This window comes from Leptonychotes weddellii, chromosome 10 (genome assembly GCF_054177405.1).
Source record: "Leptonychotes weddellii isolate Sample4059 chromosome 10, ASM5417740v2, whole genome shotgun sequence".
Classification (NCBI taxonomy): Eukaryota; Metazoa; Chordata; class Mammalia; order Carnivora; family Phocidae; genus Leptonychotes; species Leptonychotes weddellii.
Window position 1 is genome coordinate 27,853,248 of NC_138378.1, and position 56,694 is coordinate 27,909,941.

The 56,694-nt window shown below is 47.6% G+C and overlaps 1 protein-coding gene across 1 annotated transcript; it reads left to right on the forward strand.

The window, feature by feature from the left end:
- The first annotated feature begins 7,854 nt into the window (after positions 1–7,854).
- Positions 7,855–37,549, forward strand: CDS2 (CDP-diacylglycerol synthase 2). Its single transcript, XM_081833198.1, has 13 exons — positions 7,855–7,914; positions 15,447–15,583; positions 16,825–16,921; positions 17,684–17,781; positions 19,701–19,840; positions 21,545–21,603; positions 22,650–22,732; positions 24,670–24,757; positions 25,275–25,343; positions 26,256–26,408; positions 28,174–28,293; positions 29,456–29,559; positions 29,815–37,549. The coding sequence occupies exons 1-13, from the start codon at positions 7,870–7,872 to the stop codon at positions 29,945–29,947; spliced, it is 1,326 nt and encodes a 441-aa protein (XP_081689324.1). The 5' UTR covers positions 7,855–7,869; the 3' UTR covers positions 29,948–37,549.
- Positions 37,550–56,694: the final 19,145 nt, after the last annotated feature.

Consider the following 56,694-nt stretch of genomic DNA (forward strand, 5'->3'; position numbering starts at 1 on the left):
TTGTTCCAATCAGCAGGCTTAGGAAAAGCTACTGTAACTGCCCGGTGGAGATTTCCAGTGAGCGTTCTAGAATCTTGCCAAAGTTTTAGGGGTTTGTTTCTCTAAATCTTTTAGGATGTTCTCATGGGGCTAGTTTCATCCAGCATTTGGCCTGGTCCTCACCAACAAGCACATGGCCAGACTGATACAAATCTTAGAAACCGGGGTGGTAAGTTGGAATAGCCCTGTTAAATTCAGCAAACATGGATCCTGAGTCACTTTAGGAAACTCTTTAACTCTGGCTTGCAGTCTGACCTTGGTCCAGGGAACACAAGAAATCTGGGGTTTATTTGGATCCAAAGACTTAACTTTAAAGGGGCAGGTTTTATTACCTTCAGGAAAGGAGGGAATGGGGAGAGGTTCAGAGGAAAAGGGAAGTTCAGTGAAAGGGTTATTTCGAGGGGGGTGATGTAGAGAAGGTGGGGACTGAACACCAGATACATTGGAGACAGAAGACAGGAAAGGAAAAAAGAGGCCTCGGAAACCCCACTTTTCTCCTTTGCTTGCTTCCATTAGTCTAGAATAGGCGTTTTTAGATTCCTGGTAATATTTGGAAGCTTCAAAATCCCCAAATCCCCAAATCCTATTCAGTTTTGACAGTTTTAGAGCCGTAGCTGCCCAATTCAGTTTTGAGAAAGTAAGTTTGGGGAGATTGAAAGTTCTCTATAATGGCCACTGAAGTTCTAAATTACTTTTGTTTAAGTTGGTCCATTTAGTTAGAAAAAGAAGACTCAGAAGCCATTTAGAATTCTTTCCATGATTTGCTTGCCTCAGTTAATTTAGAAATGGTATTTTGCACAGATGCAAACTTAGAATCCTGAAAATGCTTGGAGGCCTCAAGGTACCAATTAAAATAGGCATCCCATTCAGTTCTCTCTCTCTCTCTCATTTAAGGAGCCATAGCTTTCTAATTTAATTTGAGAACAACAAGTTTGGGGAGATCGAAAGTTCCCCATAATGGCCATTGGTGCTCTAAATTACTTTTCATTATGTCAGTCCATTTGGTTATAAATGTGCATGTGGAGGGACCATAGTTTTTAAAGATAAAACCAGCTAGGGTCCCGGAAAGGGGGCACCCTCAAAGCATTCTGATGACTGGGATCTCATATTTTAGAGGTTTTTCTCTAGAGCAAGGAGAAAAATTTCTAAAAGCACAGTTTCAACAGGAAGAACCTGGTTCCAGAAGGAATCAGGCTGAAGGCCAGGACAGTTCCAACAGGATGTCTGACTCTGAAAAGAAGTCAGACTGAAGGCCAAAGGAGTCCTCTTGTAAGAAACAAGGCCTTAAGATAGATTTCAAATAAAGCCTGGAGAGCTTGGACACAAAGTGGAGCTCGAAATCCAGGAGAAAACTTAGCTTCACTTCACACTCCAGGGTCAGCGAGAAAGCAATGAGCCCATTTGGCTCTGTGGGTACAGCACCTTGGGTTTACCCACCAGCCTTGGAGTTTTGGGGGACCGTTCCTGGATCCCACTTTTTTTTTTTAAGGTTTTATTTATTTATTTTGAGAGAGAGAGAGAGCATGAGAGGGGGGAGGGTCAGAGGGAGAAGCAGACTCCCCACCGAGCAGGGAGCCTGATGTGGGACTCGATCCCGGGACTCCAGGATCATGACCTGAGCCGAAGGCAGGCGCTTAACCAACTGAGCCACCCAGGCGCCCTGGATCCCACTTCTTATCACAAGTAATGTTAACATTAAAAATAAAAGTCATTTTGCCAGCAAAAATGGGTTTGCTCGGGAATAACTGGCAAATGATAGGCAAGTTCCCAGAACAAAGAAGAATGGTCTTTTATAGAGAAGAATGGGGGAAGGTAGCAAGGCTGTTAGAAACAAAAAGTCCATGGGAGTAAACTGGGAGTTCGAAGTATAGTGACTTTTCATTGGTTGAGGTGGGACTGTCTCTCATTGGCTGGGCTGTGGCCTGGGAAGAAAAAGACCCTTTCTTCCTCCCGCTGAGACAGTAAAGTAGTAGTGACTTGACCTACTGACTTGAAAGGTAGTCTCTTCCTGTTGGGTCTGCACTTGGCTAGGAGTTACGGTAGGGCATGAGAGCTTCCCCTGCTGGCCTCCTGACTTCATTGTGAACAAGGTGTCCTTTCATTAATTTTCACGAACTGATGCACGTTTTAGAAGGATCATTCGCTGTGAGGAGAAGGGTGGGTGGAAGGAGCAATTAGGAATCCACTGTAGATGAGAGATGTTGGGGCTGGGACGAGCCTAGTCACTGTTGAGATAAAAAGGATAGACTTGAGATATATTTTGGCTGTGGAGTCAACAGGACTTGGATTTGCAAATAATTTGCAAATTGAGTTGCAAATAATCATGGAATTCCTTGGCTTAAACCATTCTCTGTCCTCGCTCCTCTGTGCCTTTCAGGAGTTGGTCATCCTCAGGCTCTCCTGGAGGTGCAAGCCAGTGCTGGTAGTACCTGATTTCCTTTTTCCTCAGGCTCGCGAGGGCGAGAGAGCCCAAGTGTCTCTCCCCATGGCCTTCTTACCAGATTCTAGAACTATATTTCGATTGTACCGTCTTAGGCCAAGTACCTACTCTAAAACAGTTATGGCTTCGGCTGGGGATAAAAATGCCTCTTCAGGAACCTGTCGCTGTGAAAAAGGGGATGAAATTAAAATAATTAGCTTGCACAGGCTACTGTGTGCCATCTAGGAAGAGTGGAATGGATTTTTGGAGGGAGCCACCTGCATGTCTGGTATCTAGGGGAAGATGAGGAGAGAGGAATTAAGCATCACTCCCAAGTTTCTGGCTTATACAGGATACAGATTGTGGTGTTAAACTTGTCAGCAAGGTGAGGCCTCAGGATCACCAGTCTTGTGGGCACCATCTGTAGTTCTGTTTAGCTAGTTATGTTTGAGATGCCTATGAGAACTTTCTGGTGGCGATGTCATTAAGTATTTGGGAACAGTAGTTGTGTCTGGCACTGGAGGAGGGGTTGAGGTTGGTGGAATTGGAAATTAAAGCCAAGGGGTTGGATGATAATACTTAGGGAGAGAGTGTAGGGGGTCTAGAATCTGACCAGAACTGGTCCAACATTTAGAGGTCATGGAGAGGGAAAATAGCACAGAGACTAGAGCAGTCAGTCAGGTAGAATGAGAACCTGGAAAGTATGTATCGTGGGAGCTAAAAGAGGAATATTTCAAGGAGGAAATGGTCAACCAGATCTAATATTGCCAAGAGGTACGAGATGAAGACTGGAAATTCCATCCAGTTTGACAGCATCGAGGCTGTTTTATTTACTTCACATGTTAGAAATTTCACGATTGTTTTAGTTCCCAGAGCCTGGGGCATCACACTGAGGCCATGTTGCTTTTTCTTTTTTTTCTTTTTTTTTAAGATTTTATTTATTTATTTGAGAGAGAGAATGAGATAGAGAGTATGAGAGGGGGGAGGGTCAGAGAGAGAGGCAGACTCCCTGCTGAGCAGGGAGCCCGACGTGGGACTCGATCCCGGGACTCCAGGATCATGACCTGAGCCGAAGGCAGTCGCTTAACCAACTGAGCCACCCAGGCGCCCACCATGTTGCTTTTTCTCTGCTGAGATACTGGATATCTCAAAGTCACTTGCAGTTCAGCAGACCAGGCAGCTACCCATCCCCCACACTTTTTTCCCCTCCTAACCTTGTTATTAAAGGAACTTTTCTTTTCTTTTTTTTCTTTTAATTTTTTTTTAAAGATTTTATTTATTTATTTGAGAGAGAGAGAGAGAGAGAGAAACAGCATGAGAGGGGAGAGGGTCAGAGGGAGAAGCAGGCTCCCTGCTGAGCCGGGAGCCCAACGTGGGACTCAATCCCAGGACTCTGGGATCATGACCTGAGCTGAAGGCAGTCGCATAACCAACTGAGCCACCCAGGCGCCCTATTAAAGGAACTTTTCAAACACAAAAGAATAGTTTAATCAATTTCCTCGTACCCACTGTGTGGTAAGGGCGTGATAAATACTCTTTCCTTTTAATTATTGATTTTCAAATGATGATCTGGTGTCCCAGCAACCTTCAAAGGTGGCCATTGTGGCTTTTTGCAGTTCTCGTTATGAACTCACAGATTTTCATATACTTGTGTTTAAATCACATTTAGTCTTTTAACACTCAAATTATCCCATCTTCGGTGATCAGGAGTCTTTTATTTATTTATTTTTAAGATTTTATTTATTTATTTGACAGAGAGAGACACAGCGAGAAAGGGAACACAAGCAGGGGGAGTGGGAAAGAGAGAAGCAGGCTTGCCACGGAGCAGGGAGCCCGATGCGGGGCTCGATCCCAGGACCCTGGGATCATGACCTGAGCTGAAAGCAGATGCTTAACCGACTGAGCCACCCAGGCGCCCCGAGCCTTTTATTTCTTAAGTGGCTTTCTCGTTTTCCTGTTTCATCTTTTCCCAGGCATCCTTAATGATTTATTAAAAAAGCCATTTCACATTGTTGCTTTCATAATTTCATCTATAGTCAATATAACAATTTTGGGATTGAGAACACTGTTAAATTTTTGTTTCCCAGTGGAGAAATATTGGAATCTATTTGATTAGCACATATTTCCATGACTATTATGAATCAGGAATACCAAAAAAGTGACAATATTCCAATACTATAAACAGTTCAGGGTGCTTGCCCACTTACGGGGGCAGGAGAGGTTGGGGCACAAGACACTGGGGACATCAGCTCTCATGTCCACTTACCTTGTCACCTTTGTAGTAAGCACTGTTGGAGATGGGGGACACTGAAGTGGGTACCGGATGGCAATTTATGATTTAGAGGCTCCTCAGATATGGAACTCACTAGCTGGTCCTGGTTCCCCTTTCTGGCAGAGGTCTAAGGAGCATACTTGAGCCCACTTTTGGGATTGTAAATATATCTTTCTTTCTCATCTTAGTAGATTTTTGGGTAGTATTTGATATATTCTCTTTGAAAGAGTCTTTTTCTAATAAAGAGGAAACTTTTTTTTTTTTTAATTGCTTTCTCCCTCAGTAAGGCTGAAGACTCATTTTTCCTTAAATGTTAAATAAAGATCCGTGACTAGGGAACAGAAAGTAAGAGGACCTATTGGACTCCATCCAGCAGGGCTTCTAGTATTTTGTGCTCTGAATCTGTAAGACAATGGAAAAACAAGTGATCTCATCAGGACAGAACCTTGGGCAGAGCCTTCTGGGAGACGGAGGCCATTTTTCCACCTTTGGTTGTCTCTGACCTGAATGAAAAAACGTCTTGTGATGATGGGTACTAGATTAGAGTTGTATGCTTGTTCTTTTAGTAAACAGATGCATTTACTCCAGAGGGAGGTTTAGTGGGGAAGGTGGGAGAGAGTGTTGGGAGAAAGGAGAATTCTTGTTCGTTCTCTGTCATCCAAACTCTTGGTTTAACATATGAAATTGGCATTTTTGAGGAGGTTGAGACCCAGTCCTGTGGTGTGTGAATTTGAAAGCCTTGCATTCAGGCAGGCTTCCTCTTCTGTTACTGAACTGTTCTCAGAAATACCTCTATTACAAATCCTGGGCTTTTTGAATTCCCCCATAGCACTTAGGATACATTTGGCCACAAATGACTGAAAATCCAGAATAACAGTGGCTTACCAAGATAGGAGTGCTTTTCTTCTCATGTAATAAGCAGTGCAGGCCCTTTTACTTTGTTTGTCCTGCTTCACAGTCATCCTCCATTGCTGGTTTTTCCTCATTGTCAGCTCTTTCCATCTTATTGCTTAGTCATTCATAAGAGGTGGATTTCACCTCGTAACTGGTTGTTGGAGCTCCAACTAGCCAGTCTTCATTCTAGTTAGTATGAAGGAAGAACAGTAGGATTGCACACAACATCTCTGCTAATGATTCATTGGCCAGAATTGGAAAACATAGTCTTGGTTCTAAGCCCAGCTAAAAATCAGGGCTTCTGTGACAATGTCTAAGGAAGAAGAGAAGATGGACAATGGGACCATGGGCTACAACCCTGTGATGCCTCACATAGTACTTGTTTTGTTTTGTTTTTAAAGATTTATTTAGGGGCACCTGGGTGGCTCAGTCAGTTAAGTATCTGCCTTTGGCTCAGGTCATGATCCCGGGGTCCTGGAATTGAGCCTTGCTTTGGGCTGTCTGCTCAGCGGGGGAGTCTGCTTCTCCCTCTCCCTCTGCCCCCTCCCCTCACTGGTGCTTTTTCTCTCGCGCACTCTCCCTCTTAAATAAATAAATAAAATCTTAAAAAAAAAAGATTTACTTATTTGAGACAGAGCGCATGTGCACATGGGCACATGCACATGACTGGGGGGAGGGACAGTGGAAGAGAATCTTCAAGCAGACTCCCCATTGAGCACGGAGCCCTACAGAGGGCTTAGATCCCACAGCCCTGAGATCACAATCCCAGCCAAAATCAAGAATCAGACGCTCAACCGACTGAGCCACCCAGCCACGCCCCCCCGCCCCCCCACCCTCGCCATGTAGTACTTGTTAAGAGCACAGAAAATGAGTTGCTCAGTCACCCAGCTGTCTCCCAATTCAGTAAACCCTGGATCCTCTCTGAATGATTGACTGTGGCCCCTTAAGCATGTGGTATGACCTACTTAACTGTCTTCTCTGTTGTGAGCCCCATGCCAGATGTTGGGTATACTGTGGTGAGGATATCAACAGCAGGAGACCATGCAGTGTGGGGTGTGCTCTTGAGAAATTATAGGGGGGCCACTGGGGCACACAGGAGTTGGGGAAGGCTTGGAGAGAAAGGGATCTCTTAGCCGGGATTCGAAGGGTAAATTAAATTTGACCAGAAAGAAAAGAGATGGGTGTCCATAGAAGTGATTTGCAAAGACTGTTCTAGGTAGGAACAGAATGAACAAAAGTCCTAGAGGTGAGAAAGTAGAACCTGTTCTAGGAACTGGTTGTACTTCAGAATGGCTGTGAGGAATGAAGCTGGAAGGGTAAGTAAGACCTTGATATCAAAGTGGCTGGTACACCATTTAAAAAAGTGTAGACCTATCCTGTAGTTGTCTATCCTTTAGATTACCAGTGGAAAATTGCCTCCATTTAGACCACGGTGCTCCAGAAGGAGTCCAGGACAGAGAGTGACATGATCAGATTTTCTTTCTGGAAAGGTCCTTCTTGGTGCAGTATAAACAGTAGAGGGGAAGTAGGAGTGGACTCGAGACTGGAGGTGAGGCGGCCAGTTGGGCTGCTGCAGGTTCCCAGTGCAGAGATGGTGTTGGCTTGAATTAAGGGAGTTCCAAAGGTGACAGGAAGGAGTAGATGGAGTGGAAAGGTTTTTTGGAGCTATTAACAGACTGGGTGATAGATAGTTCTAGGGGCCGAGGGAGGAGCCACCAAGGATGATGGTCACAGTTCTCACCTTAGAATTCAGGGGAAAGGATATAATTTGGTTTTGGACACATGGAGGAATTTAGTTGTCTGTGGGAGACAAGGGGAGACATCTAGTACATTTGGATGAATGGCAGAGGGAATGAGATTACTTGGGGAGAGTGGGTAGTAAAGAGCAAGAGCCTCAGAAGAAACCCTTCGGAACCCCCAAATTAAGAGGCAGGAAGAGGAAGCTGCCAAGGAGAAGGCTGGCTAAAGAAGGCCCGGCTAGAGAGGCCCCTGGGAAGGATGTGCTGCGTGGAAGCAAAGGAAGGGTGTGTCTTCTGCATTGCCTGAGTGAAGGCGAGGCGGGGGACAAGAGTGCTGTGGGTTTAGTGATTAGGTCTGTGGTGAGGGGAGAGTGCTGCCGCAGAGTGGCTGGGCAGGCAGGTGGCTTGCTGTGGCTGGGGAATGATGCAGTCAGACAGGGGGTGGATTGTCCATAGCTCTTGCCAAAGATTCACCTGTGAAGTAGGGAAGAAAGTGCGTTGGGTGGATGAGCTGTCAAAAGCTTTTTATTGTTGAGCCTGCTTACCTGATTGTAAGTAAGGGCCTGTGATGAGGGGGAGGGGAGGAGCCAAGAGGGAGGGAGAAAGATCAGTGGTGTGAGGTCTTAGAGGAGGTGATAGCAAAGGGCATGGTGTGCACTTGGGCATGTGTATCCCAGTGCAGCTGTCCCGGGAACGATTGTCCTTCCGAGGGAGCCCTGTCTGGGCCTGTGGCCATCAGTGGTATGCAAAGGCCCCTGTAATGGTGTTGTCTGGAGGTGAAATGGTTCATAGCCAGAGTCGGGTTTTTAAAAGCTGAGTCCCCCTCGCTTGCATCTTTTCATGTCCTTTCTCTGGAACCCTTTGGTGTGGAGTGCATTCACCTGTGGAAGTACTTTTGGTGAAGCAATCCATCTGGAGTAGCTGAATGCATTTTCTATAGGTCATACTGAGGCTTATATGAGGCTTTGGAGGACAGGGTATGGCTGTATTGGGGGATGATTGTGAACTTTCAGAGTAGGACTTCTCTTTCTTATTTGATCTTTTGTTTAAACAAGTGAACTTGTCAAATGGGATTAACATTAGAAAAAGCTAGAAATATTTGCTATTGCTAACACTACACACACACACCCCCACCCACACACACACCCCTACACACACACCCCTTACTTGACTTTCTTAGTAAGAGGGACACATAGGTCTCTGATACTCTTATTGAGGTTAAACCTGTTTCTGGCAATTTCTCTCCTGGGGATGTGTCTGTAAGTGGGGGAGTGGATTGTCCTGGCAGCGGCCACAGGGTTTAAGAAGATGGCAAGCCCAACATTTAGCAGAAAGGTTAGGCTCAGCCTGATGACTTTCTTCCAGGATAAGGTTTGCGATTTGCATCTAAAGCAGCGCAAAACATAGTTTGTGTGAATTCCATAATTCACCGAGTAAATGAAACTTATGAATTTCAATGCATTGCCAGTGGAAAGGTCAGAGTTGTTGGAAGCAGAACCAGCCAGTGCCCTGAGCACTACCTTTTAATGAAATTTCCCTGACAATGAAAAAGAGAAGAGCCTAGTGGATGCTACCACTTACTTTCTTTCTTTCCCTAGTTTTTTGCCCCTCATGGGCAAACATGAACAGAATATTAATATGTTTTCCTTAGCAAGGTACAAAACTGAGTTGGCATCTGGTAAAGAAATGGGGTGTGGAGTAGGGTGAGTACCCTCTGCCCGGAGTCTGGTGGATACAATGTCAAGGGCTCCTGGGTAGCCTGGCCACAGCCACACTTACGCTCTGACCATCAGCCACTTGTGGGTGTCACTGTAGAGTCTTGAGAAACAAGGTCAGAGGGTGTATCCCGACACCAACTTAGGACCAAAAGGGAGCCTCGTAAGCTTTTGTAAGCCAAAGGCAGTCCTTCGGGAAACATGGAATTAGGAAGGAGTGGGAAGAGGTAGGATTTTCTACCCAGAGAATAACAGTGAAAATGAGCTCTGTGAGTGCAGGTCCCTCCCCAGGCCAGGAAAAGCCAGGCCTCAACCACAGGGAGCTTCCCTTTCCACCCCGCTGCTCCCCCGGCCCTCCCTCACTGCCTTCTCTTGCTTCCATTGAAGGAAAGCTTCCGTGCTGTGCTGTTTTAAGCCTCATGTCAGGGCTAGGGTTGGCTTCTGGGCAGTTGTGGGCATAGAGGGGCCCTGGAAGGCTAGTAGGGGAAGCCTTTCCGAGCAACAGTTTCTCCAAAAATGTCAACAGGTCTTCGTTGAGCCCTTGGTACCCAGGACATTCCCTCTGTCCGTCATCAGTCAGACTTTCTGCTTTCCCTTCGGGGTCTAAGTGAACCAGGAGGGCCTAGGAGGGAGCTTTTTTCTTTCCTTTTGAAATTTCTTTTGTTTCCTGTTTACTCCAGCATCAAGCCCCTTGGGGAATGGCTAAGGGACTGTAGAGGATGGCTGTTGACTGAGATAGAATCTCAGAGATAGGCTATGCTCCACTTAACCTCTGATCTGGGCCTTTGGGTTGAAAGGGGAGGGACTGCCTGGGAGCTGGGCTGAGACAGTTTAAAGCAGCAAAGCAGCTTCTCCCTGCTGCCCTCCCAGCAGGGAGGGAGGGGGCCGGAATGGGACTGGACTAGTCTGGTCCTGCTGTGAGGGCCACTGGGGAGGCAGGGGCCTGGGTCCCGGCGTGCGAGCTGGAAATCATGGTGGGTTCTGTCACTCAGTGCAGTCTGGATGCTTTGGTCTGTGGTAGGTCAAGTAGAATTCTCATTAACTCATTAGATCAACAAGTCTTTGGGTGCCTGCTATGTTCCAGGCACTGCTTAGCCCAGTGGGAAACAAGGAGCCTGTGACCACTGAGACACCGCCGAGTCCGACGTGTGTGTGCTGAGCCATGTGCCCCAGCTTGCACGGACTTACTGAGTTATACACGTGTACTGGTAGGCCCAGTATAAAGCATGAGCAGGAAAGAAAATACAAAGGAGATAAATAGAAGTTAGTTGTAATATTTCTTCCCGCACTTCCGCAGATTGTGTCGCACACATCCCACTTCAGAGAGCACTAGTCCGTGCTGCTGCCTTTGTGTGTCAGACCTCCCCATTCCACAGTCGCTTTGGGGAGTGGATCGTTTTTGAGTTGGGGGGCTGCCTATTGGATGAATGGAAGGCATGAAAGAGGAAGCAGGCAGGCCGATGCCGAGCTCACTTAACTGGTGAGCACACGGGCCCCAATAGGTCCTGATAGCCGCCGTTCTTCCCACTCCGCCCTCCCTGGGAAGGGTGCCCCGGTTGCCTGGAGAGGGGGCGGTTAAGGTTCCTGTGCTGCTGTCCTGTGTGCCGTCGTCAGGATACTGAGGGGTGGGGGTGGCAGTGTTGCTCTTCAGCCCCTTTATAGTTTTCACAGACTTTCATCGGTGTGGCATTTGATCATTCTAGCAGCCGTCCAAGATAAGGGATCCTTTCTCCACTGGGAACACCAGAGATCGGAGGCCTCCGGGGAGTGTAGTGAGTATCAGAGCTGGGCCCTGGGCTCTGCTCTCCCTGACTGGCCGCTGCCTCCTCCTGCAGAAGCTCATCCTCTGCGTCTGGCAAACTTGCCATCCCCTGGAGGAGCAAACCAGTGTACCTCTCAGCACCTCCGACTCTTGGTCCGGCATGTGCCACTTTTCTTCTGGGCAAGAACTTGGGCTCCAGGCCCCTGGCCCCTCGGCATCCCTGCCCATGATGGAAGCTGCCGCTTGCACTTGGCTGCTTTTACTCAGGCATAGGCAGCCGAAGAGGAAGTCCTAGCAGTCCAAGTGAAAGGCCTTTTCCTATGGGGTGGGAAGGAGTCCGAACACCATAAGCCTCCAAGTTCTCTTCACTTTCTATTCCCTTGGCCTGTTCTCTTGTGAAATCTACACCCAGGGGTTGGGGAGCGGGGCACTGGGGGTCAGGAGCCCAGAGAGCCGGCTGTTGTGCCTGTTCCCTGTCCACGTTTTCTGGGCTGTGCCCTTGCCCCTTGCACAAGGATTTGCCCTTCCTCCGTGTTGGGTCCCATTGCAGCTTGTGAGGGAGTGGTTGTCCGGGTAGGTGCTGGTCTCCTGCTCGGGGGGGTGCGTCCAGGTAAGGGCTTGGGGGATGCTTATTCAGTGACCTGCATCAGGCCCAGGACCCTGGGGTTACTTGCTTAAGAGGCAGTTAAAACCTAGAAAGTTACTCTCTGTCAGGCTTGTTCCTTTAGGGTATTTACTTCATTTCTTAGTTGTTCATCTCAAGCTCCTTGATATCTTGGTAATAGTTAGAGGGTTTTTTTTGTTTTGTTTTGTTTTAAGATTTGAGACAGAGAGAGAAAGAGGCAGAGGGAGAGAAGCTGACTCCCCATTGAGTGTGGAGCCCGATGCAGGGCTCGATCCCAGGACCTCGAGATCATGACCTGAGCCGAAATCAAGAGTCGGCCACTTATCTGACTGTGCCACCCAAGCAGCCCTTATAGCATCTAGAACTATAGATAGTTCTCTGTCTCTTGTACTACTTTCTGCGTCAGGATACCTCTCTTCCCTTCACCCCTTCTAGCAAGGAAGGACAGGAGTTGGATAGGGTGATACTGCAGGACACAGTGCTGGGCTAATGCTCATAAAAGGATGTGGAAGGGCCAGAGAGGCTCAGCACCGAGCTGGAGCTCCCTGCTCCTCCCCTGCAGGCGCTCCGCCTGGGCTCCTTCCTGCCCTTCCTCGCCTGGGGAAACCAGCAGCCTTTGTGAGTCTCCTTGACAACAGGATGGATAAGTTAAAAATAACCTTGTGCTGGGGCATGTGTGTGTGCGTGTGCATGTGCTTGTGGCTGGATACGTGCCCTCTCCCCTGCTGGGCTCCAGCTCAGTCCGTGTGGCTTCCTGATGCTCCTGGTGAGCATCTGTGCGAGGCCTTGGTGGGGCCCAGGTGCTCACATGCTGAAGCTCCTCGGCTTAGGCGTCAGATCTAGATAATCCTGCAGCATTGTTACTTCATAGCGCTGATGGTTGCCACTGGGGTATGGGTGTTAATGTCACCATCAAGAGTGGAAAGCTTTTCTGAATGCCTCAGTCTTCATTCACTCTAACTGGAGAGGGATAATCCCAGAGGCATTGCTGTGTTTCAGAACCTCTCGGGTGCTGGAATAGGTCAGAGCCCTGGATGGGAGTTTGGCTGTATCTCTTTAGGGAAGGAGGACTCTTTCTGGGCCCGTTTGATATGGTGAGGGCACTGCACTACAGAGGCACTTGCGTGGCTTGTCCAGAGCCCCCTGGCTGAGCTGTGGCAGCCGAAGGAACGGTGACCCTGTCGTCAGAAGCTAAGGCTCTTGCCTCTCATCCTACTGATGAGGTCATCTGGATAGGTCCTTCACCAAAGCCCCTTATTAGCAATCTTACACTAGTTAAAGCCCTCTGTTTTGTGGTGTTATCACAGTTGTAAGTTAGTATAGAAAGAGCTATTATTTCCCTGAGGTCAGGGGCTGGGTAGCTCTTTACCACACCTAGAATTAATTCCTGGCTTCCTCTCTCCATCATTTTTCCATCCATTAGTAAGTATTTTGCTCTCTACCAGGCATGGGGAGGTCATGAGAAAAAGGTGGTCCTTGTCTTTCGGGAACAAGAGACAGTTACAAAAATCTTCCCGTCAGTCTGCACTGTGGCCAGTGCCCAGAGGGAGAAGGTTAGGAGAAGGAATGACTGGGAGAGGGGTGGGGTTAGAGGAGGCTGGGAGAACATATTAGCGACACAGTGTACTTAAGGCTGGAATGTATGAGACGCTCCTACAAATCCAAAGGAAGGCAGAAAACTCAGTAGAAAAATGGTCAATGACTTTGATAGACACTTTACAAAAGAAGATATCCAAACAACCAATAAACATGAAATGGTGCTGGATTTCATGTACTTCTTAGAGAAATTCAAATTACTCAACTTAAAAAAAAAGTGACCGTTTTTTGTGTTCGCACACATATATAACGAAATCTTTGAAGATGTGCTGAAACATCCCTTTGCCATTTCTAGTTTACTTCATTCTGAATTTCTTACCGAAAAGTAAGATGGGGTCCCCAGCCTGAGCTCCTCACTCCTGTGTTCGCGGCTGCAGCCCCGCACTCCCACACTCCGGGTCCGCCCTCTCTGTGTGCACTGGGCAGCGGGGGGACCCGGGAGCCTGGGTGCCCTGCGGTTCCCTGCGGCTCCCTGCGGGCTAAGGTGCCGCTCACTGAGGCACAGGGGTCTGGACTACACCCAGATGAACGCGCTGCAGCAGCTTCTTGTGCCACCAGTTCAGGCATTGAGAGAATGACAGGAACAAAGACATCCTGAATTCCCTCAAGCACATCTAACCCAGCGTTGGGTTCGAGCCCACCTCCGTCCTTTTTGAGAAGTGCGAGGTGAAGGGCGCGCAGGTGCAACTCCTCTTCACCTTCCTGTTCTGCCTGCCCCCAGTGACTGTGCCACTGCGCTCAGGACCAACCCCAAATTCATCACCTGGTCTCCAGTTTGCTGCAACGACGTCACCTGGAACATCATGGTGGGCCCAGACGGCGTGCCTGTGCGCAGTCCAGGCCCCGCGTTCCAGCCATCGACATCCAGCCTGACTTCAAAGCCCTGCTGTGCTAGGGTACCCCAGGGGCCCAGCTGTGCTAGGGTGCCCCTCCTGTCTGCTGCCTGGCAGTCACAGCGCTGCCCTCTGGGGATTTCATCCATGACAATGTTTCCTCGAAATCTGCGTGGAGGAACGCCTGAGGTCCAGGAAAATCCCCTGAGATGGGAGCTTCTTGTCCATCCCAGCCGCACCCCTTCTCCAAACCAAGGCTCCTCACTAGTAAAGTGTCGGGTGTCAGAAAAACAGTGGATTCCAAGATGCTTAAGTAAAAGGATAGTGGGATGAACACAGAGAAGTCAGAAGACCTGGGTTAATAGGAGATTTGGGGCCCACCATTGAACTTCGCAGAGCCTCTGTCTCTTCATTTGTAAATAAGGATCTTCCTGTCTCCTTTCCCTTCCTTCCAGAGCTTCTCTGAGGTTCACAACAGGTATGGGAAACATTCTTACAGCTGTTGAGAGCTCTGCAAATACAAAGCAGTATTGTTTGACTCTAATTCGAAGTGATTTGATTTCTCTTCCATCTCTCCCCAACAGCAGTGGTTCTAAATTCCTGTAAGAGATAAATGCCCTGAGTAGTAAGGTCCCAGGATTTAGAGCAGCCTGCCCTTGGTACTTTGGATAGAGAGCCTATTGCTGGCATGACTCTGGTCCCCTCGCAGGGGCTGGCAAGCAGGGTGAGTTTCTAACATGGCCGGAGGCTGGATGGCCACTCTGTGGGTGACATCGCAGGGTCCGATGGTGCCCAGGGCTGCGTGGCAGGGAAAGGACAGCGGCACCCCAGTCCTGGTGAAGCCTTGACTCTAATAAGCAGTACTGTGTAGCTTCCACACTGCCTGGGGCTGGCCTCCTCATGGTGTGCTCTTGTGGAGTCTGGAAGTAACACTGTGGACTTTGGGGAGTCCTGTGGGGGACAACAGCCTGCACACCCAGCTTTTCTCTGAGAACCTGGCCAAAGTCACAGGCCACTCTGGGGGCACTGAGAGTCCAAACATGTTGTGGCAGAGCAGGGACTTTGCTGCATGATTTAGGTGTTGGTGGAGAGGGGTTTTTAGAGGTGGATGCATCTTTCTGGTGCCAGCAGCCAGACCCTTCTAGGCACTAAGCCTGGCAGCAAGGGCAGGGTCAGGAATGAGGTCCTGATGAATTTCAGGCCTGCCTCCCCTTTTGCTTTGGATACAAAAGAGCCCCTTTCTCCCTCCTCTGGACTGTCCCCTCCCCTGCCCCCGGTAAGGCAAGGGGGATTGAGCAGATTGTGGCTGTTCCTCATTCCCCCATGGTACAGATGCATGCCTCGCTTCCAGCAGAGAGTTGGCCACCTCGGCACATGTCAGAACAGTGTCGGGATCGCTGTGAGTCCCATCTGTTCTGTCACCTGACTGTGCCAGGTCCTCAAAACTTGTTGGGGGGTCTTTTCCCACAGATTTCCTATGACAGGCATGTACTTCTCAGTATCCTACTAGGCATTTTTGACCTTTTCCTCATCGGTTTTTTTTGCCGTGTAGGAATTGGAGTCAGAAGCAAAGGTAGATGGAGAGACTGCATCGGACAGTGAGAGCCGAGCGGAAGCTGCTCCTTTATCAACCTCTGCAGATGATACCCCAGAGGTCCTCAACAGGGCCCTTTCCAACTTGTCTTCAAGGTAACCTGGCTCCATGATGCAGATGCTTGCGAGGGCCTTGCTCCAGGTCCGAGGGCCGTGGAAGACCCAGAGCCCTCAGACAGCCTGCGGTCTTGTGACGTGAGCCCACTGCTATCACAGTGTGCAGGGTGGGCCTGCCTAGCGGCAGTGGCCAGTCTCACTGCTTCTGCTCAGGCCTCCACTGAATGTAATCTAGTACTTACTGGCAACTATGAGCAGAGCCTAGAAGGATCTGGCCCTTGGAGGGTGCTGTCGGCGGGGCTGAGAGGTATAGTAGTCCGTGGAGGAAGAAAGTGTAGACAAAGGGGTGGTGGTGGGCAAGGTTGCTGACGCCACATGTGAAGGGGTTTGTGACTAATAGACGGGCTGCTTTTCACAGAGGAGCCCAAGTTTCTAGGTCAAAGTTTTCCCTCTCCCACACACATCCATTCCACATTCCTTAAATTCTCCCAGAAGAATTGAGAAATCCCAACTCGGGTGAATCCAGGGTTAAAATATTAGTCCCTTGAGACTTTGGTCCTCCAACACTGGCTATGTGAGCAGATTAAAAATGCAAACGTTAAGACCCGAAAACGTTACCTGAAGGTGTTCCTATGTGTGTCTCGCACACATGTGTCTCTTTGAAAGGTGGTATTGTGCAGTGGTCAAGGGCATGGGGTCTGGAGCCAGACTCCCAGGCTTCAAATCTCAGTTTGACCACGTCACACCTGTATGATTTGTGCATCCATTTCCTCATCTGTAAACGTTAGTAGTGTTGAGGCTTAAATGCATTAATATATGCCGAGTCCTTATAAAAGTGCCCGATGCATCTTTGTGATTGTTATTATCGTTGGTTAATGTTGTTCTCACCATAAAGATGCAGGGGCAGAGTGATGTAGGATTCTGCTGCCGGAAAAATGTGCTTTGTTTTTTCTTTGGATAGAGAGCCATAGAAGCCATCCAAGTAGATACAGAAGTAGGGTACCACATTTCCCTCAGGACTTTTGCCTGATCCCTTTGTTAAGATACAAGCTGGGTGTATTTTTCTGTAGGCCTTGGAGCACCTGCTGAGTTTGGTGTGGGTGAGGTGATGGCTCTGTTTGCCCTACTTCTGCCTGCATCTGGCTAGTACCTCCGCCAAGGTGAAGGAGGTGCTCCTGGAAGGGATTGACCTCTCCTCCCAGAAAGAGCCATCCCCTTGGGTTTGTGCTTTGCTTCTTTCCGGGCTCCTAACGTATTTTCTCCTTCCCCTCTTCTCTTAGATGGAAGAACTGGTGGGTGAGAGGCATCCTGACTTTGGCCATGATTGCATTTTTCTTCATCATCATTTACCTGGGACCAATGGTTTTAATGATCATTGTAAGTGCCATTTGCATGCTGTTTTGGTTTTGCCTTCAGTTTTTCCCACAGGATCCATCGTCTTAAGTGTAAGGTGTTGGGTTGGTTCTGGGAATCAGTGGGAGTCCGGGCTCCTCAGACCACATCTGCCTTAAGAGTATCTGTGACTTCTCCCCTTCTAGGAGCCAACTGGAGGGGTGTTGGCACCAGCCAGTTGTGTGTGGTTAAAGATATCTCTTCGTTTTAAAAGTGGATATTATAATTTCAGCTGTTTGATTAGCCTGTGACCCCGGCTATGACTCTCTGTGACTCTCTTGTTTTGTTTCTTGTTTCCCTGGGGCCTCACTGTGGGGCTTAGGACTTTGATTTAAAAAATCCCAGTCCGCAGCACTGCTCTCTTAGGCTTCCTGCTGTCATGGACAGGGTCAGATGACTAGCGGCTGACTGCTGAGCAAAGCAGTTGGGGCTTTTCAGGTATTTCTATTCAAAGTCAAAAGGGGAAGAGATAATGATTGAGTCCAGGGAGGTACAACAATAAAAAGTTAATTGAAGCTTCAGGGGTGCATATTTCTCAGATCTACTCGTTGTGACATAAAGGACTGCACTGCCAAAGGGGTGCAGAGTGAGTGAGAAAGGAGGAGGAGAGCAGAGTCAGTGTAGGACTGACATTCTTAAATGTGATAGTTTTTCTTCAAGGCCCATGACCCGTGTGCGGGTTTCTGTTTCCAAAGATGGTAAGAACTGGGGAATTAGCAAGTATTCTGATTCTTTTGTGTCTTGCAGGTGATGTGTGTTCAGATTAAGTGTTTCCATGAGATTATCACTATTGGCTACAACGTCTACCACTCCTATGACCTGCCCTGGTTCAGAACCCTCAGCTGGTAAGCCCTCTAGCCCCACAGGGGCCCTTAGCAGATTTGGATGACAAGCGTTTTGTGGTAGATATTTACAGTCATGGTGGATAGGTGGGGAGTGATGGCCACTGACTCACATAGCACCTTTAAGACCCAAGTATTTTATGTGGCTGGCCTGTGAGGGGTGTTTAGTAGTTGCCTGGGGTCTCAAATCTCCCACACTGAGTGCATGTGTGAGCACGTTTGCCTTGGTATTTGGATTCATCAGACTTTGCACAGTGGCCCCCACTTCTAGACCAGCATATTTTTTATGCTCTATCCCAGCATCCCGTGAGAGTCATCTGTAGGTTGTCAGTGCTGGTGTTGCTATCTCTAGAACTTGGTTTCCTCGTCCATGAGACAGGTGGTTGAGACCGAGTCAGTTGGCTTTGGAGCCCTCATTCCTCGGATGGAGGTGCCTTAGGGGCCAGAGTGGACAGGAGTGAGCCTGAATGCAGAGGATCTGGGCTCCTCAGAGAAGCTCTGTTCCCTCTCTCCTAGAAAAGGGCTCAGCTGCCTTCAAGCAGAAACAAAATCAAAACCTGTAACCCAGGTGATGTCTGAGATCCTTTTTTCTGATCTGACACTCTGCTTTATTGGCTGCAATGTCCTCAGGGGACACGCGAGCAGAGCTCTGCGTGGTGCTAAGAGGACTTGGGGTAGATATGGACCCTTCTCACCTTCTGTGCTGGGATGCAGGGATTGGTTCCATGCCTTAGCAGCCTGAGAGGAGTGTTTCAGGCCCCAGCAACTTGATCATGGCCAAGGGAGCTGACATGCTCAGACTTGGGCTGGACACATCTTTCCCAGAGTTGCTTCCCCACCAGCCAGCCATTCACACTGCCCCGTGGTCTCCACATGGGCCTGTGCTTGCCACCTGGGTTAAAGTATAGGTATCTCTTGTGGCTGTTCTGTAGCTGGCAAGCGGTATTTTAAATTTTGTTAATACACTCAGGATGTCTGACCTTCGATTGTGGTCACTGACCAAAGGGAGTGTTTTTCATGTAACAGAAAACAAATCCAATATGAGAGTTCTTGAACCTCCACAACTGAAAAAAAAAAAAAAGAGAGAAAGAAAGAAAATGGAAGAGAGAAGCTCTCCATTCTCTTTCCTACCTCAGGATCCAGTTGAGTATGTGGAGTAGGCCTGCTTGCTCCCGCACTCCGAAGCACCACTGAGGCTGCAAAGGTATATGAGCCATGGCTTCTCCCTTCCCAGAGCTCGGGGGAGGAGGCAGGTTATAAACAAATGAAGAATTAATGCTGGTGAGAGGTTTATTTGTCAGAGACAGGCTTCGGGGAGGGAGATACTCTGAGACAGAGCATAATTAATTGCTTAGTGAAATGACCAAACACTGCATATTATAGAAATAAACATGGGGGGAGGCAGGTACCATGTTAGGTTGTGCAAGGTTTTATGAAGACAATGGTATTTGAGCAACGGGTGACAAAACGGGTAAGCGAAGAGGATGTCCCAGGCCGGGGGAGACAGGAGCGAAGCAGATGGTGGCAAAGCCAGAGTAAACCACTGTGATAGGTGTGCGGGGGTTCCTGGAAGAGTGGAAATAGGATGAGGAGGCGGGATGAGCCACTCTCTGGAAGGTCATCTTACGGTTGGAGTGTTCTTAGATCAGGTGTGGTAACTTTACAAAAGAAGCAAAAACTGAGTCCTAAGTTTGTGATAAATGGAGAGTGAGTGAAAGCTGCCACAGATTTCCAGATGAACTTCTCAGCCACAGGGTCCCCAGTGAACAGGGAACCGTGGTTGGCTTGTCCCTAGCAAGCTGCCTCCGGGGGCGCAGGGGGCGGGTGGGCTGCTGGTCTGATCCTTGGGGCTTCCTGACCGCCCCACTATAAAGGAGAGGCCGCATGTGCTCCCCGTGGCAGTGACCTGTCTCCATTTACAGGTACTTTCTCCTGTGTGTAAATTACTTCTTCTATGGTGAGACGGTGACCGATTACTTCTTCACTCTGGTTCAGAGAGAGGAGCCTTTGCGGATTCTCAGTAAATACCACCGGTTCATTTCCTTTACTCTCTACCTAATAGGTAGGCACTCAGCAGTTCTTCTTGTGTTTGTCTTGTTTTTGTATGTCTGCTGAGTAGAAGGAGGGGAACTTCTTGGTGAATGCACGGTTTTGATGATGTGAAGTCCAACTGTGCAGGGCAGCAGAGCTGAGGGCTCTGCCTTAAACGTGAGTCATAGCAGCTCTTGACTAAGAAATGGGACCCAGGGCCTTGAGTGGCTGTGGGGACTGCAGTCTGTGCCACCCGTCCTTGTGTCCCAGCCTCCGTGGGAGGACAGCATAGCACGGTCCAGTCCTGACTCTCCTGTTGGCAGAGATTCTGCGGTGTGATCAAAAACCAGCAGCTATCTTTAGGGGAGTCACCTGAGGAGCCGCATGAGGGACATTGCAGTGTGGTGGAAATGTTACCCATCCGTGTTGAAAAGGGCTCTGTGACTTCAGAGGAGCTGGGTGCTTAATCTTTGGGTCTCTTTTGTAGTCTGGAGCTAAAACAGCAGAGGTACTGGGAGGATTTAATCAGATACATTAAAAGTTGACAAACAGGGCGCCTGGGTGGCTCAGTTGGTTAAGCGACTGCCTTCGGCTCAGGTCATGATCCTGGAGTCCCAGGATCGAGTCCCGCATCGGGCTCCCTGCTCGGCAGGGAGTCTGCTTCTCCCTCTGCCCCTCTCCCCTCTCATGCTCTCTCTATCTCATTCTCTCTCTCAAATAAATAAAATCTTGGAAAAAAAAAAAAAAGTTGACAAACAGTGAGGGGCTGTCAATGTAAACTCAGGCCTACCTGAGTGTTGAGTGTTAATGCTAGTGTTTGTCATAGTTGCCCTCAAAGCCAGTTTGAGGCACGGGAGAAATTTGTTCTGACTTAAATTTCATTCTGACCTATTTTTGATCAGCTTGATAGCAATACGTGGCTCTGTGAATGACACCTGGCCATTAAAATAGAAAATCCACTGCCAAGGAGTCTGTTGCTGTTGAGCATAGTCAGTGTGCCTCAGACCCTGAGACTGCCCCCCACTCACAGAGGGAGACCAGGGGTCTGGAATAGCCAGCCACATGCTCTCTTCTGGGCAGGGCTGTGTTTGAGGGGCCCAGCCACTCTTGCAGGTAGAAGTCTCTTTCCTTCCTGGAGGAGTGTGGGGGCCTGCAGGTTTTATTTTTATTTTTATTTTGCCACCATGTGGGTCAGTGTGAGAGATGTAAGGCCCTGACTCCATACTAGATAGATCCCACCCTTAGCCAAACCTATAATTTAGGACAGGGGTCAGCAAACTTTTTCTTAAGGGTCTAGATAAAATTTAGGCTTTGAGGGCCATAGGCTCTTTGTTGCAACTCTTCTGTTCTGCCTTTGAGCATGAAAGGAGAACCCCAGACAATATGTAAACAAACGGGCTGTGTTTCAGTAAAATTTTATTTATAAAAACAAGTGGCTGGCCTGAACTTTGTTGGTTGACCCCTGCTCTAGGATCAAAATGTTCCTATCTGGTGAACAGTGTTCTAAATTGAGTGTAGTCTGCAAGATTTAAAAATATTGCCTTCCTTTGATTGTCTTGAAGGAGTCCATTTTTGCTTCTGACTCTTACTGTAATAAGAGGTTTATTCCCCTGGGCTTTGGAATTGTGCACTGCTTGGAAATTGGCCAAAAGACCATTTAACATCTAAAGGAAATGATTAGGACAAAGATAATGCAGAGTGTGATTCATTTTGCCCTTTCTCCTCCTCACACCAGGATTCTGCATGTTTGTACTGAGTCTGGTCAAGAAGCATTATCGACTGCAGTTCTACATGGTAAGCGAGATGTATGTGTGTGTGTCAGAATTCTTGGCTTAAGGGAAGCTCTGCAGAAACTCAACAGACCTCTATGCTTTCTGTGACAAATCAAAACTCTGGAATGTGGTCTGTTTTGTGTGCATAAAACCTAGAGCATGAAGGGGTGTCCCCATTTTAAGTTCGGCGGCTCTGCATCACTCTTACTTAATTTACACCCCAAGCAACCTCTCCACTAGGACATGAAGGTGGCTTCCAAGTAAGGCTCAAGGTGAAGCTTCAGGCAATGCCCACAGATATCCTACCTGCTACATCTCTCCCTCAACTTGAAAACAACCCCTCACTGAGTGTCCCAAGCACTCAAGTAACATTTTTTTTTTTAAAGATTTTATTTACTTGAGAGAGAAAGAACAGAGGGAGAAGGACAAGCAGACTCCCCGCTGAGCAGGGAGCCCGACGTGGGGCTCGATCCCAGGACCCTGAGATCATGACCTGAGCCAAAGGCAGGCACTTAACGGACTGAGCCACCCAGGTGCCCCAGCACGCAATTAACATTTATGGAGAAAATGAGACGTAGCGAGGCTTTCAGAGCGTAGAGGGACTTGCTCACTAGTGGGCCCTGTGGTCCCTACTTTTGGTGGTAATTGTAGCTGGGGACAAAGTTAATCCCAGATGCCTGTTCTGTACCTTTTTACTTCCAATAAGAGAGGTACAGAAGCAGACATATTTTCTGTTTTTGGTGTGTTTTTTTTTGTTTTGTTTTGTTTTTAGCAATTTTCTATTTGTTATTGCTGTTATTTGAAGTTCCTTTCAGTATAACAGATAGGTCAAATGTATTTTTTTTTAAAGATTTTATTTATTTATTCGACAGAGAGAGACACAGCAAGAGAGGGAACACAAGCAGGGGGAGTGGGAGAGGGAGAAGCAGGCTTCCTGCTGAGCAGGGAGCCTGATGTGGGGCTCAATCCCAGGACTCTGGGACCATGACCTGAGCCGAAGGCAGACGCTTAACCAACTGAGCCACCCAGGTGCCCCAGGTCAAATGTATTCTTGATCTTCTTTTGCAGTTTGGTTGGACCCATGTAACATTACTGATTGTTGTAACTCAGTCACATCTCGTTATCCACAACCTGTTTGAAGGAATGATCTGGTGAGTGATGTCAGTGAGGGAGATTTCCCTTTTATTTTGTGGGTTTTCTCATGTCCAGGTAGACTGAGAACCCCTGCTTGCCTTCTAAGCCGGGGGTTCTCACCTTGAGCTACATCAAAATCGTCTGCAGGGCTGGTTACAACACAGATCACTGGGCCTCACTCATGAGTTTCTGCTTCAGTAGACTCAGTAATGAGAATTTGAATTTCTGGTACATTCCCAGGTGATGCTGCTGCTGGTCAGGACTTATACTTTGAGAATCGATGTTCTAGACTAACAAGTACATGGATAATTAAAGAATGAAAGACAATGCAGCTGTATAGCAACAGGTTTGCAAAACTAAAGGAAAATGTCATGATCTGGTAAAACGTAAACTACCAAAAGTCATGAAGAAGAAAACTTGAAAAGATCACTAACTGTGGAAGAACTTTAAAAATCGCCTAAAGAATCCACACCTGGGAAAAAACAACCAATGATAATAGCAGAGTTTTATCTACCCCTTCATACTAAAGCTAATAAGCTTAGGGAGGTAGAAAGAAGAATGTTAAACTGATTTTCTGTAATGATTACAGATAAACCATTGTAAATAAACTATTAGCAAATAAAATCCGACAAAGTGTCAAAAGAACCATATACCCATTACTTAGTAAATTTTATTCCAGAAATGCAATGGTTTCAGCAGGAAATCTGTCAGCATTTATGGAAATCAGCAGGCTGACTGAGGAAGCTGGATGATCTTGGTGAAAGGTGAAGGCATATCCTAGTTTATATAAGAGGTACTGAAGTGTTATGCTTAAGACCCCAGACTGTGCCTCTGTTCCCAGATCTCAGACTGAGGCTATAGTAATACCCACCTCCTGAGGAATAAATTAGTAAATATATGTTAAGTGCTTAGGACAGAGATTAGCTCATATAAATGTTGGCCTTGGGCATTATTACGTTTAAAACAATGATAATAATGGCCTGGGGAGTTACGCAATCTTTCCCTTTCTTTCAGTTTTTGTTAGGTAATTCTAAGGAATGGCTCATGATAAGTCCTTATCTTTAGGGTCAAACATGACACGTGGCTCTACAGTGAATCTTATTAAAATCTCTGGTTGTTGGTTTTCATGCTCAAACTATAGGATTAGGTTAATTGTGGGTGTAGAAAATATGAAGAGCAGAGAATATGTGCTAGAAGTCTCGATCAAGTAAATGATGTGCGGGGTTGGGAGGATGCAGATGCTCCCATAACAGACAGAAAATATTGCCTCCAGTTGATGGGTCAGGAAGTCAGAGATTTATGTATATTATGTTAAATACAGAACTTTAAATAGAGGACATTTTTAAAAAGTGATGGTCAGAGATGGAGAGTGAGGAGAGCAGAAGGATACAAGTGTGGAAATGGCCTCCTTTTTCATGGTGGGGATCAGCAGGCAGGGGTGGGGGGCTGGGGGGTCAACAAGATAGCTAGCTGTGTGGGTTGTGGTTCTGCGCTCAGCATAGCCCTAGGGAGAGGGAGTGCTCATGAGAGCTAGTCATAAACCATTCACCAAAAAAGTAGGTAAATTATGAAATAGGAATGAGTAAAGGTAGTTATTTTGGTGGAATGGAGATAGGGACAGGGAAACAAGGAAAACTTTCTCTTCTTTACAGTTCAAATTTGTATTACCACGTGCATATATATTTCTTTATAACAAAAAAAGAACAAATGGCATTTTGTAGAACCCCACCTCCGTTTATTCAGGAGCCATTCGGTAAAGATTTGAATGTCTGCTATGTGCCAGGTACTAGGTATGGCTTGTCTGGTATTTTCTTTCTTTCTAGCCTGTTCCTTCATGGATAACAAGTACTTACGGGTTATTTTGGTACTGGAATTGATGAATGGCATTGTTTTGTTGACATCTGAGGTATTGTCATCTGGGGAGAGTTGATTTTTACTTTGGTTTATTCCTTAGGTTCATTGTCCCCATCTCTTGTGTGATCTGTAATGACATTATGGCCTATATGTTTGGCTTCTTCTTTGGTCGGACCCCACTCATTAAGGTAAATGGGTCACCCTAACATGAAATATCACTGTGAGGGAAGGGTGGTGCTTTCCGTACAAGTAGATCAGCTTGGGACAGAAGAAGTATCTAGCTTGTGTGAATGTCTTTATGTCATCCCGGAGAAAGTCTGGCAATAACTTAGTTTTAAGAGAAAAGCCAAAGGAGGACAAGTATTCATAAACAAAAAAAAAGCTGACAGAGAAAATATCTTTATAGACTACATAGGCACATTTTGGGGGCTCAATCTGAATTTGAGTGTTGTCATTTAATTAGTATTCTATTTTATAATATAATTAAACTATTTGAATGACTAATTGGGACAGAATGGAAACTGAAGGGTATCAGGCCAGGAACAAGAAGACCAAGCACGGGGTTGTTTTAGAAGAAGAGGTTAACAGAATGAGGTGGGTCTTTTTTTTTTTTTTTAATAGTAGGAAGGTTTTAAACAAGTAATCATTGTTCCCAAAGCCAGTTGTCAAAATGCCCCTTGTTAAGAATTTGCTTTCTGTCCATAGCTGTCCCCGAAGAAGACCTGGGAAGGCTTCATTGGGGGCTTCTTTGCTACTGTGGTGTTTGGCCTTCTGGTAGGTGGTGGTTCCCTGCTGCGTGGGGGAGTGGACAGAGACCTCACACCCCCCTTCAAAGCTTGTCCAGGGCTAGAGAGCTTGTTTCCTGAGGCCCAGGACTCTGTCCCGCTGAGTGGTAACGTTGCCCCCCTGAGGGGCAGGAGCATGGCATGCTCTGTAATTGGCCCGGGCAGGGCCAGCTGTCCTTGATCTGCCAGTTTCCAACAGGGTCTTGGCGGCTGAGGAGCAGGGCCATGTGCACCTGCACTCCCCTCATGCCAAGGCATGGTGACATTCAGCAGGTAGCGTTCTCGTCCACACATTTGATATTTCAAGGTTGAGTGATTGGCAGCTGAGAGTCGGAGATGAGGTGAGCTCTGCCACTCCGGTCGAGGTTGTCTCCCATGTGTGCCCTGTGGGAAGAGGATGATCTTCCCGCCCTTTCTGGAGCATTCCCTGCTTCTGACCATCCGGCCAGCCTCTCCTTTTTCAGGGGTGTCCAGCCGTCCTCCAGTACTGATACCCTTCCTTCATTGCTCTTCCACCTTCTTCCTCCAGGCTGGCTGTCTCTCACTGTACCACTTCCTGAAATTAAGAGGTCCTGAGAAGAAGGGACCGTAGCTCCCCTAAATGGGAAAAATCTTCTTGTAGTTCTTTGCCCAAATTCCTTCAGGTCTTTCCTGGATTTCGACCTGGGTGTTTGGGCAACTCTGTGTAAAGCCTCAGCAGGCCATGAACCTCTTTTTAAATCCTTTTCCAAATTCAGGCAAAATACTCATGTAGGGAAACATGAACCTCTCATTTAGTGCCCAGCTCGCAGTTAGCAGGGTGCTAGGCACTGTGAGGGACCCAGCCGAACCCCATGGGTGCCGCTTGGGGCAGGCTGGCTGGGACTTGTCTCTTCTGCCCGACTCTGCTCTTCGTCCTCAGCTGTCCTATGTGATGTCCGGGTACAGATGCTTTGTCTGCCCCGTGGAATACAACAATGACACCAACAGCTTCACTGTGGACTGTGAGCCCTCGGACCTCTTTCGTTTGCAGGAGTACAACATCCCTGAGGTGATCCAGTCGGTCATTGGCTTGGTATGTGCCGCTCACGTTGGGCAAGCTACCCCTGGTTAGGTAGTGACTACAGAGAGAACCCTCTCTCCACCGCTGCCACTCCCTCAAAAAAACCTAGCTTCCTCCCTCCACAATGCGCGGGCCCCAGGATAGAGGAGACTTGTTCAAGTCAGGTAAGGGTGAGGGCAGAGGGAGACCTTTCATCTCACTGAGGTTCCTTTAGACCGGTGGGTCTCAAACTCTGCTCCCCAGGTCCCTGGGGAACCCTGAGATCCTTGCAGGGGGACTGTGAGGTCACAGTTACTTTCATCAGAATACAATGACATTATTTGGCTTTTTTGACTTTGTTGACATTTGCCGTGAATGGTGCAAAAGCCGTGGTGGGTAAGCTCGCTGATGCTCTAGTGTGAGGGAGGGCTGTGGCAGCAAACTGGACTCAGTCATGGGATTCTTCATGCCACGCACTTGCGGTAAGAATAAGCCAGCTCCTCTCGAGAGTGTCTTTGATGAAACTGTAACGTGATTCATTTTACTAAATCCTGACCCTTGAATACATATCTGTCTGTACTCTTGTGTACCCAAATGGAAAGTGTGCCTAGAACATTTCTGCCAGATACAGAAGTCCAGTGCTCACCGAAGGGAAAGCGCGTGCGCACCTATTTGAGTTAGGAGCTGAGCTCGCTGCTTTTTTATAGGGACGTACTTTTTACTTGAAAAGAACTGACAAACTATAGTTTTTCAGCCTTCTCTATTTGACAAACAGTTTTCTTGAAAAGAAACGAAGTGAGCCTGTCACTTCAAGGAAAACACCTGACAGTGATTGTTACCGATGATAGAATTTGGCTTCCAAGTGAAAATTAGTATTTTGGAAAGCGTATACCTGCCACTGGAGCTTGACAGCTTCCTAATACTTCAAAGCTTTGTGGATGAGAGCTGCAGTGATTTTTTTTGTGTGATTTTTATAGTGATTTTAACATATGATGATTTTTTTTTTTTTTAAAGATTTTATTTATTTATTTGACAGAGAGAGACACAGCGAGAGAGGGAATACAAGCAGGGGGAATGGGAGAGGGAGAAGCAGGCTTCCCGCGGAGCAGAGAGCCCGATGCGGGGCTCGATCCCAGGACCCTAGGATCATGACCTGAGCCGAAGGCAGACGCTTAACGACTGAGCCACCCAGGCGCCCCTAACATATGATGATTTTAACATAGGATGTTTTGACATTGTAATAGCAAACTGTGTCTACACTTGGAAGACTTAGATAACTTGGTGAACCATCATTTTCTAAATGGCCAGTGCATGATGTTAACACCTGTCAGGTGTGGGTCAAAGAGCCATTCAAAGTGCAAGATACACCAACGGATTTTAATGTTAAGAGCACAAAAAGTTCATTCATAGGATCTCAAATTCCACACTGCACCAAATTTTTAAGAAACTACCACTTGTCAAGTTCTGGTGTAGTGTCAGAGAAGAATACTCATAATTATCTGAAAAGAGGTTGCTAAAATACTCTTCCTTTTTTCAGCCACTTAATTTATGTAAGGCTGGATTTTCTCCACATACGTCAACTAAAACATCATATTGCGACAGACTGAATGCGTAATACTGAATGTCCTCTATTAAATGCATTAGAGATTTACAAACAAAATCCTGTTTTCTTTTTTTCTTTTTCTTTCAAATCCAGTTTTCTTACTGATTTTGTTTTTGGAGGGAAAATAGAGTTCATTTCATAAAGAGTTATTTATGTTAACAAGGCATCTTGACTGATTTCATTTATTCTTCTCAGACAACAGTCTGGATGTACCCCTTCCAGATTCACAGCATCGCCCTCTCCACGTTCGCCTCGCTCATCGGCCCCTTTGGAGGGTTCTTTGCAAGTGGATTCAAACGAGCCTTTAAAATCAAAGTAGGAAAACACTCTTTTCTGTTCCTCTCATTGTCTCCCAGCCTGGTCTCCTCCTGTCCCACGCCTTCAGCTACCACCTCCTTCAAAATACCAAGCTATAAACCCTGACTATTAATGCGTGCTCTTCTTCACCCATGGGGGGTATTTAGGCTGGTTAATTTAAAGTACATTGTTTCTGGGGCACCTGGGTGGCTCAGTCTGTTAAGCGTCCAACTCTTTTTTTTTTTTTTAAGATTTTATTTATTTATTTGACAGAGAGAGACACAGCGAGAGAGGGAACACAAGCAGGGGGAGTGGGAGAGGGAGAAGCATTCTTCCCGCGGAGCAGGGAGCCTGATGCGGGGCTTGATCCCAGGACCCTGGGATCATGACCTGAGCCGAAGGCAGACGCTTAACGACTGAGCCACCCAGGCGCCCCAAACGTCCAACTCTTGATTTCAGCTCAGGTCATGATCTCAGAGTCCTGAGATCAAGCCCCACATCAGTCTCAGCACTGGGCATGGAGCCTGCTTAAGATTCTCTCTCTCTCTCTGCTCCTCCGCTCCCCCCCCACCCCATCACATGTGCGTTCTCTCTCTCTCTCTGTGTCTCTCTAAAAAACAACAATAACAACATTGTTTCCAAGAAAATTCAGTATAGTTGACCCTTGAACAATGCACTGATCCCTTCCCCCTGCCCCCGTCCTCCCATGCAGTAGAAAATTCACGTATAACTGTTGACTGGAAGAATTACTGGTAACAAACAGTTGATTAACACATATTTTGTATATTATACATATGATAGACTGTATTCTTACGATAAAATAAGCTAGAGGGAAAAAATGTGATTAAGAAAATTAGAAAGAAAATACATTTACATCACTGTACTGTATTTACTGAAAAAAATTCATGGATATGTGGACCCGTACAGTTCAAACTCTGTTGTTCAAGGGTCAACTGTAGTTGGATTTTCAGTTTATTGTTCATACATCTTGTATCTTTCTTCAGAAGAATAATTTTATCATAAGATGGTGTCCTATTATACCCTCGGCATTTGAACCAATACTTACTTTCTGTAGCCCTTAGCTACTCAGGACAGTAGCTGGGCCCTGAGGTGGGACCATAGTCCAGGGTTTGGGGTTGGCCTGGCCCGGGCTCACCAGCCCTGCCCCTGCCTCTAACAGGACTTTGCCAACACCATTCCTGGCCACGGAGGCATCATGGATCGCTTTGACTGCCAGTACCTGATGGCCACCTTTGTCAACGTGTACATTGCCAGTTTTATCAGGTACAGTGCCTTTCCATCTGAACCAAGTTGGTGGAATTTTAAATGTGGTGAAATTCTAGATTTTAGCTACATATCAGTGGGAGTGAAAAGCATCCCAAACATGAGTATGGTTTTCAGTTGCTACTCTGTCTGGATTCTCTGAGGGTCCCCCAGCCCTCCACGCGTAGGGAAGAGGGAACAGTAGCCATTTGGATAATCAGGCCCTAGAAGCTGCTGGGTCCCCGCTCAGCGCTGTTTCCTCACATTCTCTTCCAGGGGCCCCAACCCAAGCAAGCTGATTCAGCAGTTCCTGACCTTGCGTCCAGATCAACAGCTGCACATCTTCAACACACTCAGATCTCACCTGGCCGACAAGGGGATGCTGACAGCCACCACAGAGGATGAGTAGGGGCCCCAGGGCCGAGACAGCAGGAGCAAACGGAGCGAGGGCTGGGCTTCAAGGCAAAGCCCCACTGGTGTGACTCAGTCAACGACAAGGCTTCAACTCACTGTTTTTTGTTTTTTTTTTTTGTAGAGTGTTTTTTATTTGTGGGTTTTCAAAACAATCTGTATATACAGTCTATGTGCTTATGATTTGGGTTGTGGGTAAGCTACAGCTTTGAGTTGGAAAGAAGTCACGGGGATCAGACCATTGGGTTTTTTAAACAAAAGTTTTAACCTGGAAGACAGTGTTGCCCAACTGGGGTACATCTGCTTGGTTCTTCTTACTCTCAAGCTAGAGTTTCTGTTGCTGGGCTCGCTAAGAGAGTGGATGTCCATCTGTGGCTGACCAGTTCAGGGGCACCCCCTGGCCTGTCTTTGTAGCTGACAATCCCCCCCCACCCCCCCGCCCCAGCTGGGAAGAAGTGCACGGCTTGGATGTCTTTGCTACTGGAGAGCTTTCACCTGGGCTTCTCGAGAATCCCTGCCCTGGAGCGATGGGACAGTTGCCTTCTGTAGGCTGGAGGGACAAAGGCTGATTAATTAGGTAAACGTGCTACCCACAAAGTCCTGTGGATCGTGAGCTCTGCTTTATGATATGGGTTCACCTTACTTCGTCACAGACTGAAAGAAGGCTTCAGTATTTTTTTTCAGGAAGCACGAGAAATTATTTATAATAGTCTGAAAAAATACACTGTACTATTTCAAGTGTATGCAATGGAATGTACTGTTACGAGCCCTTTCCCGCAGGTTGTCGGCTCAAGTGGCTCCTCTTGGGCAGTCCAGCTAACTGTCTTTTCAGGGACGATGCCGTTCATGTTTGTGCTGTAGACTTGTTGCTGCTGAATCCTTCTGGGGGGCCCTCCTGTTAGGCAGGGAGCAGGGGGCTTCTTGTTCATGCACCCTTTGCCTGACCGACCACCCTTGTAGCTGCTGTGTTGGGTATATACTACTCTTAAGGCAGGTGTGTATGTGTGTGTGTGTTTTAAAAATCACTTACTTCTTGCAGTGATTTCAGTTGTACCATGACTTCTTCACTGAAACCACAAAATCCTGCTTACAACTCTGGAAACCTAACCCTATTAGAGGTGTGACTATTCTGAAGATTACATGCACATTTATATATATATGTATAATGTGACCGGTTTAAATGTAGATTGCATTTTATTGAAGGGACCTTTTTTCTTTTTACACTGTGATATCCCCCCCACCTCCCCCCCCTGCCTGATAATAGGAGTGAGGTTGACTTTGGGGAGACAAGTTCTTTGTCAGGACAACAAGCAAGGGAGGATAGGAGAGAGAACCTGGTGCCCAGAGGCGTTCAGTTATCCCGTGCCATGGTGATTCTCCTTGCCAAATGAGGGTGCGGTGACCTGCTTCAGCACCTTGGTCTGATCCTGGTTCATTCTGTTTCTGTTTAAGTCAGCCGTCCTGCTTCCCTGAAAGCTCACAGTCAGCTCAGCTCACTGCCATGTCCGGCGCAGGGTGGCAGGCCCCTCGACGTGGCCGCTCACGGTCCCTGCGTGGCTCGCCCCACCTGTGCAGCACTGACGCATCTTCTCCCCCCTGAGCTTGTACTTCCGTTTCAGCGTGTGGCTTTTCTGGTTCAGGGCTGAGGGCCCCTTAAAAACAAAATGTGTTTTTGCGTGGTGTTTCCATTCTGGCTGTGTGACCCTGGGCACAGGACACATCCCTCTCTGGGTCCTTGTTTTCTGAGTGCTCCCCTAATTCCAGTATCGAGTCATGTCCTGGGCACCCAAACAGCAAGAGCTTTCAGGCCGTTTCTAAATGCTTGTCCTTGAGATGACTCAGTATCTCACCAACAAATCTTAAAACAATGGAGGTCATTAGTAACACATCTAGTTTTCACATTGAAGAATGGACTTGGTTGCTGAAACCAGAGACAGGAGGGGTTGTCTCTGTTGCCTTATTCTGGGCATACAGTGAAGGCCTTGATGGTGGGGCTCAGCAGCCCTTGAATAAGGCTGTCTTTGGGATCGGCGTGCCTGGCACAATCCTTTGTGGAAGTGGTCGCCGAGGGGAGCTCTGGGGTCCTGGGAGACTGAAGCTGGATGCTCACTAGAGCTCTAAGCAAGAAGTCCAGAGGGTCAGCTTGGGTTTTATCTTCTATTTTCCCCACTTGCTTTTTGGTCAAGGAAGAGGAATTTCCTAGCCTAGTAGCCAGGCAAATAAAGCCACCTCATGTCTCTATCTACACACAGTGTTTTTCTTTCTCCCATTTATTGAGATATTTCACCACACAGACAAGATGCAAGAGACTGTTTTAACATACCCCTGTGCAGATCTTCATGAATGGCATAACTTGCTTCAGATCCATTTTTGTGTGTGTGAGAAATAAAATGTGACAAACTGTGTGCTCTCCCTTGTTGTGACTTCAGTTTCTCCCTTCTACACATGGTTTGATGTTTGCCACTTGTTTTTGCATCATAAATATCATGCAGTCCTGGTTTAGAGACTTGTTTTCTGCTCTGATTCTTCTCCTTTCTCACAGTGGCCTTCTGAGGTGCCTCAGGCAGGAGTCCTGAGCACCTTACCGGTGAGGACATGAGGACGCTGAGGGCCAGAGCAGCGAAAGCGCTTCCCCAGGGTCACGTGGGAGAGGCAAGCCTCACTCTACCTTGCACTCTGCTCGCCAAGACAGGGATCATCCCTAGCCCCACTTGCTTTTGTGAAAGTGGTGTTAAGTGTGCCGGGAATTCGCAGCATCCAGTCCTCAGGCCGAGGACGGCCCACCTGTGCACCAGGTTGGAGTTTACAGGGGGAGCCGATGAGCAAGGGTGTCATGGAAACCAGGGAACGTCTGTAGAGGGCTGGGCCTGAGCATCCTCCCTGGGGAGCCCTCATGACTGCTCACAGAACACCTGAGTCTTTTCCCCTTACAAGCGCTTGCCACCCCCTTAACCATCCTCAGCGTTGACAAAGTACACATGTATGCTTTGCTTCTGAGAGTGAAATGCCCTAAGGCAGCCTGGGTCTTGTTTGTGTTTATTATTTTTTGCCTGTTTCATATTCTGAGCATATTAGTAGCTACAGTATAATTATATTTAAAATGTATTTACTCTTAGTGTTTATTATATTCTTTATTTCTAGTTCTATAATGTATGTCTGAAGTTAGTGTCTCTTTCACTTTTAGAAGGGGTGAAATGTAACATTTCATCTTACACAAGTGGACTTTGGAGCCGTTTTCATGGTATTTATTTTTTTCCCACTGGGCTTCTTCTCCTGTAACTTGACTTATATTTTTGGAATCTTCCTGCATACTCTATTTTAAAGGAAATTAAACAGACCCTGATTGAGTCTAAGCTAGTTGCTGAGTTGGCTAGAGGCTGATCTGAATGGATCCTGGAGTTCAGATCTTCAAAGTGTCCGTGAGTCCCCAGCAGGCTCAGAGGCACCCCTGATGTTGATGGGGCTGGGCAGCAGAGGGTGTGAAGGACTCAGGGCAAAGTGCGTCACTGCTCAGAGAACTCAGCAATGGCCTTGCTCTGTAAGGAGTCTGCCCTAGGTCAATTTCTAAGCAAGTAGCTTTTCATTACTCTACCAGATGTGATCCATCATTTCTGGAACCTCTTCCTGTGTCCATAATATCTTCGGCACCATCTCGGTCTTTCAGACTAACTCTGTGCCCACCTTCCTTTCCCGTTGTGAGGATGTGCTGAGTAGCATTGAGTGAGGAGGCGGGTGGTTTCACTTGGACCCAGGGTTCCTGTTCTTCCAAAGTTAGGGAGGGGAGGAAGGGCTAAGAGGAGGATGTCCAGGTGGATGTCTAGACATCACCAGACGGTAAACCGTGGGCAGACTCACGGTGCTTGTCTGTAGCAGGGGCTCTGAAGGAGCAGCTGGAACAAACCAGCAGCTTCCTGTGGAGAGGGGCTAACTCTTGGGCAGAGTTTCATTATCCTGTCCTTTCTTGGTCAAAACGAACTTCTTCCCTTGATCGCTCTCCACCCAGTTGCCCAAGTTTCCAGTTTTTGAAGACATTTGCCACTCCCACTGCTGGACTTGGTTTCCCTTGTTGGGTTAAGACCTGATGGCCTGATGTGTAGAAGGTGCTGCTCTTTGGACCAAGTGATGATGAGGGAAGGTCTCTTCTAGGCCCACCTCCTCTTGGTCCTGGACTCTGCTCACCCACATCCTTGCAGAGGGTGGCCCTCTTCTCAGCGAGGAACAGTTCCAGCTGCTGACTGCTTGTTCCACCGGACAGTGACCCTGTCTTTCTGTTCCTCCTGGCTCTGCCCTGCCACTCCCCCTTTCACGTCACACAGCAGTGACCTTACTTACCTGGGCTCTCAGCTGGGTAGAGGCTATTCTTACCTGGGGTTGTCTCCTGATTGAGACTTTGACCTGTTTGTATGTGGACTGTGTTTTCAAGGGTAAAGAGATCACAGCTGTGAGGGCAGTTTGGGAGGTATACTTCAGATACTGAAGTGTTGGGGTTTGTAGAACATGTAGGTGATTTATGAGACCAGGGGGCAGAATATGTGGCATCTAGGATTTTATGGCCAGTGGGTTTCAAATCTATTGGCCATTTGAAGACCCTGTCCCATCTCCTCCCTGTCTCCACCAAATGCCTATCTGCCGAGGCTCCTTTTTGTTCTTGAGCCAATAAGATGCCAGCGGTGTGTTCATTAATAATAATTGCAATAATAGTCATAGTGCTTAATATGTGCCAGGTATAGTGTTAAGGGTTTACATACATTATCCCCTTTAATCCAGAAAACAACCTTTGATTAGGTATTATTACCCCCATTTTATAGATAAGGAAACTGAGGCACCATGACAGGCTGATCTCGGTGGTTAAGGAGATAGACTTAGGGCTCAGATGACCCTAGGTTTGGGCAGGTTACTAGGCGTAACTCCAACCTGGTGGGGTCTGAGAGTAGCACCTCCCTCCCGGGATTGTTGTGAGGATTTTATGAGATAACGCATGTAAGCATTTAGCACAGTGTCTGGCACATAGGAAGCGCTCAGTAAATGGTAGTTACTTTTGTCAAACTCAGTAATTTGAACCCAAGTTGGTGTGATGCCAGAGACTGGGTTCTTAGTCACTGCACTGTCACCTGCCCTGCACACAGCCTGGGTGTTCACAGTCCAGAAGATTTTGAGAGAGGCCATCCAACCTTTAACACCCACCTACAGCAGCTGGGTGCGTCATACTTTTCCTTCCTTTTGTCAGGCTGGCCTTCTAAATGGATGGTCAGAAATTCTCCACTCTTAGTTGGAATGGTTTCCTTGAGGTCTTGCCCACTTCCTGTTGCTCCTGGTCTGGGCTTTCCTTGGAGAAGGAGGCCCTTACCTCTTGCCTGATGGGTGCCTCCACTCCATGAGAGGGGAGGGCCTGTGACTCGCTCTGGACCCCATTTTCCTCTGCCCAAGGACTATGCTCTTTGCACACAGCTCAGCGGTCGGCAGCCGTTCCCTGTATGGGGGGACCTCGCAGTGGCGGAAAAAACAAACCTTCTGTGTGGCAGATCATAGTACTGACAGAAAGCCTAAAAGCCCTGCCCACACCCTCACAACATAGCCAGTCAGGGGCCTTGTGTTTCGTGCTTTCTTACAAGCATTAATGGGCTAGAAGCAGGTGACCTCTTGAGGATAGATGGTGTGGGGTGTTTCTGTTGGAGTCTGGGCTAGCTAGAATCAAGGTCAAAGGATCAAATGGGTGTGTGATGAATGAAGGGAGAACAGGCACTGGATTGTGTGAAAAGTCTTTCACTTAGTTTTCCAAACGGAGATGGGGACTTGGGGAGGGCATGGGTGTGCGGTGGAGGATTCTTTGCTTTGGAGGAATCTTGTTGACAGAGAATCCCTGAAATTCTCAAGCCAGTGGGCTAATGATAACGACTACCGAATGACCATGGACTGTTTCCTGGGTGTTGCTGGGGAATGAAAACCAGACTCAAAGGCCCATTGTGTTTCAAGAATGGTCTCTCTCCTTCAGTTAAATAGTGAAGTACTGACTATGACAGGAATCAGGAGGAGAAGGTCGGGGAAGAGTTCGGTAAGCAGCTGCTGTAGCAGGCTGATCCTGGCCTGCCCTCATGCCCTTCTGGACCCGCGTTTGCCAGGCCTGGCACTTGTTCCCTTTACTCTTGCATCTGACGGACCCAGGCTGTTTTCTGCCTGTAGAGAAGTGAGCTCTCAACTGGGGACAAGGGCCATCTGGTCATCGGGCTGACGATGCCCCTGTGTCAGTCTCCCAGGCATTGGGCAGGGCCTGCCTCCTTGCAGCCTTAACCTTTATGTAGCGCTCAAGGGTTTAGATGGGCTCAGCCGCCTGGTGATTCTGTTCCAAGTGAACTTGTGTCTCTCTTATTATCCCCATTGCTGTTTTTGTCCTTGGCTCCTGGAACACGTCTGGTTCTCACCTCCATTTGGTTCATGGACTGGGCTTGCTGCCTTGGTGCCTAGAAACACCAGAATAGGAAAGGAGTTAAGAATATTTTCTAGTGGGCAGAATGTATATACATGTTTTTCTAAGAGTGTCCTTCGCGTGCTGCTTCGTTTTCATACACAGAGCGTCATATTGCTACAGCTGGGTGTCTGGGAACTGGCTAGAAAGGGAAAGAGCTGAGCAGACATCAGGGCCAATAAAACCAAAGGACTTGGAGCCAAGAGAACAAGTCAGGACAGGATGCAGAGATGTGTTGTTGTCCAGCCAGAAGACTGCCAAGGAGCCTCGAGGGCAAAGGAGAAGCCAGGAGTCCTGCAGCTGAGGACAGACAGACAGAGGCCAGCCCTGTGTTTTGGGGGTGTGGGGACCAGAAACAGAGCTCAGAAGCCCATCCAGGAAGATTCAAAGCTCATGGATTATGGACTATCTTCTGGAGCTGATGCTGATACCAAATTTTTATTTTTATTGGTGTTTAATACTTTCCAAAAGAGGAGGGGAAAACCAAAGTGGGCGAGGTAAGAGGCCCCTCTGTTGGAGCCCTGGGAGCTCTGTGCTTGTTGGGTGAGTTGGGCGCAGCTGTGGACCTGCTCAAGTCTGTGTGCTCTGAGGATCTGTTTAATGGGAAAGCTTCCCCCACACAGAAATGGCCTCCCTGCCCCATTGGGGAGTTTGGGGAGTGTGAGGCAGTCACCTGGGGCCGATCACCGCCTGTGTCTGTCACTCAGAGGTTAGCCTGGATGGACCCTGCCCCCTCAAGGTCAGTTTCTCTGCCCCTCCCCTTGTGTGGTGCGATTCAGTAGTCTCACACGGATAAGCCGGGTACTGACATTCGGTTTCTGGCCCTCAGACACGGGTGACCTTGGAGCAGCTCTTGGGTGTGTGTTGAGCTCACTGGACAGTCCGTCGGGCCTCCCCAGATAGCTGTGTGTCCATGTGTGTTGCTGTGCCCTTTAGCTGACATGGGGGTTCACGGAGTCCACGTGTATTAGCCACAGCTGACCTTTCTGTGTGCGCTGTCTGGTCTGTGTTGAACAATACATGTAGATTCTTTTTCAGCGCAGTTCCAGAACATCCTGTATTGTACACTGGGAAATATTTACCTTATTTATATACCTGAATGTTCCTGTTACACAAATAAACGTCTATTAAATTCTGTATTGCTTATGGTCTCTGCTGGGGGAGGAGTGCCTTTTGAAGGCCATGGGTGCATATGGACTTGGCTTGAGAAGGGGGGTTTGTGTGGAACCAGCATCCTTTCCCAGAATGCTGCCGACCACTGCCTGCTTCTAGAGACACTCTGCCCTTGGCCTTCGTGACCTACTCTCTTGGCTTTCCTCTTGCTTCCCTAACTCTTCCTCCTCACCACTTTTCTATCTTCTTCCACCCGTCCGTCAGACCATGGCACTCTGCCCAAGGCAGTCTTCTCCCGACCACTGAACTCTGTCCTGTGTTCTGACCCACTCCCAGGGCTCCGATGACCACACTCACCTCCACGATTCCCAAGTCCACATCCTTAACCCGCATGGGCTGTGAGGCCTCTTCAGGTGGACTTTGCACAACCAAACCCAGACCCTGGCCCTTTACCCACACGTGCCCCAGTGTTCTGTTCCATGGTCAGTACCTAGGAGCCATCTCATCAGTAAGCACGGCCTGCCCATTCTACCTTCATCCTGCCTGCCTGCCGGCTCTCCGCAGCCTGGCTACCTCCGCCCGCCCAACCCTTCCACTCCAGCTGGGGCAAGCTTTCTCTGCTGGGTGCCTTCCTGCGGCCTGAGGGCCAAGTGGAGGCTTGTTCGTGAGTTCCCCAGTCTGTACCCTCTGACGCCACACCCGGGCCCTGTTCTCTCATAACCATGCTCCGTGCATGTCCCTGCTCTGTCCCAGCCACTCTCATCTTGCTTCCTGCCAGATTTCTCTTCCCCTCTCGCCCTGCTTCCCCCACCTGCCTAACTCCTGCTCACCTTACTGTCCCACCCCAAGACTCTGCTTTCCCGGCAATCCTGTGGGCCTGGTGGGGGGTTGGAGGACACCCCGAGTCTGCAGTCCTGGGATCCAGTGGGCCAGTCCCACCCGGGCTAGCACCTTGGACCAGTGGGACCCCAAGTGTTTGCCTTTTGCAAGGGGCCTCTGCCTTTCTCATCCACAGGGACCCTAAGTAGGGGGACCTCTGGAATGAATTGCTTGCCAGTAGTCAAGGTGCAAAAAAAACTGCACTTCTCTTAATCCAACAAAATCTCACTCCAAGCCTTGGGTTTCCAAGGTTAATGAGAAAGCCAACATTGGTTGTTTTCTCTGGCTGCCTGCCCCCCTGTTATACTGGGAGCCGTGGGCTCGTGTGGTGCTGGAGAAATGGTGGGGGCCTGGATCTCCTGTCCCTTGCTGAAGGCTCTTGTCCCAGCCTGTGAGGTCCATCTGCTCGCTCTGAGGAGGCCCCAGTCAGTGGCATCAGGGCCTACCTCCCGTGGGCATCCCTGCAATCCCCGCTTCTGATGTCCTTCTACCTCAGAGGCCCTGTGCTCGGGTCTGGGTGACCTCCATGCATTCAGCAGGTGCTCCTGGAGTGTCCGCTCTGTGCTTGGCCCGTCTGGACGCTGGGGATGCAGCAACCAAGTCCCTGTCCTCATGGAGTTCATTTTAGGAGAGCATGGCAGACGCATGAAAAAGATAGTATATGTTAGTTAGCTGGAGGAAACGTAGCCAGGAGAGGGGAACGCCTGTGGGGAGCGATTGTTTTAAATAGGGTGATTGGGGAAGACCTTGCTACCAAGGTGATGTTCGGGCACACTGAAGGGTGTCGGGAGGGTGTTCGGGCAGGTGCACAGCAAAATGCAAAATGTCCTCAAGGAGCTGCAGTGATGGATGGAGCAGGGTGAATGGGGAGAGGCTATGGTAGGAAACGAGGTCCGAGAGATAGGGGGTTATTATGCAGGGCAGGGCCATTGGCTTTTACTTTGTGCGAGATGAGAGCTGTTGGAGAGTTTGGAGCCAAGGAGTGATTTGATCTGATGTTTGTTTTCAAAGTCACTTGGTTGCTGTGCTAAGAACAGATTCAGAGGGGTGGAAGGAGGAGGACCAGAGTGGGGACACAGCAGCAGCCGAGGCAGCAGAAGACAGTGGCTCAGTGTGGGTGGTACAGTGGGAAAGGGCAACATCATCAGAATTTGCTGGAGGATTCTACGTGGCATGGGAGAGGAGTGAAGGATGGCTATGGCACTGTTGTCCTGGGCAACTGGAAGAATGGTGTCACCATTGTTTTGGGCTGAGGAAGGCCGAGGGAGAACAGGTTTGGAGTGGGAGGTGGGGCAGAGAGGGGAGATCAGGAGTTTGGTTTTGGACACAGTAGGTCTGATGTGCCTGTGAAATATCCACGTGGGGATGCCCAATCCGGGGGAGTGGCCACGATGTGGATATTATTCTGCACCAAGAGGCTAGATGAGACCATTGATGGGGAAGAGTTCAGGTCCAAGCCAAGCCCTCTGTTCGTTGTTCTGCACTTAGGGATCCGCTTCTTTTCAGCTATGGCCCTTGCCTCCATCCCTTCAACGAGATGGTCTCATTTCTCAGGGAGTCTCAGATAGTCCAGCTCTTGGGCCAGGACAAAGGCCTGGATGGAGTTTGTCTTCAGATGGCCCCACTCCCACCTGACAGCAGAAGTGGCCGCTAACTTCCTCCTGGGGAAGAGAGCCAGAGTTTTAGAGGCTTGGGTGCCCTTTCCTCATGAGGGAGGGGTGCCATGACCTTTTTGGTCTCTTGGGAGAAGGTGGCAGAGGTAAACAAAGCAAGAGTGACTTCTGTATTTGGATATTCAGAGGACAGGCCGTTGGGGTAGAAAACCCCAGAGAATGGACTGATGGCCTGACGGTGACATCATCACGAGCCATTAGCTCCCCATAAAAGACATTGCTAGTTCCAAAATCAATCAAAGCCCAGGTTGCTGTCAAATGGGATAAAACCATGTCACCATTCCTTTAATGCCTATTCTCAATTTTAACAAGAAAGCTCAGCACATTTTCGGGGTCAAATGCACGTCCATCCGAGACTAGGTTCAGGGTTAATTCTGATTTCTATGAGGTGATTGAAGCTGTTATTCCTACAGCAAAGATGGGCCCTCTGACCTTGTTCACGTGGTCCTGATTTCTCTGAGATTCAAAGAGCCTTGGAAGTAGTGCTTTCTAAGCCAGTGATTCTCAAGCTTGGCTACACATTAGAATCACCTGAGGCACTTGAAAAAGAATCTCAGTGCCCAGGCAGCACCTCAGACCAATGACCCCAGAATCTGGGTGTTTTAAAGAAATTCCCTGGGTGATTCCGATGTGCAGCCAAAGTTGAGAACCAGTGGTTGAAACTCCCTCCGGTGAGTCTGTCCCCTCTCAGACGCCCCCTCTCCCCCTGCAGGTGGTCAGCACCCTCTTGGGGGAGCATCTCCAGTGGAGAGCCCCAGGGTGCCAAGGTGAGGTGAGCCTTCTGGATGAATCACTGGAATGGTGTTGTACACCACGGCCACAGTGTAGAATGATGTGCCTCCTAGCACCTCCACCCAGAGCTCATTCTGTCTTCTTGCATCTCAGAGACTGAGTCTGCTTCTATTTTGCTTCACAAATACCCGTAGTATTTGCTATGTGCCCCCAGGTAGCTCCTGTCCTTGCCACCCAGCCTTCTCTTCCCCAGCTCCCCATCTTCTGCCCTTCCTTCTTCCTTATGAGAAATGCCTTCTGCCCCTTCCCTCTGCTAACCAGTGTCTGGACACACACAGGCTTATCCTTTTTGAGGGTCCCCTCTCGTTGCCTGTAGTTGTGAATATGTGTGCACATTGGTGGGGCTGCACAGGGGGTCCTGTGGGAACTGAGACCCCTAGTCGCTGCCACCCAAGAGGTAGCTTCTTCCTCCTCTCATCTCAAGGGTCCCCGCACTGCGTACCTGCCATAGTGGTTGTGATTATCGTCATGAAGAGGAGCCCGGGAGGGAGCCCTGGGGATCATACATTTGTGGTCTCCTACAGACTCCATCAGTTGCCAGCCACTGTTGCAGGAGAGCTATGGTTGGTGGCTTCCTGAAGGGACAATTAACTTTTTATTCGAAATAATTTCAGACGTACAAAAAAGAATAGTGTAAAGAACTCCCTACATACTTCACCCGAATTCCTCAAATGTTAACATGTTACCAATTTAATTATTCCCTCTCTCTCGCTCTACACACACACACACACACACACACACACACACACACTTTTTCAAATTGTTTGAAATTATAGACATCATGCCCCTTTACTGTTATGTAACCTTATTCAAATTTCACCAATTATTGCAATAATGTTCTTCATAGCAAAAATAATACATATAGTTTGGACTGATCTAATTTATCATTGTCAGTGGCTCTCAGTGGCTTTGAGAATGAGAAATACCATCCCTGCCCCCGCCCTATGTCCCCCCACTGCTGCCACCACTTCCTGGTCAGGTCGAGTCACTCAGGAGGTGTAGGTGACCTGGGTGCCCAGCACAGCGGAGCAGTGCTGTCATGAGCCCAGCAGAGGGCAGCCGTGGGTCACAAGCCAGGCACAGGGCTTTGGTGTGAGACACCGCTGGGTGGAATCCTGGTCCGGGGCCACCAGCTTTGTGCCTTGAAGGAAACACTCCACCACTCCGCTTCCTCCTCTACAAAATGGAGATAGTTGAACAAATCTGCAAAGCACTTGTCCAGGACTTAGCACCTACTACGCACCCATCAGAAACTTATTTATGATACTACCCACCCTGGTCTGAGAAGTGAATTTCTGGGGGATGCAGGGGAAGGAGCTGGTACGCATGCTCCTCCGAAGGCAGGAGCAGGGCCGGACACCCGGGCTGATGCACAGACCAGGCAGGAGGCTCTCGGGAAGGAAGGCAGAAGGAACTGAAGTTATCCCAGCAGCTGAATTACTGACCCTGGGCATCCCAAGGTCAGCTAGATCTGAAATTCTCCCTGGATGCTGATTGAGCATGTCAGGGCATTGCGCAGATTCCCACGTGGTGCTGCACCCCCCCCTCTGCGGAGGCCTTCACGAATCCACAAAGGAGGCATGGCTGGTCTTCTTTTCCATTGTGGCTGGGAGAGTGACCGACCTTGTCTCCTCACTCTGTCATTTCCTGGTGTGACCTGATGTGACCTGGGGGCTTCGGGCAAGTTCTTTAACCTTTCTGTGCTTGTTTCTTCATCTGTGAAATGGGGGTGTTGAGAGCCCCCGCCCCATGGCATTGTTGTGAGGGTGACATGAGACCTTAGACTAGCTTCTGGCACATGGCACATTTTCATAAATATTAGCTATTATCATTTCATTGTTTCCCTCCCCCCTTCTCTTCCTGATCTGTGTGCTTGGCCTTTTCAAATCACCCTGGAGATGGCCCCATGAGGGTGAAGGAGTTAGTTGGGGGCGGGGGGTTGGCCCTTCCTAGCTTGAACATATCCTGCTCACACTGAATTCCCCATAGCTGCCAGTCAACCTTGTAGGATTTTAAGCTGACCAAGGACTCCCTACCCACCCATTATCTATTGCTGCAAACATGCCAGAGAGCAAGGGAGCTATAAAAAACAATAGGGCCATATCAATAAGAAGAGGCTGCCAAAGATGAGACATTCTGAACATCAGTAAGACTAATAACTACAGTTGATTGAAACCTATCAATTATGTTTAAATACATGAATTCAGGATGATACTTATGCTCAGTGGATCACCACTGAAGGATGCTAGTCAAGGAAATCTATTTCTAGAACTTGTAAACAAAGGGGCAGAATCAAGCATTGATCCTGCTTTGTCTAAATAGATTGTACCAATGGAATAAAATACCTGCTGCATGAAGACGAACCAACTAGGAACCTAGGTAGTAATTTTGAAATTGGTAAATAAAGTGAAAGAATTAAGAGCAGGGAAACCAGACTGCGTACCTATGATCACCTAGTGTACGACCAAGGTTAGTGCAGTGAGGAAAGGATGGTCTTTCCCATAATTGTGGACCGGGTGCCCCTGTTTCCTGGTAAGAGGCTCGCTGCTTAGCATAGGACAGAGGTGGTTATGGGGAGGGGGAGAGATCCGAGGGAGTGGGCACATAACTGGGTAAAGGATGTGAAGGATGTTTCAGAGGAGAAACACCTGAAACGCTTTCCCTCTCCCCACGTTGCAAATCAGAACTTCTCGTAGTGATGTCACGCTCCTCTGGGAGCTGAGAGCACCAGCCAGGGCTGACTGCTTTGGAGCATTTGTTTCTGTTATCTTTGTTTTGACAGCCTCTCTCTTTCTGGCATTTGGTGGGTGTCAGCATAATTAGGTTTGCAGAAATAACAGTGCTTCTTATTCTGCCCACTGAGTGCGATTGATTTGACTGTGTCATTTGCGTGTGTTCAATTCCTCTGTGAAAATGACTCCCCGTCTACACTGGAGCCTGAAGAACCAGAAGGGCTGAAGGGAGAACCAATGTGCTGGTCCTTTAAGCAGCTGCTTTTAGGTTGGGCTTCTCCAGGAGCAGACCCCGAGACGGGGAGGTTATTGGGAAGTGCGTTCAGGACAAACCTGCAGCCGTGTGGGAAGCAGACAGGTCCTGCCAAGAGGGGCAGCTGGGGCTCGATCCCCCTGCAGGAACCCGTGAGACTATGAAGAGCACGTTCTTCAGAGTTGGCACCACCATGAGGTGAGGAAGTTCCTCCAACCTCCTTTGTCACCGGTTGAGGAGAGCTTCTGGGGGCATCAAATCCTCCAGCACACTGTACCCACTGTGCAGTGGGCTAAGAACATTTCTGCAGCCAAAGGTAGCTCGCCGGCAGTGGGGCTCAAGCTCTTGCATAGGAAGCCATTGCATGCTGGGAACGGTGAGGGCCCAGGGGATATGGGTGGGGCCCTGGTGTCCTCGGCTACAACAGCTTTCGGGGAAGACCTGGGCTGCTGGACCTCAGGCCGGGACTGGGAGGGCAGGCAGACAGTCTTTCCAAGCATGACAGAAAGGATGCCATTGTGGCCTGTAGCGGTTTCGTGGTTTGAGATCCTCACAACCATTTATAAAAAATAGCAAAATAATTCCCGTGACAGTTCCATCGCAAAATATCCCACTCATTTTTGATATTTCATTCAACTATTTTTTCTTTAAAATATCCAGCTTGGGGCGCCTGGGTGGCTCAGTCGTTGGACATCTGCCTTCGGCTCGGATCGTGGTCCCAGGGTCCTGGGATCGAGCCCCGCATCGGGCTCCCTGCTCTGCGGGAAGCCTGCTTCTCCCTTTCCCACTCCTCCTGCTTGTGTTTCTGCTCTTGCTATCTCTCTCTCTGTCAAATAAATAAATAAATAAATAAATAAATAAATAAATAAATAATCTTAAAAAAAAAAAAAGCCAGCTTGTGTGTAGCCCATGCAACTCTTGCAGAAAGTATGTGCTGGGTGTGGCAGAACTTTTCTAGGAGTTCATGCAGGCATTATCAAGATACGTAGCTGGCTTTAATTTATTGATACCTGAATCCTGTGGGCTTGGTCTGCTGGATACTAGAGAGCAGACCACATGCCGCACAGGATGCTGGGTGATGGGGGTCAAAAAGCAGAACAGCTACACTCACCTAGTCTGCAACATCCAGCAAGGAGTTAGTTGCATCCAGTCTGGATACATCTGGACACAAGGAATCTACAACCTGTCTGCAGGGTGTATCTTTTTCTAATTTGTACCACGTTACCATATGAGTTAATGGAGGCACTATATAGGAAAAGTGAGTTTAGAAAAGAATGATTTATATCTGCAGTATGTCATTAAGTCAACTGTTGGGCATCATGAAGGCACCGTACAGGCTGGTGTTCAGTGTGGACATGAAGATGAGTCCTAATTAGTTCTGGGAGCTGCCATATTTCTTCCCACATCAGTCCAAATGACACTGACCCTTCTGAGGACATTTAACCGTTAACTTGAGAAGGAGGAAGTGGAAAGTCACATCAGCTGTCTTTACCAACACCTTTTACTTCAAAACAATAGTAGTAACAAATACCAAATAACCACGCACCCCCACTTTACAAAAAAGGGCAGAGAGAAACACAGGAGCCTACCAGTATGGGCCTCAGAGAGTCCACAGTCTTAACCAGCTTCAGGAGGGGCGTGGAAGTCCCAAGTCCATGCTGACTCCAGAGTCCTCTGCAATTGAAGATCCAGGGACAAGAGTGAGTTAGTTGCCTTACATAATGTAACAGGAAAGTTGCGGTCTGAACTCCCATCTTGGGCAACGTATGGAATGGACCTTCCATGGGGAAGCTAGTGAAAGTTCAGAGAGGGTCTTTGCCATGAAGAAAGGAACGAAGAGGAAGCAGGGAGGCACTAGCCGAATGATTGGACACCACCCCTCACGTCTCTGAGCCCACACCTTACACAGGCAGTGTCCACGTCTGGCTCTCTTCTTGCCATGTAGGTTTTTATGGCATGGGTATCTAGGACATCACTTCTGGCACAAATGCGTATTTTACTTCTACTTTCTCTTGAAAATGATGTACTTTACATCCAATCTCTTCTTGCCCCTTGCTATCACTTTGGAATGAGCCACTCTCCTAACTGATCTCTCTTTCTCTGTCCCTTTCTTCACTCTAGTAGCAATGCAGCTGCCAGAGTGACCCAGTCCACTCAGATCCTGTCCCTCCTCTGCCCAGAACCCAACAGGAGCTTTCTTCTCACTCAGTAAAAGCCGGAGTCCTTGCAATGCCTGTGTGGTCTGGCTTCATTTCCTCCTCGTGTCTCCTATATTCACTCTGTACCAATCACACTGGCCCCCCAGAATAGCATGTCCTGCCTCAGGACTTTTGCACTTGCCATTCCCTCGGTCTGGATTGCCCAGATGTCCACATGGCTACTTCAGATCTTTATGCAAATAAATGTCTCCTCCTTAGTGGGCTTTGTCAGGTGACCCGTCTAGCAGCACACACACCTACACCCCAGATCACCCCTGTCCTCTTGCCTGATTTTTTTTTCCGTAGTGCTCGTCACGATCTAACATACTACATATCTTACTTATTTGTTTATTATCTCTCTCTCTCTCGAGGGTGAGATTCCCAAGGGCAAAGATTTTGCCCACTTTGTTCACTGTTGTGTCCTAATCTCCTGGAATAGTGTTGAGCCATAGTCAATGCCCTGCAATACAGATTTGATGTGAACCGTGGGAACCGAGTGGAGCTCATTCTATGAATTTATCAGCAACCATCCCAACTGGCCCCTGGGATCACTTCCCTCCTGGATTCCCACAGGTGTGTGAAAGGTTAGATGTTTCGGCCTCTCCTTCCTAATCCCCTGTTTCTACCTGGCTGTATGGACAAGATATGCCCTGAGATCCTCTGGACTATGGTTTCCTGTAAAATAATGGGTTTGAACTGGACGACCCCGCAGCTCCTCCATCCTAAATTTAGTCTCCTAAATCTTAGACTTTTTTTTTTTTTCCATTACTACCTTCATGGGGCCAACCTTCAACAAAACTGTACTCTCAGGGTAATTCATGATTCCTTCTGGTGCGTCTTGGTCTCGGCTGCCTACCGTAGACCCCACCAGTGACCGGCTCAGCTCTTGGTACTCACCATCCCAGGACACGCGGACTGCATTCCATCGGGAGCCCCTGCACCTTTCTGCTTAAGGCTTTTCTCTCCACAGGGAGGAGGCTGGAAGTTTTGGGGGAGTAAGCATCCCCTAGAGTGGCCTTTAGCTGATGATGTATAAGAGTTGGCAGATAAATGATCCAGCCCCTTTGCCCTGCTGGTGGGCTAACTCTGAGGTGTGTCCTGTGTTGCCCCCAGAGCTGCCCAAAGACTGAGCCCCAGTTGCCCAGAGGGGTCTCCTTGTTGCCACTTCCTGCCATCTCTGTATCTCTCACCCTACTCCCCTTACCAGCATTTCAGGGGATCACCTCCCTAATCATCTACTTGCACTCAAATCCTACTTCAGGTCAGCTTCTGGGGGACCCCCTAAGACACTGCTCCCTGACTTCTGCTCAGTCACTCAATGACTGAACCCATGCTGCCTCCACGGGTCCTCCTTTTTCTGGGATCGAGGGCAGTACTGGCCTCATCCTCCCATCTGTCGTCCCTTCCTTCCACCATATAGCTAGGACCCCTTGGGTCCCACATCCCCTTCCGCAGTCGCCACCCTTTTTTTCCAGGCCCCAGTAAGCAAATCCCAAATTATTATGCAGAGTGACTTAACTGTTCTTTATCCTTCTCTTTCTCACCTAAACAATGCCCACAGGGATCTTTACTTCTCAACCAACCCTACCTATCAAGATGCTTGGCTAAGCAAACAGTAAGTCTCACCCTGCACATTTTGCTTACTTCTCTGAGTGTTAGCTGTTGCTCACACTGCAAACAGTTTAAAAAGCTATATTTTCCTCATTCCATCTGGCACCATGAGAAAAAGTGAACTCAAGGTACACCAAGGAGCCTTAAAGCCATAGCTGGAAAGTTCTGTTTGTTCGCAGAGTGTTCAGGGTAAGACATACTCTCTGTTGGTCACATGAATGACGAGCAGAGCTACAAATTATAAAGAAGATAATGTTCCTTCTTCCTGGAATCTCTCTAAAAGAGGAATGATGAGGACTCTGCGTATTATTATTTGAAAAATTGGCATATAGCCTCAAATTGCCAATCAGCCTCACACATACACTTGAACCTATAATTTTTCTTGAATGTCTAGCATACAAACGTTAGCCTCCATGTCCTTAGCTACACTGGAAATACTGAATTGCCTGCCTGGAGGTGAGGTGGATTTGAAAACAAATAATGCATTCCACAATCCTACCCAACATCATGCTCCGTGGAGCCTTAGAGATGTAATGTGCTACCATCACTCTGTGCTCCCCCAAGCATTTCTAATTAACTGAAGGACCGTGGGCCCCTGTGAGGATTGCAGGAGAAGGAGGCATGGGGAGAGAGCACAGACCAGAGAGGTTTTTGCCTTCCTTCTCATCCTCATCTCCATTTGGCCACCATAGTGCTCATCACGATCTAACATAATACATATCTTATTTATTATCTATCTCTCTCTCTCAATGATAAGAGGCAAAACAAAACAAAACAAAATCCCAAACTCAACTAATTGAAAAATCTGTCCATCTAAACAGCCAACCCTGAGATCCAGCTAGATGATCAAGGTGTGACCATGTATCATAACCCTTACAGTCACGTTTTAAAGAATATCGACATACAGGGGTAAATGCTCACAATAGATTGCAAGCTGCAAGGCAGACTCTACAGGAAGTCTTCATTTTGATAAATTATACAGGCAAATAAAAATCATAGAGACATTTGTAAATTACTCCCATACACATGACACATGCTGTATTATACGTGTAAATTACTTACACATGTAAATTACATATACAAAAACACAGGGAGAGTGGATATGACCGTATTCATAATGGGTACATTGAAAGGAGGGGTGATTTGGAATTTTGGGGAAGATACTATTGGTGTGGTTTCACGGGGTTTTAAATTGACCATATTCCTTTTGTAAATAGAAAAATATGTCAAGAAAAAGAATATTGTCTTTGCTCCTGTTGACGCAGATAGTTTGGGCAAAACTTCTCCTTCTTGCAGTTGCCTCTCTTTCAACCCCAGCTATGGCTCTGTTATTCATACTAACATAGTTTACCTAGGCTGGGGTGCTGGTCAAGGTCAGCCGACCTGAGAGCAGGCTCCTCACCCATGGGGCCCCTAGCCCCATAAAAAAACATCAGTGTGCCCTCTAAGTCTTGTCAGAACACATCACTGGCTGTGGTTATATGTTCTTCATTGTCCTGCGTATCAGCTTAGACAGTGGGGAAACTGCTTTTAGTGCAGAGATGACCCCAGCTAACTACAACACTGCCCTGCTTACTGTGGAGATGGAGCCACTTACTGCTTCAACAAGGGCTCAGCCTGTTGTTATAATGATCCTGTTACACTGAGATATAACTTGCCTTGGCACCCGAAAAATCTGCATTTAACTCCTAGGTTAGAGTCTCAAGCCTATACACTGTGTGACTTGGGGCAAGTTACTTAACTTCTCTGAGCTTCACTTTACCCATCTGTAGAATAGGATTCATGAGAGGGTTGTTGTGAGGATTAAGAAAGTCCATAGCCCAGTGCCTGACAGCTGGTGGCCAGTCAACACGTGATGGTCATTATTATGGTCTACTTCTGTCACTTTCTAGCTTTTGACCTTAGGCTAGGATTCTTTCTGAGCCTCAAGTTTTGCATTTATAAAGTAAAAACAGAAACAACAAAAACCAAACTTGCCTGGCCAGCCCACATGGGATTGGGGTGAGGATTAAGTAAGGTGAAAATGAGAAATGGTTCTTAACCAAAACCAATGGGAAGAACTCAGTATTCAGTAGTGGAGAGGAACCAGAGAGAAAGATTGACGAGTCACTCTCATTGCAAAACTGATTGCAGAATAGCTCCACTTCTTTCTCTCCTTGTATCTACACCCCTTGGCAAGGGGACTTTGCACGTCCTCCCATCAAGAGGCAGAGTATCTCTCTTACTCCTGGTTATCAGGCTGGGCTACGTGACTTGCTCTGCATTGCAAACGGAGGCTTCAAGAGCCCTTGCACAATGGAGCTTGCCCTTTCGTGGTGCTCTTGGGAACCCTACTACCACTGCTATGTGAATGAGCCCACTGCCGGATGAGCAACACATACTCTGATAAACAGACCTTTGCCGCCCCTGCCAACAGTCAGACACCCGGCAGACGTGTGGATGAGGTCATCGACCGAGAGCTGACTGCAGTGCAGGAGGGAGCCCTGCCAGCACCTTGGTGAGCAGCCATCCCACCGGCCCAGCCCATCTATCACACACAACATCCTTCCATTTCTATAAGTGAAATCACTCTCTGAATTATTGCCCTTATTAGTTACCAAGCTACAGTTGAAAACGTTAGCCTTCTTGTTCCATGTGTGTTTGAAAGCAAATGGTACAATTCCAGGCTTAGACAAGGCACGTGCTGAGGGCTTGTAGACCAAGTGACAGCTGCATAGATGGATGATGCAGGTCAAGGCAGGATACAAGCCTGGAGCAGGGGGGTTCCGATGAAGAGTAGTTAGAGCAGTGCTTCTCAAACTTAGCACTGTTGACATTTTGGTTCAGATAAATCTTTGGGGGGTGTGTGTGTGTTGGGGGGGGACTGTCCTGTGCCATCCCCTCCATCCCCACAGAGTTCAGGGAGAAGATTCTGAGCAGCTGTTGGGGTTACATCTGGGTGATCGAGGGCTTCATCCAAGGATCCGTGAATAGCACAGAGCGGTCACAAGGGCTGGCTCTGGCTTTTGGGCTGAATGCCAGAGTCCTTGAGCCACTGGCCCTAACAGTGCTGAAGCTCACGTCTAGAGTCAAATGAGAATTGAATGACCTAGTTTGTGATACGCATCTCTCTCTCCTGCCTCCTTGAGTCTGCCACCTCACCTCTCCATTGGTATCTCCACCGGTCAGTGGACAGAGGAAATAAAGACCGGAGAAACTCTAGGGAGCCAACATTGTTGTTTGGTTTAAGGGTGTGAGGAAGGGAAAGGAAAGGAACCCAGATTGCTTTTGTGGGAATTTCAGTTTCCTTGGCCTTCGTCCTCATTATGGAAAAGGTAATTAATAAGTAGCTTTAGGAGCCTCTGTGTGGTTCAGTCAGTCAAGCGTGTGACTCTTGGTTTCGGCTCAGGTCATGATCTCCAAGTTGTAGGATTGAGCCCCATGTCGGGCTCCACACGCAGTGGGGAGTCTGCTTGAGATTCTCTCTCTCCCTCTGCCCCTCCCCCACCCCATGCTCTCTCTGTTTCTCACTCTCTCTAAAACAAATAAATCTTAAAAAAAAAAAAAAAGTAGCTTTATTTCCAAATAGTGACATATACCCAAACGGACAGCAATCCTTAACTAAAAAACAGCTGATTGGTGATTGTTTAGGAGAAGATGGTAAAGTCAGAGCATTAAATGTTTTTCCCCATACAACGCAGTAGAGATCAATAGCTATTTGAGTACTTCTCCATCATAATCCAACCGTCCACAAGCCTCTGGGTAAGATGGTGTTGTTACAAAAGCCTTTGTCCACTGATGAAGTTTTAATATCCCCTGACACCATTACAGAGTGAAGATGTTCTATAAACAGAAGACAGCAAGCATGTCTGGGCTAATAGCTTTTCTCTCCCACTGTTATTTGAACCACCCTAACGCAGAAGCTCTCATATTTATAATTCTCAGCAAAACAAAGCCTGTTTCCCGGCGGTATCAACCACCAGTAAGGGTGTGGGAAAATACACCGAGGAGATGCCTGAATGGAAGTATGTTTCCACAGAGGTAGAGCATCAGACGACTTTGTTTTTATTGGTGGCCTCTGGGCCCCGGGGATAATGAAACACTATAGTTGGGGTTATCTAGCAGGATTGGGAGATGAGATTTCCAAGTGAACCAAACATCCTGGCCTTTTGGAGAGTTAATGAATATATCAGTGACTTTTTGCCGTAACAAAGTACCACAGACTGGGTGGCTTAACCACCAGAAATTTGCTTTTTTCACAGTTCTGGAGGCTAGAAGTCCAAGATCAAAGTGTCGGCGGAGTTTCTTCCGAGGCCTCTGTCCCTGGCTTGCAGACGGCGGTCTTCTCCCCTTGTCTTCACATGGCTTTCTCTCTGTGTGTCTGTGTCCTAATGTCCTCTTATAAGGATGCCAGTCATAATGAATTAAGGCCCACCCAGTAACCTCATTTAACCTTAATTACCTTTTTATTTATTTATTTTTATTTTTTTAAAGAAGATCTATTTATTTATTTGAGAGAGAGAGAGAGAGGGTGCATAAGCAGGAGGGGCAGGGAGAGGGAGAGAGAATCTTCCCGACATGGGGCTCGATCTCACGACCTTGAGATCATGACCTGAGCCGAAACCGACTGTGCCACTCAAGTGCCCCTTAATTACCTTTTTATTTTTATTTTTTTAAAAAGATTTTTATTTATTTATTTGACAGAGAGAGAAGAGGAGAGAGAGAGGGAGGGAGAGAGAGAACAGGCAGAGGGAGAGGGACCCTGGGATCATGATCTGAGCCGGAAGGCAGACACTTAACCAACTGTGCCACCCAGGCGCCCCTTAATTACCTTTTGGAAGACCCTATCTCCAAATACAGTTACATTTTGAGGTGCTAGAGCCTAGGACCTCAACATACAAATTTGATGGTGGTGACGGTGGGAACACAGTTCGGCCCACAGCAGTGACTTCAGCTAAGCACGAAATCCTGGCACAGAAATGTCAGGTGCCCTTGACCAGTCGGTGTACCCATCTCTCCCTTGCTGTGATTATTGGCAGCTAATGCCTCGCAGTTTTCCCTTTCTGTGCAGAATTTTCCTGGTCCAGGAACTTCCTTGGGAGAAACTATGCCTCCTCTCTGGCAGCCCACAGCTACTGATGACTGATATGGGGGTACAAAGGGCCAGCCCACTTGCCTTAAGATGGGACTGACTGTGGTGCAGTTCACACTCTCGAGCTCCCCATGGACCAGGCTGATGCTAGGCTCCAGCTGAGACTGCATGCCCGCTCAGCTCCTCCCCCTGCCCCCTCCTACTTCTCTCACCCCCGTTCTCCACAGAGTCCCTCTCGGATTTTCGTGCACCTGAACCCTGTCTCAGCCTCTGCTTTTAAGGGACTTACCTTGAGACTGAATTTCAAAGAGAGCACTCAAAAGCATTTAACAGGAACATTCTTCAGAAGATAATGTAGTTGTTCTCAGATGATTCAGAAGAGACCCCCTGACCTGGCAGTGTCCCTGGGCTCTTATTATGAACATCAGTTATTTCTTTTTTTTTTTTTTTTAAGATTTTATTTATTTATTTGACAGAGAGAGGCACAGCGAGAGAGGGAACACAAGCAGGGGGAGTGGGAGAGGGAGAAGCAGGCTTCCCGCCGAGCAGGGAGCCCGATGTGGGGCTCTATCCCAGGACCCTGGGATCATGACCTGAGCCGAAGGCGGACGCTTAACGACTGAGCCACCCAGGTGCCCCGAACATCAGTTATTTCTAAGGGTGGGAAGAAATAGCCCTGCACAAAGCACTCCTCTGGCTGGAGGGCACGGTGACACATTTTGATTTAATAACAGCCAGAACCCAGTCCGGCTAGATCCAAATAAAGCCAAATCTGACGGCAGAGCCACAAATCAGAATGTTATCTCTGGTTGACATCGTCTGCACCAACCGTCACAAAGCATAGTCATGGTGCTCTCCCCTGTGTAGCTTCTTGCTCGGACACTTCCCATTGTTCATCTCATTTCTAGATACACAGGATGTTAGCGCGGGGAGGGTCAGTCGTCATTCCTCTAACAACTATTTAGAGCTCTGTGATGGGTTGGATGGTGTCCCCCCAAAGGTATGTTGGAGTCATAACCCCTGGAACCTCAGAAGTTGGCCTCACTTGGAAAGAGGGTCGTTGCAGATGTAATTAGGATGAAGTAACACTGGAGTAGTGGGGGCCCTAATCCCAAACGCTCTACTTTCTCATTGTTTTTGAAATCATGGGAAACGGGATTCAGAGAGAGAATGAAAGACAGAGAGCATGAGAGGGAGGAGGGTCAGAGGGAGAAGCAGACTCCCTGTCGAGCAGGGAGCCCGATGCGGGACTCGATCCCGGGACTCCAGGATCATGACCTGAGCCGAAGGCAGTCGCTTAACCAACTGAGCCACCCAGGCGCCCCTGGGAAACGGGATTCAGAACTTGACAAAATTTTATGAAACTTCATGGCAAATAGTTAGCCACTTGTAATATTTCCTATTTAAGAGTTTAAAAATGGAAAGATCCCTGGCCCTTGTGTAAAATGTCTCATCCTCCTGGAATAAAAACGGTTGGAAGAATATATGAGAACAGTCTGGTAGCAAAATTAAAATTCAGTCCTTGGTCAGAAAATATGTAGAGGACTCCTGGAGATTTGGAAAATGTTAAATGATACAGGTGGGAAGCTTGCAATGTGTTTGCTAGAAGTACAGAGAGCTGTTGCTTCTGTGTCCCAGGGCATTGTGCTTGTTAGTTTTGGTCAGTAATAAAATGCAGAAGGTGTTTTTTAAATGAGGCATGAAAGGAAAGATGAACTAGCCAGATAGTCTCAGCGATAATGACTTTTCAAATAAAACCAGCGTTTGATGAAAAGGAAAACCCCCCAAACCTGTAGCCCCCCAGGATCATCTGCTTCGATTGGAGAGGAGAACAGAAGGGATTTTGGTGTGAGGGTCTTAGACATCCCATAAAAAACGCATCCAGCATTGTCTTAGAGGCTAGGTGTTGCAGCAGAGAGGTGGAGATCAGAAGTGCTCCGTGGACATCGCTTGCTGAATAAGGACATGTTTAAGAGGATGAGCATGGAAAGCATTTGACTACATGAGAATTCATGAGTGATCTGGTGGCAAAGTTTGTTAAAGAGCTTCTCATTTAAAGATAAATTACACAGTTTTCCTTGAAAACAAGACAAATGTTTCAAATTTGGGGGCCAATTCTGGGAAGACAAGTAACTATCAACAGAATTGACAAACGACTTAGGAGGGCTCAGCCTGGCAGAAAGCCAAGAAACACTCATGGATGGGTAAATCAGCAAGGCTCACTCAGCTCACGGACGGGGAAGGGAGTCGGTATAGTCAGAATTCACCGCAAAGAGATCAGGAACAGTAACTGAGCCACACGGAGGTGTAAACTTGTGCAAACTAAATCTCGCGGAGCTACACAATGTTAGATGACAGTATCTGATCAAGTAAGGATTCCAACAGACCTTCTGGAAGCCTGTCTCTTTGGCTCCAGATTTACACAGTAAATTTTGCAGTGGGGCCAGAAGTACCTCATCACTGTTGGAGTTTATGATATGAAATATTATTATAGGTCCCAGTACCCTCAGCCAGGAACACAGCCTTCTGTGTCCCCTTTGCATCCCCAGGCTAACAGCCTTGTCCAGACACATTCCTGAACTTAGTGCTGTCCAGCTGTATTTGGATTAAGAGGGACTTGAGAGACCTACCAGCCGAATGCAATGTGTGGTCCTTGTGTGGATCTTGGCTGAGATGGACCAACTGCAAAAGACGTTGTGGCGACAATTGGAGAAATCTGAATGTGGATTGGGTACTAGGTGACATAAAAGAATTATTTGTTCATTTTGTTAGGTATAGTAATATAGGTTTATGTAGGAAAGTCCTTATTTTTAGAGATGCATATATGAGTATCATGAGGTAAAAATGTCACAGTCTGTAATTTATTATAAATACTTTGGCAAAAAGTATTTGGTTATGGTTAAGTTTAGGTAATGCATATATGGAAGATCATTACACTATTTTTTCTATTTTTCCATAAGTTTGAAAATGTTTATAATAAACATTTTAATAATAAACAAAATTAATAAAATCCAATCTGTACCATCAAGGTGAAAATGATGGTTTAGCATTGAGAAAGAAAGCAAATATTTTTTGGAATAAAATATATGGAGAGGACATTTTGAAAGTTTATATTTTATTGATAAAAGAAAAGCAAGTGGGTCATCGATCTCCTGCTTTACTTTTAAAAATTTTGGGAAAAACAATAAACAACCCAAAAAGGAAATTAAGAAAATAACTTCATTTATAATAGCAATGAAAAGAAGAAAATACTTAGGCATAAACTTAATCAAGGAGGTGAAAGATTCCTATCCTGAAAACTAAAACACATTATTGAAAGAAATTAAAGAAGACAAATAAATGGAAAGAGATCTTGTATCATGGATAGGAAGACTTAATATTGTTAAGATACCAATTCTAGGGTGGCGCAGTTGGTTAAGCTTATGACTCTTGGTTTCAGCTCAGGTCGTTATCTCACAGTTGTGAGATCAAGCCCTGTGTTGGGCTCCGTGATCAGCACAGAGTCTGCTTGGGATTCTCTCTCCCCCTCCCTCTACCCTTCCCACTCATGCTCTCTCTCACTCTAAAAATAAATAAATCTTAAAAAAGATATCAGTTCTACCCAAAGCAATCTATAAATTCAGTGCACTCCCTATCAAAATCCCAAAGACATTTTTCATAGGAATAGAAAAATACATTCTAAACTCATATAGAACCTCCAGGAACCCTGACTAGCCAAAACAATTTTGAAAAGGAACAAATTTGGAGGGCTCACACTTCTTGATGTCAAAACATATTACAAAGCCACAATAATCAAAGCAGTATGGCATTGGCATAAACACAGATAGAACAATGGGATAGACTAGAAAGCCCAGAAATAGGGCGCCTGGGTGGCTCAGTTGGTTGGGCGACTGCCTTCGGCTCAGGTCATGATCCTGGAGGCCCTGGATCGAGTCCCGCATCGGGCTCCCTGCTCTGCAG

Coding starts and splice junctions, on each gene's coding strand:
- CDS2 (XM_081833198.1), top strand. CDS start 7,870: ATGAGCTGTCAAAAGCTTTTTATTGTTGAGCCTGCTTACCTGATT. Junction 16,922..17,683: donor CAATGGTTTTAATGATCATT/GTAAGTGCCATT, acceptor TGTGTCTTGCAG/GTGATGTGTGTTCAGATTAA. Junction 21,604..22,649: donor ATCGACTGCAGTTCTACATG/GTAAGCGAGATG, acceptor CTTCTTTTGCAG/TTTGGTTGGACCCATGTAAC.